Source organism: Pelobates fuscus, chromosome 1 (assembly GCF_036172605.1).
Source record: "Pelobates fuscus isolate aPelFus1 chromosome 1, aPelFus1.pri, whole genome shotgun sequence".
NCBI classification, from domain to species: Eukaryota; Metazoa; Chordata; class Amphibia; order Anura; family Pelobatidae; genus Pelobates; species Pelobates fuscus.
The window spans coordinates 338,601,894-338,673,982 of record NC_086317.1 but is presented as its reverse complement, the minus strand read 5'-3'; the positions used below and the strand labels follow the sequence as shown (position 1 = coordinate 338,673,982).

General features: G+C 42.3%; 1 protein-coding gene across 1 annotated transcript; it reads left to right on the top strand.

The window, feature by feature from the left end:
- Positions 1 to 37,168: 37,168 nt before the first annotated feature.
- Positions 37,169 to 53,047, top strand: RAP2A (RAP2A, member of RAS oncogene family). The gene is made up of 2 exons (XM_063425633.1): positions 37,169 to 37,768; positions 51,973 to 53,047. The coding sequence occupies exons 1-2, from the start codon at positions 37,455 to 37,457 to the stop codon at positions 52,208 to 52,210; spliced, it is 552 nt and encodes a 183-aa protein (XP_063281703.1). The 5' UTR covers positions 37,169 to 37,454; the 3' UTR covers positions 52,211 to 53,047.
- The last annotated feature ends 19,042 nt before the right edge of the window (positions 53,048 to 72,089 follow it).

Below are 72,089 nucleotides of genomic sequence, written 5' to 3'. Positions count from 1 at the left end.
GCAAACCAGCGAGAGGAGGTAGAGGTAACCATCCTCCTCCCCCCCCCCCCAGCAGCCAAGGGAAATCCAGCAAGAGGAGGTAAAGATAGCAGACCTCCCTCCCAAGTGGCAGAATGAATCCAAGAGATAGGAGATAGAGTTAGCCAGCCTCCCTCCCCAGTGACAGTTTGCAATCCAGCAAAAAGAGGAAGAGAAAGCTGACCTCCCATCCAACCAGCAGATTGAGCTCCAGGGAGCGAAGGTAGTTGCCCTCCCTCCGCAGCGACAGATCGCGACCAAGTGAGAGGAGGTAGTCGACTTTCCTCCCCAGTGGCAGATTGCAACCCGGCAAGGAGAGTTAGAGATAGTTAGCCTCCCTCCCCAGTGGCAGTTTGCAACCCAGCAAGAGGAGGTAGAGGTAGCAGCAGAGTGAAAACCCAGCAAGAGAGGAGGTTTTTTTTGTAGGTAACCACAGGGTTGGACTGGGCAAGCAAGGTGTCCTCCAACTCTGGCTCAGAGTTTCTTGATGAGTTGCATATGCAGCTTGCCTATTACATCCTTCATCCTTTGGTGGAGACTGTCTGGAGAACTATGTCTGATGTGGACGCTTACCTGCAAGTGAAGCACAAGATCTGGATGGCTAAAGTAAGGTTAGGGATTGTGAGTAGAGGGCTCTGGCAAATGGAGGTCAGCAACCTCCCTCCCCAGTGTCAGAGTGAAACCCAGGTAGAAGAGGTAGTTGACCTCCCTCCCCAGTGGCAGTTTGCAACCCAGTGAAAGGAGGTAGCGGTAGCCTACTGCCATCTCCATTAGCAGATTGCAACACAACAAGAGGAGGTAGAAGTAGCCAGCCTCCTTCCCCAGCCACAGATTGCAACCCAGCGAGAGGAGGTAAAGGTGGCAGGCCTCCTTCTCTAGCAGCAGAGTGAAACCGAATGAGAGGAGGTAGAGGAAGCCAGCTTCCCTCCCAAGTGGCAAATCGGGCTCCAGGGAGCAGAGGTAGTTGGCCTCCCTTCCCAGTGACAGATAACAACCAAGTGAGAGGAGGTAGTCTGCTCCTTCCCCTCCCCCTGCCACTACAGATCATAACCAAGGGAGAGGAAGTAAACCACCTCCTTCCCCTGCGGCGGACTGCAACCCAGAAAGAGGAAGTAGTCGGCCTCCATCCCCAGGAGCAGGAGCTGGTTACTCAATTAACTCAGGCACAGACAGAGGTCTGGTACCTGGTTAGTCTACCCTTGAGGAGTGAGATGTAATTGTAGTCACCATCATGGAGAGCATAAGACAGAGACTTAAAGTAGGTCCCCAGATGACTCCTATGATATAGTCACCCTGTGCCTATAATAGGTGCAGAGTGTGTATTATTTGTGAAATGTGTTGTGTGTTCTCCTGTCCTGCTGATGCTTTCTACCAACTAGGTGGATTTGGCTGTGGAGCCTGTGCAGCATCATCTGTTAGTTGTGAAGATCTTGAAACAGCTATATGCACTACCTGAATAGTAAGGCTCATTAATTTTCATATTCAGGTAGATTTGCATGAGGCAGGGGACATATATTTTGTTTGTCATTGTCTTCCCCACCCCTTTATAAATATGTTTTAATATTATTAAGAGTTCCTGTGTGTTTCTTCATATGATTTGGCTATATAAATTAGACTGAGCATGTTGCCATAAGTTAAATGTAATGCAAAGTCCTGAGTGAAATTAATAATGTGTGTTAGTTCCATTGGGAACCTTGTGTCCTGTGTGGTTTGTTCAGGATCCCATGATTCCCGGGTCAAGTTAAAAAAGAGCTAGGCATGAGAGCCACAAGTGCCTTTGTAAAGGCAGTAGCTGAAGAGGCAAAGGCAGAGGGGATGATACCTGCCTGGAAGGAGAGAGATGTAGCCTGGTCCAGGGTGAAAGAAGTACTCAGTGACCCCATTTAAGCTACGGCGACTGGGGCTGAAGCGTTCCAGGTTCCATGATAGCAGCTAGGAATCTCACCTGCAAACAAACTCAGTCGAAGTATGTGATCTCCGTCACAGACATAAATTGTCTTACTTTGCCCATGAAAAACAAAACAGTGACATCATGCAGGTACTATGCCACCATAGCTAAAATTTGAATATGGTGTTCCCTCATAATCTGTTTTCCGTTTAAATTTATATCTCTTCTGCATCTGACAATTATGACAAGTTATATTAAGCTCAGATTAAAAATGGGCAGAAGAAACATTAGCAGAAATTACAGTTTTTATCTGCAATCTGTGCATATTTTTTTTATACAGATCATTAACTGATTTATACACCCGGGAGAAAAATGTGATTCTAATAGTATTGCAAACCCCCTCCCCTCCCCCCAAATACGCCCTCACATCCACTTGTCAGTTTATAGGCACTTATATGGCTTTACATAATGATACAATGAAAAATGCCAAAAACAACGTTAAAATTAACTGTGTTTGCCTTATGTATAATTTTTTTTTTTTTTTTTTAAACTAGCATTATGAAAATATAATTTGTAGGAATACATTTTATTAGTCAACAGTCTATGAAATTGAAATAAATAAAATTATGGCAATTCTTCTGCTATTATACTATTGTTTTTCTAATTATCTTCTGCAGTTTTTTCCATCTACAATTAGATGCAGTATTCAATAAAGGTTCCCTGCTTATACAGTGCTCTTCATGCAGATGAAATGTCACAAAGCTTTATCCGTAATCCAAAGTCTTCTGTCTGGTATTGTGGCAAGAATGACATATATTTAAAAGCTGGCACTGGATCTGCATTATAAGAGGTTTGATTGACCATGCTAATTAACAGATGGATCTATATAACATGTTTAGCCTATTAAATGTGCATTACACCTTCTGTCATCTAACAGCATTTCATATATTACAAATGATTACACTGATTTAAAAGCCCTGTGGTTTAAAGTTGGCTTAATAACGAGCCCTTCAAGAAGGGCTGAGAATATTTTAAAATTCAGTTTAAGAGCTACTAAACAGCTTAGAGATTTACATTTAAGCTCTTTATATACAGACAGTCCATTAATAATGTAATTATTGAACTTACATACTGTCTACCTGAAATCACATGATGTTGACATACCAGGTTTTTAGTACAATATATTACATATTATTTTGTAATATTTAAAGGAAATATGTTAATTTGTTTCTAATTAATGAGTTAATGGCACTCAAAGCCTAACGTGGACAGATAAAGCAATTTTTTTTGTTTTTTTGTTCTGATAACAATTAAATAAATTCTGTATTAAATACCTATGCTGCATTTAACTTGTATACGGGTCACTGTGTTCTTCACCAGAAGCTGTGGCTATTTATGTGAATAACAATATCTTTTCATTTACAGTATCCGTGACAGATGAGGTGACATATGCTTCTGCAACTTTACACAGAGACCTGTCCTACATTTATTATACATATTCTTATACAAGACAGTTATGAAGTCTGCTTTCTGTTAGGCAAAGCTTGTAAGTGCTATTAGTAAATATGTACTGGAAATCCCACAGTGGATCTTGCCTGCATCTTAGTATTGTAACGCGTCTCCCTGTGAGTGTTGATTGACTTGACCCATTGATGGATGGCATGGATGGGATGTGACTGTTAAGGAATATGGAGAAATGAGTGAGGAGGCAATGATAAGCAAGTGAAGGCTACAATCATGGCGTGCATAGTTGTTCTTTCACAAAGAATGCAGGTATCAGAAGTTGATAGATTTATTTGTCTAAAAAGGATTTTTGTGTTAAAAGTTATCATACATGGAATGTTAATAATAAAGGAACAATCATAACATGGACATCCTACGGCTTGGACATTCTTACATTCTATTGAATAATTATTTTCAATTCTGGGATTTACACAATCAGACTGCAGTGCAGATCCTGTGAATTAACTTGCACAATACATTTAATTATTGGGACAATTTTGGGGCATTAGCAATCATAATGTTGAATTGTTCTGCGGTATATGGTTTATCAACATAGCTTTTCCTTTGGGTTCGATAATGGCAGGGGAAGCATGTCGATTTTCAGGCTTGTGGAATAAGTCAGTAAGAGTATCCAGAAACATATGTGTTCAAATGAATTGGGGCTCAGGGTTGGAGAGTAGAGAAATGCTAAAATAAAAAGTGACAAATTTAAACAAGATACTAATGCCTCAAATGCAGACTTGTAGATAAGAAGAGTGAGATTTTATTTTGGATAGGGATGTGCATGGGGAAAATTTTTGGTTTGGCATTCTGAAATTCAGGATTCCGGCAATTCGGAACTTCGGGACGTCGGTTCGGTTCTGCACTTCAGCAACTTCGGAACTGCGCAACTTCAGAATTTCGGGACTTCGGCACTTCGGCAACTTCGGAACTTCAGCACTTCGGAATTTCGGGACTTCGGCACTTCGGGACTTCTCTTGCAGCCGCTTAGTAGATAACTCCCTAATTCACACGGTATTAGGGAGTTATCTATCAAAAGGCTGAAAGACCTAAGTTGGTCTTTCAGACAAATTTACTAATACTAAGTAAAATGACTTAGTATTAGTAAATTAAGGGCCCCTGAGTGGTGGGTGGGGGCCTATTGTCCTCCGCCCTAGCCCCCACCCCTGAGCGGTGGGTGGGGGCCCTAAATACCAATATGGGAGGGACATATTGTCCTCCCCCCTGGCCCTTACCCCTGAGCAGTGGGTGGGGGCCCTAAATACAGATAAGGTGGGGACCTATTGTCTCCCCCCTCCCCATCCCCCACCCCTGAGCAGTGGGTGGGGGCCCTAAATAAAAATATAAACCCCCCCAGGTGACTAGGGGTCCTCAAATCCCTAGTCACCCCTCCCAAAATATCACCTAAATATAATTAGGGGGGACCATTAACTAGGTACCTAAAAAAAAAAACTTACCATTTGATGTCTTTTTTCCAACATCTTCTTTTTTCAGCCCCAAAAAAGGCCAAATAAAAATCCATAATAACCTTCGCAATTTGAAGAAAAAAAAAAACTGAGCGCAAAAAAAAATCCATGTTCACCCATGGAGGGCACCACGCAGACTGAGCTCTGCAGGGCGGGGGAAGGCTTATAAAACCTTGCCCCGCCATGCAATTAGGCTCAGAGCACTCTGGTTGGTTGGTTTAAGCCATCCAATCAGAGTGCTCTGACAGGTAAATGAAGAGACTGACAGGTAAGTCTCTACATTTACCTGTCACAACACTCTGCACTCTAATTTGACTCATAACAACACTCTGATTGGTTAATTGAAAGTAACCAATCAGAGAGTTATGAATCAAATTACACAGCGTGGGAAAATTCCAAAGAACTTTCCAACACTGTGTAAAATGACACAGAGCACTCTGATTGGCTGGAATTCAAGCTAACCAATCAGAGTGACAGTTAAATGTGGAGACTTATCTGTCACTCTCTTCCTTTACCTGTCAGAACACTCTGATTGGATGGCTTAAACCAACCAACCAGAGTGCTCTAAGCCTAATTGCAGGGCTAAGTCTACGCGGAGCCCTGCATGGGTAAAGATGGATTATTTTTTTGCGCTCAGGTTTTTTATATTTTTTTTAAAGTGCAACGGTTATTATGGATTTTTATTTGGCCTATTTTCAGGCTGAAAAAAGAAGATGTTAGAAAAAAGAAGACATTAAATGGTAAGTTTTTTTTTCAGGTACCTAGTTAATGGTCCCCCCTCATTATTTTTAGGGTGAGGGGGTTAGGTAGGGGTTAAATAATTTTTGGGGAGGGGGGTGACTAGGGGTTTGGGGATCCCTAGTCACCTGGAGGCGGTGTTATATTTTTATTTAGTGCCCCCACCTGCCGCTCAGGGTTGAAGGGCCGGGGGAGGGACCCAATAGGTCCCCCCTTATTAGTATTTAGGGCCCACACCCACCGCTCAGGGGTGAAGGGCCGGGGGGGAGGACATTAGGTCCCCCCTAATTAGTTTTTAGGGCCCCCACCCACCGCTCAGGGGTTGGGGCCTGAGGGGGGGACATTAGGTCCTCCCCCATTCTAATTTAGGGCCCCCACCCACCACTCAGGGGTGGGGGCTGAGGGGGAGGAAATTAGGTCCCCCCCCATTATTTTACTTTAGAGCCCCCACCCGCCGCTCAATAGTTCCCCCGCATTATTTTACTTTAGGGCTGTAACGGCACCCCCAGGCATAAAAGGGGTTAAACCGCCGTTTAGGAGATCTTCCCCTTCCAGAGATACAGGCACAGCTACTGCAGAACACCAAACTCCCGAACACAATAGGTCCCCCCCTTATTAGTATTTAGGGCCCACACCCACCGCTCAGGGGTGAAGGGCCAGGGGGGAGGACAATAGGTTCCCCCCCTATTCTAACTTAGAGCCCCCACCCACCGCTCAGGGGTGGGGGCCCCCGGGGGAGGACAATAGGTCCCCCCCCACTATTTTACTTTAGGGTCCCCACCCGCTGCTCAGGGGCAGGAGCCGGGGGGGAGGACAATAGGTCCCCCCCTTATTCTAAGTTAGGGCACCCACCCACCGCTCAAACACATAGCCCCAGCAGTATACTGCAGATAGAAGCACAATTTAGTCCCGTTGATAAGTTAGCTGTTTTGGCTAGGACACCTTGCAGCAGGGCTTTTATTCACACTTCTGAAATAATGTTTTCATGTTCATTGCCGATTTAGGGGTTGGGGTCTGGATATATTTTTCACAACATGTAGAATATAAGTATAAATATATATCTGGAAATGGTAACTGTATAACATATTTTAGTTCTGTATTTCATGAGATGTCTACATTAGGTTTGTTTGTTAATATTCCTATGTGTTATTGCCACTGTTCAATGAACATATGCCTGGTAAAAAAAAAAAAAAAAAAGATCAGGAGGATGGATGACCGAGGGGTACAAATTATCTGGAACCAAAAATAATGACAAATCTTCCGCAGCTTATTTTAGCATAGCCCTCTTCACCTACTCTTCCTGTATGTCAAATGTGTTTTGTTAGAATTGTTTTTCTTTGTTTTATCCATTGTATAACATTGTGGAATATGATGGTGCTATGCTGATTCGGTTTAAATTTAAGTGTGGTTGTATAGGAACTTTACAAGAGATGAGATATGAGTAATGTCAAGCAATGTCAAGTAAATGGCTTTCTCTAGACTGACTGCACAGAACAAGATACAAATCATAACATAGCGTAGCAGCTGAGTCACTGTGCAAGGGAACTGGCATATTGGGCTGAAAACTATCTATCTAGTGTTCCATATTTGGGTATTTTCAGCAGTACCAGAATGGTAGCGTTCAGAAGTCAATAATTGAAGCTAGCAGAAGTCAATAATTGGGGATGTGGTTTACATTTCTTAAATTGTCCAGGGCATCAATAAAATGTTGCATTGTCCTACATTCTAAATGCTTTGTTCTAGTAAATATAGTAATCAATGCCTACACTTGAGAGAAATGTCTCCATATAAACCTATAAAAACAAAAAATCCAGCGCACTCCATTATCCCCTAAACAGCAACTTCAGTGCTGACAGATTTTTTTATTTTTATTTTGTAAACACCTAAGCTAGGCAACGATTATAGGGGTTTAGTTACATTATATGATCATACATTGCATGCCACATTAATCCCCTCCCACCCCCCACCCCCATAAGTAGCTCATGAAGCAGACACTAGGGTGGTAGTGTAGGACCTGCCAAAGATGAGGTACATTGATGTTGCGGCAGGCTTTTGCAATGTATGATCATATAATGTTACTAAATCCCCATTATTTTTTGCCTGGATTAGGTGTTTTTAAAAAAAACTAAAAATCTGTTAGCACCAAAATTGCTGTTTAGGGGATAATGGAGTGCGCTGGATTTTCTGTTTTTATTGTATAAATTGGCTACCAGCAGCACCCTATTTATGCATATTCAGGTGAGTGCCGCCAAACCCCCTGTTTCCAGATAGAACTATGTCACTAGAATCTGTTTGTCAGACTACTTTACTTTCTGTCATTCCAGAGAAACTGTTACAGTATGAAACCAGCCCAAAGTGTTTGAATAATCCAGAAATATAGAAAAATCTGATTTAAGTGTAAAATTCTGTTAACAACTAAAACATATCTGGTAATCATGATTATGGATACAACCCACCTGGTTACTTAAACCATTACCTGAACAAATGCTAACAAGCGTAGTAATGCTGACCCCTAGTGATACATATACTGAAAAATAAATGTTTATTTCACTGCACCCTTCTGGTTTTGAACAAGAAATTGCTACTTGGCTCCCTTATTAATTCTGCTGATTGTATGTATAGTTGTTTTACTTATACCAATAGAGAAATATATCATATTATTTTAGAAGTAATAATTCATAGAGTCTACATTAAAGGATGCCAATGTAGAAGAGACCAATGTAAATGTCTTGTCTCTCACTCATTAGGAGTTGATAACAGCTAGCCATTACAAAATCATTCAAGTGCATTGCTCGTGATGTACTAGTTAATAATAACATATTGTGATGCCTTCAAAGTAGCAATGATATTAGATGAGCCAGACAAACCCAATCAATCATCAATGGGATTCTGAAAACGAAAATTGATGGAACCAAAGCAAATTTTGTTTTAGTAGTGGCTGCCGGTAGCTCCCTGTTGCTACCCGCAAAATTTCCAAACAAACAGCTACTACTTGCCAATGACAGTTTGTAGGTTTTTCTCACATAATTGTCTGCAATGTACTTAAGTACGTTGCTCAGTCTATCTAATAAGTAACATTCCTCAATTTTAATATTTCTCGGTGGAAGTTTTTCAACTTGCTTGTTAAGTTTTCTATGCCAGTGACACTGATTAGATACCGACACTAGTATACGCCATTTTAGCGTAAGAGCCAGTGATAAACATTTTTAATAGACATGTGCAATTCGTTTCGGGCCGAATAAGAATTCGGATGAATTTTGGGAAATTCGGACATTCGGGTACTTCCGAATGTCCGGATAGCCAAAGTGCCGAATTACCGAGGTCCCGAAGTTCCGAAATTACCAAAGTTCCGAAATTACCGAATTTCCGAAGTGTCGAAATGCCGAAGTGCCGAAATGCTGAAGTTCCGAAGTTGCCGAAGTTCCGAAGCACAGTATTGCCTAAATATTAATATACTTACCCAGTGGAAGAAGAAGAATGTTACACTATATAAATTTTTAAATAAAAAGTATACAAACATAGCCAGGATTCAGCTGTAAGCATTTGCAACACTTACAACAATCAAGTAACATACATTCATATATCTCATCTTGAAAAAGCTCGGTTTAACGAGCGAAACGCATAGATCGTGTTTTTGGCGGGACTTTTGAATCTGCAGTGATTACAGTAGTACCTGGGAGTTGGCGTTTCTGTAAGAGACCGATCTAAGTGCACAAGACTGGTTTGAAAAATCTACATCCACGGAGCGGTAATAATCAACTCTCCAACCAATACCCTGTTTAAATCACGCTTTTACTGTGAATCTTAGAAATAAGCTTCACCATATTTCATTGTAAGAGTTCTTCTTATGGGGGATTTTTCATATGGGAAATAAAGTTGTAACTATATTACGCTATGTGAGTATCTTTTCTATTTTAAAGGTTTTGGATACGTATAAAGACACATATGTGCTACTGTTACAGCAACTAATCCCTGCGGACTTGTGAAAATACCCACAAAATAAGACTGGAATTGGAACTCTTTGTTTGATAGACATTTTCTGTGCTGACCCCTAAGTTTAAGATAGGGGTATATTCACTAAGCGCTGATACTTAGTTTATTCTATTTTGTGTCTTATAAGATGTTTTAAAACTTGGTAAGGTTTTTTATTGTATTTAGCAGCTCTTTACACTAATTTACTTGTGGATAATAGAATTGGAGCATTGACTTAGAAATTCCACTAGATTATTTTGATTTATATTGCGCTCTCTATACCTTGTGTTTTGATACATTCATATAAAATGTAAGTTACTTGGCCAGTCAGTGTAATGACAGGAATGAATAAGTAGATAACTCCCTAATTCCCACGGTATTAGGGAGCTATCTACTAAAAGGCTGAAAGACCTGAATTGGTATTTCAGCCAAATTTTCTAATACTAAGTAAAGATTACTTAGTATTAGTAAATTATGCCCCTACTCGCTATACCGCGAGATGGGGCATGTCTATTAAACAGTGAGCAGCCTGTGGCTGCTCACTGTAAAAAATAAAAAAATAAAAAAGTCCCCCCTCCCCCTCCTAACCTGAAGGGGGACCTATTGCCCCCCCCCCCGGCCCCCACCCCTGAACAGTGGGTGGGGGCCCTAAAGTAAAGTAATGGGGGGGGCCTAATGTCTGAGCGGTGGGTGGGGGCCCTAAATTAGAATGAGGGGGTAAGACCTAATGTCCTCTCCCCTTGCCCCCACCCCTGAGCGGTGGGTGGGGGCCCTAAAATACTAATTAGGGGGTACCTAATGTCCTGCCTCTTGTCCCCCACCCCTGAGCGGTGGGTGTGGGCCCTAAATTATAATGAGGGGGGAGGACCTAATGTCCTCCCCCCTGGCCCCCACCCCTGAGCGGTGGGTGGGGGCCCTAAAATACTAATTAGGGGGGACCTAATGTCCTCCCCCCGGGCCCCCACCCCTGCGCAGTGGGTGGGGGCCCTAAATTAGAATGAGGGGGGAGGACCTAATGTCCTCCTCCCTGGCCCCAACCCCTGAGCGGTGGGTGGGGGCCCTAAATAAAAAACATAACCCCCCCTTCCCCGGGTGACTAGGGATCCCCAAACCCCTAGTCACCCCCCTCACCCCAAAAATTAACCCCTACCTACCCCCCTCACCCTAAAAATAATGAGGGGGGCCATTTAACTTACCATTTGATGTTTTCTTTCTTCTAAAATCTTATCTTTTCAGCCCCAAAAAAGGCCAAATAAAAAGCCATAAAAAACGAGTGCAAAAAAAATAATCCTTCTTCACCCGGCGAGGGCTCCGCGCAGACTGAGCTCTGCAGGGCGGGGAAAGGCTTATAGAGGCTCAGAGCACTCTGATTGGTGGGTTTAAGCCATCCAATCAGAGTGCTCTGACAGGTAAATGAAGAGACTGACAGGTAAGTCTCTACATTTACCTGTCACAGAAATTTTCCCATGCTGTGTAATTTGACTCATAACTCTCTAATTATTAAGTAACCAATTACCGTAAGTTTTATGTGCGTCGGTTATTATGGCTTTTTATTTGGCTTTTTTGGGGGCTGAAAAAAGAAGATTTTAGAAGAAAGAAAACATAAAATGGTAAGTTTTTTTTTTTTTTCAGGCACTTAGTTAAATGTTCCCCCCTCATTATTTATAGGGGGAGGGAGGTAGGTAGGGGTAATTTTTTTGGGGGAGGGGGGTGACTAGGGGTTTGGGGACCCATAGTTTCCCGGGGGAGGGGGGTTATTTTTTTTATTTCTCAGGGGTGGGGGCCAGGGGGGAGGACATTAGGTCCCCCCAATTAGTATTTAGGGCCCCCATCCACCACTCAGGGGTGGGGGCTAGGGGGAGGACATTAGGTCCCCCCCTAATTAGTATTTAGGGCCCCCACCCACCGCTCAGGGGTGGGAGCCCGGGGGGAGGACATTAGGTCCCCCTCCTAATTAGTATTTTAGCCCCCCCCCCACCACTCAGGGGTGGGGGCCAGAGGGAGGACATTAAGTCCTCCCCCTCATTCTAATTTAGGGCCCACCGTTCAGGGGTGGGGGCCAGGGGGAGGACATTAGGTCCCCCCCTTAATTAGTATTTAGGGCCCCCACCCACCGCTCAGGGGTGGGGGTCAGGGGGAGGACATTAGGTCCCCCCTAATTAGTTTTTAGGGCCCCCACCCACTGCTCAGGGGTTGGGGCCTGAGGGGGAGACATTAGGTCCTCCCCCCATTCTAATTTAGGGCCCCCACCCACTGCTCAGGGGTGGGGGCTGAGGGGGAGGACATTAGGTCCCCCCCCATTATTTTACTTTAGGGCCCCCACCCGCCGCTCAATAGTTCCCCTGCATTATTTTACTTTAGGGCTGTAACGGCACCCCCAGGCATAAAGGGGGTTAAACCGCCGTTTAGGAGATCTTCCCCTTCCAGAGATACAGGCACAGCTACTGCAGAACACCAAACTCCCGAACTGGATACAAAATAGCACTCCACCTCCCGAACTGGAACCTCACTAATAGCTGCTAGCAGACGAACAGGAAAAGCAGACAATCAGCTTACACTCCTGGCAATCAGTCTCTAACAGCATACAGTGAATCCCCCCAAGTACGAGACAGAGCTCCGTGTTGAGAGTCAAGCAGTGGTCTGTTTTAATTAACACTCACAGATTTTTATGCAAGTCCCCATTCAAGGGGACATCCCACAGGGAGGGACAACATGTAACCAATCCCGTAGAGTAAAACATAAAACACACCCAGCACACACACATAAAATCCTTCCCTCTGCCTGTGATATAATTACTGAACACAATGGGTTAATGTAATTTATCACAGTCAGGAAAAATACACTTTTTCTACATATACTATAACTTTAAAAATATGCATCAGGTAATCCAATTATATCCAGGGATAAAGGCAGACTCCATTGAGCACATGTTAGCAAAAGACACAAAAAGACACAAAAATACATAACTCCTATCATACTGAACAGAACCCCCACATTCAACCCATCCCCAGATGGCTTGGATCTGAGCGCTCAATATATCCGAACAGCGCTCAGATGCCACAAACACAGTCAAATTGCCATGCGGTTTAAGTCTAGCATGGGCTGATGAGAGGGCCATAGTCATGAGGCAGGAGGCTGGCACTCAGGCTCCTCCAACAGCCATGGGAAAAGGGCCGTTTGTCACCTAACCATCTAGGGACAAAAGGCGTTTTGTCACATATCTCCCCTTTGGGGGGGGAGACTAACCAGGTACCTGACCTGTCGGTCAGTGCCTGAGTTAGTCGATAAACCCACCCACAGTGAACAAGTACATGAGTAGCCCGCCCACAACACACATTTACTGCACCTGGTGGTTCCTCTGGTGGTACTGGGCAACACGCTGTGGGGACTTGGGGGGCAGAGGCCCCAGCGCTTCTGCTGGGGTAACCTGGATGCAACTTGGCTGGGGAGGGGAGATATCTCTTACCTCCTCCACCTGGTAATCCTGTAAGGGTAGTTTGGGATCTGGACAGGCCATCAAGTATCCCTGTAGGTCGGGTGCAGAGACCACGGTCCCATCTGCACGGGTGTGGGGTTTATCATCTCCCCTTGGTGGGCTAGGCTGCCCCTGGGGAGAGGTGGTAACAAGATCCTCTCCCTTACACACTTTCTGTCGCTGGGGAGAGGAGGTGACAAGCTCCCCTCCCTGACTCTCTCTCTGCTGGTGGAGGGGGGGACCGACGGTCTCCCCTTTCAATATTTTGTCCTGCTGCTGGGGTGCGAGCCCAATGGTCTCTGCTCCTTGCAGGCCACTCTGCCACTGGGGAGGAAGGACGGTACCTTCAGTTCCCTGTAACACCCACTGCCACTGGGAGGAAGGGCGGCACCTTCAGCTCCCTGTAACACACTCGGCGCTGGGAAGGAAGGACGACACCTTCAGCTCCCTGTAACACATACTGCTGCTGGGGAGGAAGGGTGGCTCCTTCAGCTCCCTGTACTACACACACGCTGGGGAGGAAGGATGACACCTTCAGCTCCCTGTAACTCACACTGCCGCTGGGGAGGAAGGGCAGCACCTTCAGCTCCCTGTAACTCACACTGCCGCTGGGGGGGGAGGAAGGGCAGCACCTTCAGCTCCCTGTAACTCACACTGCCGCTGGGGAGGGAGGATGGCACCTTCAGCTCCCTGTAACTCACACTGCCGCTGGGGAGGAAGGACGGCACCTTCAGCTCCCTGTAACTCACACTGCCGCTGGGGAGGAAGGATGGCACCTTCAGCTCCCTGGGACTCACACTGCCGCTGGGGAGGAAGGATGGCTCCTTCAGCTCCCTGGGATACACACTGCCGCTGGGGAGGAAGGATGGCACCTTCAGCTCCCTGTAACTCACACTGCCGCTGGGGAGGAAGGATGGCACCTTCAGCTCCCTGGGACTCACACTGCCGCTGGGGAGGAAGGATGGCACCTTCAGCTCCCTGGGATACACACTGCCGCTGGAGAGGTTGGGGCCAAATGGAGCTAAGGAAGCATTGGTAGTCCTGCTCCAATGTCCACTCCCGAGTAACTTGGTAAGCGAGGTCTTGTCCCAACTCAACAGCTGAAGGAAAGGGCAGCATCTTTTTCCGGTACCGATAAATAGCCCAGAACCGCGACACCTCTGGACTTCCAAAGTCATCATCTTCCTGCATGGCCTTGAGCAACAGGCCGGGGCCATAGTATCCCTCCCCCTCTGGCTGGACCCCCTCTGTCACCCAAGTATCTCGCTGGACTGCGTACCACCGCAGCGGTACGAGTCATCCCGTATCACCTCTCTCTGAACTAGGAACTTAAGGTATCTTACCCACTCCGTCAAGGGTTGTTCTCCCAGGATTCCCATCCGCTGAGCCACTTGTTGCTGCCAGCGCTGTGCTTTATTTGGAAGCTTCTTTCTCCGCCAAAGCTGTGCGACCTCCATGGACTCCTGCCAGAGCTCTTGCATTATAGTCTCTCTATAACTCAGTTCCACCTCGTCTGACACAAGACCATATTTTTTCAGTGTGCCTTGCAATCTCCACTGGAACTCCTCCACGTATTGGGGTCACTGTGTAGGGGCTCCCATACTCCATGCTTCTGTGAACAGGGGCGCTGTACGGATACTAGCGTTGCCCTCAATTGTAATTCCAAATGCTACCGGTGTCTCCGAGCTGCTTCTCCTTGCACTAGGACACCATCCCACCGCTTGCCACCAATGTAACGGATCACCTGGCACCCCGACCGGATACCTTCCTTTGATGGATGCTCCTAGTGCTTCACAAAGACTCCAAGCACTCCGCCAGACACTATAACCACTGCAGACACCACTTAGCAGAGCTTAGTGATTATACCCTCGGGAGTATAGTGATTATAGCAATCCCCAGAGTGTAGTTCTCCAATCCCCCAAACATCAGGCCGAAACTTCATGAAGGTCCAAGATGATCTGACTTTAATTAACACTCACAGACTTTTATGCAAGTCCCCATTCAAGGGGACATCCCACAGGGAGGGGCAACATGTAACCAATCCCGTACAGTAAAACATAAAACACACCCAGCACAAACACATACAATCCTTCCCTCTGCCTGTGTTATAATTACTGAACACAATGGGTTAATGTAATTTATCACAGGCAGGAAAAATACACTTTTTCTACATATACTATAACTTAAAAAATATGCATCACGTCCTCCAGAAAATAGTGTGACAGAAGCCCCCGTGCCATGGCCTTTTGGAGATCTTGAAGGCCATCCTCTTGCCCACAGACTATGGACCTGGTCCCAAGAGCCCCTGATAGGGGCTTGTGATGGCAGCAATTAAAAACCAAACTATTTATTGTTACTGGATAACTCTGTAGCGCCCTCTGCTGGTTGAATGGAAGTGTTTGGATTTACATAATGCTGGTATGCAAATGAGGGCAACCAAATATGTGGTTTAATGCATATACTGCTGCTTTTTATGGTGTTTAAAAATTTTATTTGTATTACATATTAATTACAATTTCTCATTTGCTAATGTTCTATATATTTGTATGTTAAATGTTTATCCCCAAATGTTTAAGGAATAGTGCACAAAGTCTACTCCAAAAATAAAGAATGGTATGTTAGTTCCTTTTGGAACTTTGTGTCATGTGTGGATTTGATCAGGCATCCCAGTGACAGAGACTTTGGACCTGTTGGCTAGCTGCATGTTTGTAGTGGTGTGTACTGGATGTAATGTATTTGTGTTTGTAGTGGTGTGTGCTGGATGTAGTGTATGTGTGTTTGTGAGCTTTGGGGAGGGATGTCGTTTTGATCTAATATATAATAAAATGTATTCCCCCCTCCCTGACTCTTATCTGTGGGCAGGAAGGGGGGAGACGAGATTCCCTGGTGGTCCGGTGGCACATAAAGGTGTCTTGTGAAGAGGGGCCCAGAGATCTGATTCCCCATCTCCTCCATCAGGTCCTTTCCTCTCATGAGCTGTCAGAATGCGTGGAATGCTGCCATGGCAACCTGCGGCAATGCTCCCCCGGCTCGGCAGAGAAAAGGACTGAATGCTGCAGGAGATGGAGAATCAGATCTCTGGGACACCTCTTAGTATAGGATGAAGCAGGAGAGGCCCAGCGCCCTTGTGTGTGTGTGTGTGTGTATATATATATATATATATATATATATGTATCTATGTGTGTGTGTATATATATGTGTATGTATGTATGTATGTATGTGTGTATATATATATATATATATATAGTGTTACTGCCTCATTATCACATCATTAGTATACGGGGTAAGATTTGAGTACTGAAGAAGTTTTTTGTCAAACCACTTGTAAAATGTTAGATAAGACCAGAAGACCTTGAACCATAACATCTACAATAAGCTTCAGTTGTTATGGTACTTGGTGTATATGTTTCAACTGCTACAGACAGAACAATAGTTACATTTGAAATATTACAGAGAGAGCAGCAAACCATTGTTATTCTCTGTGGTACTACAAAATGTTTAATATATAATTGAGAAACCTGTTGCAATCAAACTTAAATGGGATGAGGAATGTAAATGTGATAATGTCGGATAATAAAATAATTATATTAAAGCAATGGTATGTATATAAAAATAGTAAGAAATGGTATGTATATAAAAAGCATGCACAGTTGCGGCAGATGCTGATTTTAGACTATTTTTTATTGTTTTTGTAAAGTGCAATAATACTTACATTAAAATAAGAAAACACAATGGCCCCTAGGTTGATCATGGCTTGAACTCGGAATGCTCATAATGCATCTGTTTTTTTTTGTTTTTTTAGACATAATGCCAATGTCCTCCGATTATGATATATTGCCATTTGCGTCTCGTGATAACTTGTTTTCTTGTGTGCCTCTTTGGTGGCTTTTTTCTCTTTTTAAAAGAGTTGTATGTGTCTTATGTATGCCAAGCGATTATATGTGAATTTACATATTTTTATATTTCTTTCTGATTGTACCATTGCAAATACCAATAAATAAACAAAGACTGATAGAAAACATATGCATTGTAAATGTTATTAATATGGAGCAATAGTAAAAGGACACTTTAAATAGGCATGCTAAAGTTCTTGTAAATCTCTTATACAGGCCAGAACTTTAATATGACACATTTAAAAAAAAAAAAATTCCACATTAGCAATAAAGCCTTGATTAGATTTTCTTTACATTTTGGTGAGTTTTGTACACCCCTGCAGAGGCTAATCAATGTTCTTTTCTGATAAGTGTCTGTGATTGGCAGGCTGAAAATTATTTTGATTGGTATGTGATTGGTATGTGTCTTTTCAGGTAACCTATGCTTATACTGAGATGTAGTGACACTGTCGAGCTAGCTGGAAGCAACGTAGAAACAATTTTGCTAATTAGACATTATTGTGGCCAAATTTCTGGATAAAACCCTGTAACATTGATTACTTTGAAACGAATCAGGATGCCAGTCTTTACTTTTCCCAAGAATTAATTTGTTTCTGTTTTTCTATCAATGTATATTTGGTCCTAATAATTCAAATTTCAGTTATTGTCACAGTTTTTTTTTTTTGTACACATGTAACAATAACATGTTATGTGTTATAGTAATTTAGACGTATAATAATTTAATTTAGTGTTGAAAGTTGTAAATATGTTTTGTGTGTTTTAATTGCTTTTAAGGGGGCTAAGTTGGGGGCAAGCCACCTAAATGGTGGGTTTTGTACTTAGGGTCAGGAATACATGGTTGTGTTCATGACCCTATAGTATTCCTTTAAGCACCGTTCTCATCTCCAGTGTATTTCGATGGATCCAAGTTTTAATGACATTAACAAGTACTTCTTTTTCATGTCATGTGGCTAAATCCACTAGACATTTAAACCTAGAGACAGTATTTTTAAATTATTAGAGGGAAAGCCACAAAATAATTTATACTGCTTCCTACACCAATTAGTAAATCAACAAACATGTTATCCATCTGTCATTTTAGGCATGGAAATTTGCTTGAGATGACAATAGGCGGGGGAACATAGTATGACAATGGGATGGTGGAATGGTAAGAGATACAAACTAAGTGTAATTCCTCCACTAACCTACAGTATACCTACTTTTAAAACATTTTAAACACTGGACATTCCTAGATGTAATGGTACATGTCTGTAGTATCAGTTGGGCATTTGAAACATTGTGGGGCAGATTTTGTATTCATGGCATGCAATTTAACTATGTGTAATACACATAGTGAAACATATTTTTTTTTTAAATGTTCTGTGTTTATTGAATTTTCTTTTGCTTGTTGAAAGGTAGCACAAAGAGGAAACGTATAATCGATAAATCATATACAGTAACAGTTTGCGTTAGCAGTTGACTGTATACAATGTATGCTAGCTCATCAGGTTGTTGCCACAGATAAATGGTATCTTAATGTCTTTTCAACGTTAACTGGTTGGCTTTAGAGGCCCGTGGCTGGCGTTTCCAGCTTACTGTGAGTGTGAGTTATCATCGTATTCATACTGTTAGTTTTTTCAAAACACAATACATAAAAGAACAATACTAAAACCATATTAAGCCATAATTCAAACTATTGTAACCATTGTGCAATGATCTGGTATTAGCAATATTAAAATATATACAGATATATAGAAATATGACAATAGCAGAAAGATAAGAGGGAATACGAACAAAATACACTTAAGCTCTAGAACTGTAAGGGAAAGATTTCACCAAATCCTACAGAGTATAGAAGGAAAATAAACACTAAAATAGTGAAAGTCTCCAGGAGCTAAAGGTGATCTATAAATAAAATAAAATAAGAATGAAGAACCTTATAGGACAAAACACTCAAATAGTGTTCAATTTAACCTAATAAGACCAGTTAAAATAATATGGGATAAGCAATAAAAGTAGATTATTTAAAAAAATTACAATACAATTTTTAAAAAGCCTATGAATTAAAACTTATAACATAGCATATACAAATTGTTCAATTGTAAATCTGACCAATAAGCTTTTCTAGTCCAATATTACTATTGATGATTGTAGAGGTGAATGTCCAAAGTTAGTATTCAGATTAAATGTTCAATGAGTGTTGCATAGATAACCTAATCCCAATTTGTAATGACAAAGTGGGGTAAATGGTATCTATGTCATTAATATACTTTATTATATAAAGATTTACCTGCAGTCCCCAAAATATGGCAATTTAGTATAAGTAAAACTAAATGCTCTGAATTTATGCAATGAGATAATCATACAAAATTCTTCTTATGAAAATATTTGATTGAAGCTAGATTGATGAAAAAATAGGCAGTTTTATTGATGGTAAAAAAGATGTTTAGAAGACAACAAAAAATATTGAAATTGTTAAAAAAAATAACTGTGCAATACTGAGGTTGGTAGGTGTTCTGTTAAGTCTTGATTGTAAAAAAGTTAAAAACCTGTAAGCCAGACCCGGATGGTTGTGGATTGTTAGAGGCTTGCTTCTCCCTTGTAGCCAGTGAGGACGGCTTGTGTGTTCCTTGCTGCTCCGCCTTTGACCTCACATCGAGCGGTGGGCTGGGAACTTACAGGAAAAAGTGCAGAGGGTGCAGGTACTGGGTCTGGGACTTGACAGGCTGCAGAAGTGAAGACTTGAATCCCTCCTCCCAGTTGCAAACAGATAAATCGCCTTACGCATTTCGTAGGGTCGCCCTATTTCAACAGAGGCATATACTGTCTCTTATTACTAGTGTAATGAAAATATACCCCAACTCGCAGGATTCAACTCAACAAAAGACAACAAAGAGGAGAGATACGTCTACCGGACCTTAGAATGGCCGGACTCAACGTATATGAGAGGAGACAGAGTCAGGAACGATCCGAGGTCAAGGGCACAAAGAGACAGCGTAAACTAGGACTAGCCGGGGTCTGGTACACAGTAAACAGCAAGCCGGCAAACAGAACAGATAAGGATAAAGAGATAACGTAGTCAGAAACAAAGCCAAGGTCAATACGAAGGAACACAACTGAACACAACAAGCGCTAAAGGGAACTGCAACAGAAACCACGATAGGGCAAGGACTAAGGGAAAAAGGTGACTATAAGTACCTTCTAAATTAATGTGATTGGTTCCTGTCATATCCACACCCCCAAAAGGTAAGTGTATGGGGAGTGTGGCATGACAGGGGCCAATGGGAGCCTTTTGCCAATTTAGGCTCCCACTGTTTCTTTAAGAGCGCGCCCGAGACCCGCGGCGCGCTCTTAGATTCAGGCGGGACACGTGACCGCTTCTCGCGGCACGAAGAGAGGACCGCGGCCGGCCCCTGGATGAGGTAAGTAACGCTACAACTAGACACTTAAATACAAAAATCATTAATTGACATCAATCAGCTTAAAATAAAATAAAAGACGGGCATAAATTAACAAACTGGCCATAATAGTGTTCTATTTTTAACTTCAAATTGTATTATACTGATATAATTATTAACTTATGGAATGCAATTGAATAAAGTGAGTGGATCTGTCAAACCAAAAACGAATAAAAAAATCCTGAAACTGAAACAGGATTAAAATGGTAAAGTATAGGGAATGGGGAAGTGGGGTCAAGGTGTAATGAAATACAATATAGTATATGTAAAGTGCTGCATAATAAAAATAAGACATTACAAAAAGAGATAAAAATGGATAAAAAAAAATAGATAAAAATAGAAGATGGAAGATAAGAAATGTAATACATAGTAGGTTAATAATAGCGGAAGTTAGAGAATAGCTATCAAATTGACTTGGATTGAGTGGAAACAACTTTATGTAGGAAGGGTGGACACCATAACTACAATTAATTAAGTACTAAAATACAGGGGGAACTATAAAATGGAGATAAAAACAAGGAGACCAGAGATCCTATCATAAAAGGGCATTAAGCTCAAAGTCCACATTTAAACCTTTTGGTACTAGAGTATCGAGGGAGAAGATCCATTTGGCTTCTGCTTGATCCAAGTTTCTCTCTAGATCTCCTCCTCTCCAATGTACATCGACTCTTTCTATAGCTAAAAACTCTAAGCCTGTAGGATCGCCATTATGTATCTCTTTGAAATGCCTAGACAAGTTATGTGTGGGCAATCCTCTTCTGATGTTACGGATGTGTTTTGCAATCCGTACTTTGGTTGGTCTCTTTGGTCTACCTATATAATATTTGGGACAAGGACAGGTGATAAGGTAAATAACACCAGCAGTGTTACAGTCCATCTGGGATTTAAGTTTATATTCTTTGGAGTTTTTTAGGGATGTAAAGATGTAAAGATTAGCTTAAGATTTTTTGAGAAGGATTGTTTTTACAGCCTTAGCATTGTTTACATCTCTGGAATCCTTTTGTGTCATCACTTTCTTTCCTGGAGTCTGTATATTTCAAGGTTGGAGACAGTAATAGTTTGAGGTTTGGGGCTTTTGTGAAGATAACTTGTGGTTGGTCGTCTAGGATCTCTAAGAGTGTGGAATCACTCTTCAGAATGCCCCAGTGTTTCTTGAGTATATTTTGTAAGGTGCTTGCTTGATTGTTGTATTTTGTAATAAATACTGGGGCCTTGTTGAAGGTTCTTTGTGGTCGAACCTTACTGCGTAGGGTGTCTTCCCTTGGAATGGCTAAGCTTGTATCCCGAGACCTCTGAATATTTGTTTAGGAGCTTCAGGAGTGGCGGGAGGAATTCGAATTAGTTCCTGAGCGTTAGGAGAAGGTCGTCAGCATATGCTGTAACTTTGTATGTTTGTGTTCATATCGCAAGGCCCGTGATTGATTGGGGATGAATCCCACCTGGTCTGGGTGGATCAGTCTGGTTATGTATGGGAGGAGTCGGTTGGTGAGAAATTTAGTGAATAGTTTTCTATCCACGTTCAGTAGGGAGATAGGTCTGTAGTGGCTTGGGTCCATGTAGGGCTTGTTGGGCTTAGGTAAGAGGCAAATGTTCACCTGTAGCATTTCATTCGGTAGCAGCTCTCCCCGTAGTAGGGAGTTGTACACGCTTCCCAAGTGGGGTAAGAGAACGTCCTGAAAGGTCTTGTAGTAAATGCCAGAGTATCCATCAGGGCCTGGGCTCTTGTTGGGTTTAGTGGTGCCTATTGCTCTGGCTATTTCCTCCTCGGATATTTCCATGGAGAGTTGATTGATTGCTCCTTCCGGGAGAGTGGGTAGTTGTATGTTGCTTAGAAAAGAGTGTATTCAGTCCGGTAGGTTAGTGGTCTGTTGTCTGTGTTGAGGGGAGTTGCATAGTGAAGCATCATAATACTCCTTTCCTGGTAGGAATCCATTGGCAATACCTTTATTAAAAATGATGTGCTCTTATAATGTCAACTATTGGGAATGTGATAAGCCATTGAGAGATACCAGTTTTAACATTTCCCCAGTCAGTTTTATACCTTAGCAATAAGTATAATGTAGATGTGAAATAGGTTGGGTGGATGTCATGGAGAGGAGATGATCAATGGGATTATTCTAATTAGTGTCAGTAAAATCTCATAAAGTTTGGAAAATGTAGGACTGAAATTGGAGGTAGGCATACCAAGGGAGTGGTAAAGCCTGTAAGGCAACCCCACAAGTCCCCATAGGAATATAATAATTTTGTGGACCCAATAAATATAATGACTTTGTAGACTTTATTAGACATGTGCAATTCATTTCAGTCCGAATGTGAATTCGGACGAATTTCGGGTAGTTCAGACATTCTGGTACTTCAGAATGTCCGAATAGATGAATCGCCGAATTGTCGAAGTCCCAAAGTTCAGAAATGACAGAATTTCTGAAGTGCCAAAGTGCCGAAGTTGCAGAAGTGTCAAAGTTCCGAAGCACAGTATTGCCTAAGAACTAATATACTTACTCAGTGGAAGAATGAAGAATGTTACACTGTATACAATTTTAAATAAAAAGTATAAAAACATAGCAAGGATTCAGCTGTAAGCATTTGCAACACTTACAACAATCAAGTAACATACATTCATATAAAATGTAATGACAGGAATGAATAAGTAGATAACTCCCTAATTCCCACGGTATTAGTGAGCTTTCTACTAAAAGGCTGAAAGACCTAAATTGGTCTTTCAGCCAGATTTACTAATACTAAGTAAAGATTACTTAGTATTAGTAAATTATGCCCCTACTCGCTATACCGCGAGTAGGGGCATGTTTAGTAATTAAACAGTGAGCAGCCCGTTGCTGCTCACTTTAAAAAAATACAAAAAAAAATCCCCCACTCCCGAGCCCCCACCTGCGCGAGTGGGGGCTTCTAACCTGAAGGGGAGACCTATTGCCCCCCCTGAATGGCGGGTGGGAGCCCTACAGTAAAATAAGAGGGGGACCTATTGTCCTCCCCCCGGCCCCCACCCATGAGCGGTGGGTGGGGGCCCTAAATTAGAATAAGGGGGGACCTATGGTCCTCCTCCCGGCCCCTACCCATGAGCGGTGGGTGGGGGCCCTAAATACTAATAAGGGGGTTCCTAAATACTAATGGCAGGTAAATGTAGAGACTTACCTATCAGTCTCTTCATTTACCTGTCAGAGCACTCTGATTGGATGGCTTAAACCCACCAATCAGAGTGCTCTGAGCCTAATTGCAGGGTGGGGCAAAGCTTTATACGCCTTCCCCCGCCCTGCAGAGCTCAGTCTGCGCGGAGCCCTCCATGGGTGAAGGATTTATGTATTTATTTTTTAAGTGTGTCAGTTATTATGGATTTTTTATTTGGCCTTTTTTGGGGCTGAAAAAAGAAGATTTTAGAATAAAGAAAACATCAAATGGTAAGTTTTATTTTATTTTTTTTACAGGTACTTAGTTAATGGTCCCCCCCTCATTATTTTTAGGGTGAGGGGGGTAGGTAGGGGTTAGTTATTTTTTGGAGGGGGTGACATTAGGTCCCCCCCTTATTAGTATTTAGGGCCCCCACCCACCGCTCAGGGGTGGGGGCGGGGGGGGAGGACAATAGGTCCCCCCCATCATTTTACTTTAGGGCCCCCACCAGCAGTTTAGAGGTGGGAGCCAGGGGGGAGGACATTAGGTCCCCCCCTTTATTCTAATTTAGGACCCCCACCCACCGCTCAGGGGTGGGGGCCAGGAGGGAGGACAATAGGTCCCCCCCATTATTTTACTTTAGGGCCCCCACCTGCCACTCAAGGGTGGGGGCCAGGGGTGCAATAGGTCCCCCCTTTAGTTTAAAAGCCCACACTCGCGGTATAGCTTGTAGGGACAAAATTTACTAATACTAAGTCATTTTTACTTAGTATTAGTAAATTTGGCTGAAAGACCAGGCCTTTTGGTAGATAACTCCCTAATGCCGTGGGAATTAGGGAGTTATCTACTAAGCGGCTGCAAAAGAAGTCCCGAAGTGCGGAAGTCCCGAAATGCTGAAGCCCTGAAATTCCGAAGTGTCGAAGTGCCAAAGTTGCCGTAGTTGCAAAGGGTCGAAGTGCCGAACCGAAGCGACGAAGTCCCGAATTGCCGAAGTGCGGAAGTTACGAATTTCGGATTGCCGAACCAAACCGAAAATTTTCCCCATGCACCATGCCTAGACGTTAAAGGAATATAATGACTTTGTTTAACTGGTGTGGGGTAATTAATTACACAGTAAGTTAGAGTAACGTGACAGACCACAGTTAGACTGGATGGTCAGCCTTTCCTTATTGAAACATTGGGCTGTTCATTAAAGGGAGAAGTAATGACTTCCTTGGGTGTGCTCCCAGCATCAATCATGAAAGCTCCCACACCTTTTTTTGTAGTCAGTAGGCATGGGCATGCGGGTAATGCGGACTGGAAGTAGAGTGAAGGAAATCATACTCTCTACTGAAAAATCTAAACTCCGTGGAAGCAAATTGCATCCCATTGTCGCTCACCAACTCCAATTTTATACCTTAACTGGCAAACATGCTTTTAAGATAGGTGATGACAGCCATGCTGGTTACTTTTTTTTGGGAAAGTTATAGGGCTATAAGTACAAGTAGCACGTGGCTATTTCCAAACCATTTGTTTTCAAAATGAACGCAAGTTACATTGTAACACTGATATCTGTCAGGAATCCCTGAATAACCCTTCACGGGTATATATTTTTTTTAAAGAAGACAACCTAAGGTATTAAACTTGGGGTATTTTGACTCTTTACATTCAACCATTTTACCACCAACCTATGCCAAATAAAAAAAATAAAAATAATAATTGGTGATTTTTTTGACACATAGCAATTTAAGAATATATGTACGGAGAACTTTAAGGGTCACTGCCAAAGAACACCCCAATATGTGTTCAGCAACATATCCCGAGTACAGTGATACCCCCCCATGTATAGGTGTGTTGAGTGGTGGTATTTTAACACTTTGTATGCAGTAATTCTACCACCAGTCTTTGTCAACCTTTTGTGTAATCATTTTTTTGTGTTATTTTTCCACACACATTGTACTTTAGGCATGGATTCTCAGCTCCTGTTCTGTATTGCTGCTAAAGAACACCCCAATATGTGTTCAGCAACATCACCTGAGTACAGTGATACCACCCATGTACAGGTATGTCGGGTTCTCTTGGGGCTAAAATACCTTATTTGGAGGGTGCACATTCCAGTTTTCCCATATTGGAATTTTCACAGCTGGTCATCATGCACCCATGTCCTATTTGGGACATTTTTGAAGCCGGCCAAGGTAATTTACCACCATCAAACCACATATTTTTTTAAAAAGTAAACACCCTAGGGTATTTCAAATGGTGATATTCTTAACACTTTCCATGCACTAAATCTATCACCAGTCTTTGTCAACCTTTTGGGTAGTCATTGTTTTGTGTTATTTTTCTTTTACATTGTACTTTAAGCATGGATATATATATATATATATATATATATATATATATATATATATATACACACACACACACACACTTATTTCTTATATATGTATAATATATTATAGTATTTCATGTGTATATATCTCAAAGTACACGTATAATGAAATTATATATATGCATTATATATGTATAATATATTCTAAAATGCTTTAATTATTTTATAATATATTATACATATATACCGTATATACTCGAGTATAAGCCGACCCGAATATAAGCCGAGGCCCCTAATTTTACCCCCAAAAACTGGGAAAACTTATTGACTCGAGTATAAGACTAGGGTGGGAAATGCAGCAGCTACTGGTAAATTGCTAAATAAAATTAGATCCTAAAAAAATTATATTAATTGAATTTTTATTTACAGTGTGTGTATATAATGAATGCAGTGTGTGTGTGTGTGTATGAATGCAGTGTGTGCGTGTGCATATGAGTGCAGTGTGTGTGTATGGGTGCAGTGTGTGTATGAGTGCAGAGTGTGTATGAGTGCAGTGTGTGTGTATGAGTTCAGTGTGTGTGTGTATGAGTGCAGAGTGTGTGTAAGAGTGCAGTGTGTGTGTATGAGTGCAGAGTGTGCAGTGTATGTATGAATGCAGTGTGTGTATGAATGCAGTGTGTATATGAATGCAGTGTGAGTGCAGTGTGTGTGTGTGAATGCAGTGTGTATATGAGTGCAGTGTGTATATGAGTGCAGTGTGTGTGTGTGAATGCAGTGTGTGTATGAATGCAGTGTGTGTATGAGTGCAGTGTGTATATGAATGCAGTGTGTATATGAATGCAGTGTGTATATGAGTGCAGTGTGTGTGTGTGTGTGAATGCAGTGTGTATATGAGTGCAGTGTGTGTATGAATGCAGTGTGTGTATGAATGCAGTGTGTATATGAATGCAGTGTGTATATGAATGCAGTGTGAGTGAATGCAGTGTGAGTGAATGCAGTGTGAGTGTGAATGCAGTGTGAGTGCAGTGTGTGTGAATGCAGTGTGTATATGAATGCAGTGTGAGTGCAGTGTGTGTGTGTGAATGCAGTGTGTATATGAGTGCAGTGTGTGTGTGTGTGTGAATGCAGTGTGTGTATGAATGCAGTGTGTGTATGAATGCAGTGTGTATATGAATACAGTGTGTATATGAATACAGTGTGTGTGCAGTGTATGTATGAATGCAGTGTGTATGAATGCAGTGTGTATATGAATGCAGTGTGTATATGAGTGCAGTGTGTGTGTGAATGCAGTGTGTGTATGAATGCAGTGTGTGAGTGCAGTGTGTGTGAATGCAGTGTGTGAGTGCAGTGTGTGTGAATGCAGTGTGTATATGAGTGCAGTGTGTGTGTGTGTGTGAATGCAGTGTGTATATGAGTGCAGTGTGTGTGTGTGTGTGTGATGCAGAGCCTTGGTGGGGGGTGGGCATTTTAATATATTTTTTATTATTATTTTAATTTTTTTTGTTATATTATTTATTTTGTATTACTATTTTTATTATTATTGTATTATTATTATTTTCATTTTTTTGTTATATTATTACATTTATTTTTATTACTATTATACATTTTTTTTGTCCCCCCCTCCCTGCTTGCTAGCGTGCCAGGGAGGGGGGCTCCTTCCCTGGTGGTCCAGTTGCATTGGCAGTTCAGTGGGGGGGAGAGGGGGCTGTCAGAGCTGTAACTTACCTGTCCTGCAGCTCTCTCCTCCTCCGCGCCGTTCGGTCAGCTCTTCTGTCAGCTCACACTGTAAGTCTCGCGAGAGCCGCGGCTCTCGCGAGATTTACACTGGGAGCTGACCGAGGTGCTGAACGGACGGCGCGGAGGAGAGAGCTGACAGGAGCTGCAGGACAGGTAAGTTACAGCTCTGACAGCCCCCACAGCCCCCTGTCTGTATTATGGCAATGCAAATTGCCATAATACAGACTATTGACTCGAGTATAAGCCAAGTTGGGGTTTTTCAGCACAAAAAATGTGCTGAAAAACTCAGCTTATACTCGAGTATATACGGTATGTATAACATATATATTTTATTTTAAGCAGCCTGGAGGAGTGTCTGACAGCTCAGACAGTCCCCCTGCTGGCAGCTCCTAGACTCCTATTGTGGCGATGTGATCATGGTGATCACATGGCCCTGGAGGGCCAGGGTGGCCGGAGCTGCTGCAGGAGGACTGCTGGGGTCTCTGGCAGTCCCCCCCGACTGTGATCGCCACAGATCGCCAGTCCAGGGAAGTCCAGGGCTGCTATTAGTTTGTTGTGAAATACGGAATGTGATCCACTACGGAAAGATTGTAAAGGCATCCACATCGAACACGCGCACAAGTCCAAGACTCGTCGGAACGAGACGAGGCACAGTAGAAAGGTAAATTTTGCCGTCAATTGTCGTAAGGATAGAAGTTCGTTAGATGGCCACCCTCTCAAGAACCGAAGCACCACGTCCACATCCCATAGACGTTGGTATTTGGGAGCTGGAGGACGCCTGAGTTTAATGCCTTATAGTAGTCAACAGATCAGGGGTCTTGACCAACCGCTCTCCCTTGGGCTGCCAATATAGTGGACCTGAGGACATTGATGGTGCAGTATGACTTACCTTCCCCGAAGAGTGAAAAGAGGAAATTCATGATCGCGGAAATAGGAGCTGTAAAGGGATCAAGGTCTTGCACCAACTGGTTCAAGATCGCCAGGCAGATAGGTAATCTTCCGTGTACCTGGAGCCCAGGAATCCCACAGTAGGTGTTTAGTCACTGACGATAAGTGAATGGGGAAAAGGCATAAGCCCCTTGTTTTGGCCAGTGTTGGATGAAGACTTCCACAGCAGTGCATTCCGGGTCTGGGAGCCAGCTGTAAAACACTGGTAGTTGATGGTTATTGCGCGAGGCAAACAGGTCCAGTTTGAGTGGACCTCTCCATCGTTCAGGCATGCAAATATCTACCGTCTCTCCCGGTAGATGTTCGTGATGATGCGCGGGAGGCAATAATCAAAAATTTCCTTTGTTAACTCTACCAGTGTCTGGGAGCGAGTCCCTCCCAGATGATTGAGGTAGCGTACGGCAGAGATGTTGTCCACCCGAAGGAGAAAACAACAGTTGGATTGTCCTTTTGCAAGGCTGTGGATAGCGAAGGATCTGGCCAATAACTCCAGGCAGTTGATGTGCATTGTTCTTGGGTTGTCCATGTTCCTCCCGTGGATGCAATCCCAATCAGTAGCACCCCATCCCCATCAGCTGGCATCTGATTAGAGTATGAAATCCGGGTGGTTGCCAAAGATGGCTCGACCATTTCATGCTTGCATGCAATTGAGCCACCATTCGAGTTCCTGACGCACCTTGTTTGTAAGCAAAACCGGCTGGTTGTATGTGGGTTTTCCATCTGAGGAAGCGGGTCTTACAGGTGGCCTGAAAATATGGCTTGGATTGAGGAGGAGAGTAGGCCAACAATCCGAGCCAGCTGTTGGAAGACGGGAGGTGTAGCGTGCAGGACCAGGAGTCTATCTCGAAGCCCAGGAATTGAATTGTCTGGGTGGGAGTCAGTGCGGACTAGGCTCTGTTGCCAATGAATTCCAGAGATTCTAACAAGTGTGCCGTATAGTCGGTATGTTGTGACATTAGGTTGCTCGTCCTGCAGAACAGGAGTATGTCGTCCAAGTAGATGATGCATCAAATCCCTCGTGTTCTGAGATGGGCCACCACCGGTTTCAGCATCTTTGTGAAACTCCACGGTGCCGAGCTGAGCCCGAAAGGGAGGCAAGTGAACTGCTATGGGAAACCGTGACATAGAGGAAAGGGCGACTGTCTTCATCAAATGGGATCGACAGGTATGCATCTTTGAGGCCTAGACGCGTAAACCAGTCCCCTTCTTGCAGGAGGTCTCGGTGGAAGTGGATTCCCTCCATCTTGAAGTGATGGTATGTAACATGTATGTTTAGGTCCCTTAAATTGATCACTGGTCTGAAGTAGCCGTTTTTTTTGCGAACGAGAAAAATAAGAAAAGGGCATTTAAAGCATTTAAATCGGACAAATCAGATGCATCTTATAAAAGATATAAGGAAGCAAATAATGCGTGCAAAAAGGCAATTAGACTTGCTAAACTTCAAAATGAAAAAATGATAGCTAAAGAGAGCAAAACCGACCCCAAAGCATTTTTTAAGTACATAAATTCTAAAAAATCCAAACATGAAAATGTAGGTAGACTAAAAACTGAAACGGGGGTGTTATTTAATGAAGAACAGGAAAAGGCAGGAATTTTAAATAACTATTTCTCCTCCGTATATATTAAGAAAGAACCCATGGCAATAGATGTGCAAATGATTGCTACTAAAATAATTGTAATTGGTTAACTCAAGACAAGGTGCTGCAGCAACTAAAGAAAGTTAATATAAACAAAGCTCCAGGGCCTGACGGTATCCATCCACGTGTACTTAAGGAACTAAGTGTAGAAATACGTGAACCTCTGTTTTTAATCTTTCAAGATTCTTTTCTTTCAGGAAGTGTTCCGGAGGATTGGAGGAAGGCAGATGTGGTTCCTATATTCAAAAAGGGTTCAAAATTCTTGCCTGGAAATTATAGACCTGTGAGCTTAACTTCTGTGGCTGGTAAAATATTTGAAAGGTTATTAAGGGATAATATTCAAGAATTCCTTGAGAAGAACATGGTTATCAGCAAAAAATCTGCACGGTTTTATGAAGCACAGGTCATTTCAAACTAACTTGATTGCGTTCTATGAAGAAGTAGGTAGAAGTATAGATCAGGGTGTTGCAGTGGATGTGATCTATTTGGATTTTGCCACGGCATTTGATACAGTTCCACACAATAGATTAATGTTCAAACTCAAGGAAAATCGGTCTAGATGAAAATGCTTGTTCTTGGGTAGAACATTGGCTTAAAAACAGAGTACAAAGAGTTGTCATTAATGGTAAATTTTCAAGCTGGACAGAGGTGGCAAGTGGTGTCCCTCAGGGGTCTGTTCTGGGACCCCTTCTATTCTATTCAGGTTTATAAATGATCTTGAAGACAGCATTGAAAGTCATGTTTCAGTGTTTGCAGATGACACAAAACTTTGTAAAATGATACAATGTGAGCAAGATATTACTGCTGCAGAGGGATTTAGATAGAATGGGGGACTGGGCACTCAAATGGCACATGACATTTAATGTTGAAAAATGCAAAGTTATGCACTTCGGCGTAAAGAATACACAAGCAACGTATACCCTTAATGGAAGTGAATTAGGGATAACAACACACGAAAAGGACTTGGGAATTGTTATAGACAACAAACCATGCAACAATGTGCAATGTCAATCAGCAGTGGCCAAGGCCAGTAAGGTATTGTCATGCATGAAAAAGGGACGAGAATATCATTTTGCCTCTTTATAAATCACTGGTAAGACCACATATTGAATATGCTGTGCAATTTCGGGCACCTGTTCTAAAGAAGGATATTATGGCACTAGAAAAAGTGCAGAGGCGGGCTACAAAATTAATAAAAGGAATGGAACATATCAGTTGTGAAGAAAGGTTAACAAATTTAAACCTATTTAGTTTAGAAAAACGTCGCCTGAGAGGGGATATGATAACATTATACAAATATATTCGGGGCCAATACAAACCATTGTGTGGAAATCTATTCAACAACCGGATTTTACATAGGACACGAGGCCATGCATTTAGACTGGAAGAAAGAAGATTTCGTCTAAGGCAAAGGAAAGGTTTTTTTACTGTAAGAACAATCAGGATGTGGAATTCTCTGCCTGAAGAGGTGGTTTTATCAGAGTCCATACAGATGTTCAAACAGCTACTGGATGCATACTTGCAAAAACAGAATATTCAAGGATTTAATCTTTCAATGTAGGGTAATAACTGCTTGATCAAAGGATAAATCTGACTGCCATTCTGGGGGTCAAGAAGGAATTTTTTTCCTAGTTTGTTGCAAAATTGTGCTTCAAACTGGGTTTTTTTGCCTTCTTTTGGATTAACAGCAAAAACAAATGTGAGGAAGGCTGAACTTGATGGACGCAAGCAGTGGCGTACACACAACCCATGGGGCCCCGGTACGAAAACTGATCTGTGCCCCCCCCCCCCGCTTACTCTGCGCGGGCTGGGGCCGCAACACATTGCGGGCGGGCACCTGGTCGCAGGGCTGCGACCCGTGCGACCGCGGTATGTACGCCAGTGCATGCATAAACACATACACTTAAAGGACCACTACAGACACCCAGATCAAATCAGCTCAATGAAGTGGTCTGGGTGCCAGGTCTCTCTAGTTTTAACCCTGCAGCTGAAAACAGCAGTTTCAGAGAAACTGCTATGTTTCACTGAGGGTTAATCCATCTCTAGTGGCTGTCTCATTGACAGCCGCTAGAGGATTTTCTGCGATTCTCACTGTGAAAATCACAGTGAGAAGACGCTGAACGCTGAACGCTAATATTGAGTAATGCTTTCCTATATGGGCGGTTTGAATGCGCGCGTGGCTCTTGCCACGCATGTGCATTCGGAGCTGAGAGGCGGATCGGGACGGAGAGATCCCCAGCGCTGGATAAAGGTAAGTGCTTTAGACACACACACACTCTCATGAACAGACGCACACATTTACTGACAGACACACACTCAGTGACAGACGCACACAAACATACTCAGTAACAGACACACACACTAACACACTCACTAACACAATCACTCACACTAACACACTCACTAACACACACACAAACTAACACAAACTAACACTAACACACTCACTAACACACACTAACACACACACACTCACTAACACACTCACTAACACAATCACTCTCACTAACACACTCACTAACACAATCACTCTCACTAACACACTCACTAACACACTCACACTAACACACTACCACTAACACACTACCACTAACACACTCACACTAACACACTCACACTAACACACTCACACTAACACACTCACACTAACACACTCACCCAGGGGACAGTGCTCCCTCGCGCGCCCGCCAGCCGGGTGACAGCAGGGCCAGCCTCGGGGGGCCCGGAGGTGGCCGGCTCCTGGGCCCCCCAGCAGAAGAGGCTGGCCCTATGGGTACATACCGGGTCGCAGGGGCGGCCGGGCCCCCTGGTGGGCCGGGCCCGGTCGCAGCCGCGACCCCTGCGACCCTGGTATGTACGCCACTGGACGCAAGTCTCTTTTCAGCTATGTAACTATGTAACTATGTTGCTGAAGAAGCCCCCTCGTCCCAGCGCGAGTTGGATTGCGCCCTTCGTGCGCAAGTCACAGAGCTCCAATTCTATGAGATGATCGTCCGTGGCGGAGCATAGGGGATGAAGGGGGGTGCTTCTGTATGGGTAACGTCTGAAGTTCGATGTGATGTGTGTCTGCGGACAGTTTTTCCCCAATTCTGGAAAAAAAGAGAAATACGGTTGGCAGTAATGGATAAAATAGGCACCTGTAATTGCTGATCTCTTACCTGTGGAGAATCTTACGCGGGCAGTCCGCGACCTCCACATCCGATCCCCTTTGGTAGAAGGGATATTGTTGTCTCGTGCCAGTTTTCGGGTAGAACTGTTGTGGGTGTCCCATTCGGGGGCCTGATGGCCAAAACATGTTGGGTGATAAATATTAAAAATTATATTTTCAAAAAGTTATCAAAAAATTATTTAATAATTGTTATTATATCAAAATTGATATCTTGGCACTGTCCCCCGAATAATGATAATATAAAGCTCAGAATTACTCACGATTTTAAGTCTCTTAGATCCTAGAGGAAGTTCACTAGAGGATTTTTTTACTTCACACAGTAATCACAAATTAATTATAAAAATATAATTTATTGTGACAATAATAATAAAAATATTAATATGTAACAGTGAATAATTAGGTATAACGTAATTATACAGTATGGCAACAATTTAACAAGATTTATGACAGGACACTGTTTAGAAACCAACTTCACACAGAAGACAGAACTTAACAGCACACAGCAGTGCAATAAAACTTTGGCTAACAGTCAGATCACACTGAATTAACTCTTCAACTGCTGGCTACAATCCTCATAGGCAAGATATCCTGTTGCAACTCTCCAATTAAAGTAATGTTCATACCAGATCATTTGACCATTCCTAGGACCCTCCAATAAGAATAATTCTAACAGATTTTTACGTTTGCCGAATTTTAACTTTCCTAAATAAGATTCACTATCTTATATCAGTCAATACCTCTGGATAAAATTTGGTATGCTAACATATGGCAATTTTTACTGTTAATATATCTTTATCTTTATAGAAACACTAAGATTCTTTTTCTGGAGGAGAGGGTGGTAAGTCGTGAAAATATAGGGAAAAAAGTGTCTCTTTAATTCTGTAATAAGTATCAGTTCTGCAGGGTCCCTCTCCCCTCATTAGTAGCTGTTCAGAGAAGCTTACTTGAGAGTATCTAGGCATGTCAAAAAAAAAGTGGCAGGTTAGCAATGCGCCCTGTTAAATCAGGTTTTGCACATGCTTAGTGTACTTTAAAATTAAATTTCAATAGAAATGGGGCAGCGGAGAGTTAAATCTGTGTCTGTAATGCATCTTCAAACCTTAATACCATTAATAATAACTGATTAACAAATGTTTACTCAAGGAGTATATAATGAGTTTGGAAATTCTAGAGAAACGCTTCAACAATGAATTTAGCTAAACACATAGATTTTAGTCAACAATCTATTGTAGATTTAGTCAACTAAAATCTTGTGATATTAAGTTGACTAAAACTAAAACAATTCATATGACTAAAATTAAATGGCATTTTAGTCAAAAGACTATGACTAAAACTAACATTGCTGTCAAAATTAACACTGCACTTGTGGAGTATACCAGAGATTAGTCCGAAGAATGTGTGTCATCAAAGTCGATTGCACTGCACAGAACAAACACAGGGCCTTTTTCCCATGTGAGAGCTCTTCTGCAAAGCTGTGCACATGGGCTGTCATGTAAGAGCACTTAGACCAATATGTTCACTTGGGGGGGGGGGGGGGGGGCATTCTTATCAGTGGTGAGGACACATATCACCCAGATCTTTAGTCAACCACTACTATTAAGCCACTGTGAATAAAAAAAACCAAAAAAAACGGCCAAATTGTTTTTCCACGTCTGGTCCTGTGTGTGACTGCTGTACACTCTATAAAGTTATGAGAGACTTGTACAAACAACCAGTGAAGGGATATTATACGTTCCATAACAGTAATGGGTACAAATAGTCTCTCCTTAGCACCCAGAGACTGTATCCACTTCAGCCAACTTGGCAATGTATATTACCGCACTTTTAATATCAGTTCTGCCAACCTCGATGGCAACGATAGGATTAGAGTAACGGGTGCCCTCGTCACTTATCCACACAGGACACAGTTTATATTCATAATATAGTGGGACAGTTTCTACTTTAGCAATATTGCTGCAAAGGTGGAGTTCAGCTCTTGTGAAAAATAAATTCCCAAGAGCCGTCAGGAAGCTGCTTACATTAGACCTTACTTATAGGAAAGCATTGACTCAATTTCAACAAGGATGCCCAGCATCGTTTCACGGAGTCAAACACCTGTGAACCTCCAGGAAGCACCTCTAGTGGGTGCCTAGTAGCCCGAGGCCGTCTGGTAGCCGTCACTAGAGGCTGTCTGTAACGAGGCTGTCTGGTAGCCCAAGGCTGTCTGTAACGAGGCCGTCTGGTAGCCCGAGGCTGTCTGTAACGAGGCCGTCTGGTAGCCCGAGGCTGTCTGTAACGAGGCCGTCTGGTAGCCCGAGGCTGTCTGTAACGAGGCCGTCTGGTAGCCCGAGGCTGTCTGTAACGAGGCCGTCTGGTAGCCCGAGGCTGTCTGTAACGAGGCCGTCTGGTAGCCCGAGGCTGTCTGTAACGAGGCCGTCTGGTAGCCCGAGGCTGTCTGTAACGAGGCCGTCTGGTAGCCCGAGGCTGTCTGGTAGCCCGAGGCTGTCTGGTAGCCCGAGGCTGTCTGTAACGAGGCCGTCTGGTAGCCCGAGGCTGTCTGTAACGAGGCCGTCTGGTAGCCCGAGGCTGTCTGTAACGAGGCCGTCTGGTAGCCCGAGGCTGTCTGTAACGAGGCCGTCTGGTAGCCCGAGGCTGTCTGTAACGAGGCCGTCTGGTAGCCCGAGGCTGTCTGTAACGAGGCCGTCTGGTAGCCCGAGGCTGTCTGTAACGAGGCCGTCTGGTAGCCCGAGGCTGTCTGTAACGAGGCCGTCTGGTAGCCCGAGGCTGTCTGTAACGAGGCCGTCTGGTAGCCCGAGGCTGTCTGTAACGAGGCCGTCTGGTAGCCCGAGGCTGTCTGTAACGAGGCCGTCTGGTAGCCCGAGGCTGTCTGTAACGAGGCCGTCTGGTAGCCCGAGGCTGTCTGTAACGAGGCCGTCTGGTAGCCCGAGGCTGTCTGTAACGCGGCCGTCTGGTAGCCCGAGGCCGTCTGGTAGCCCGAGGCCGTCTGGTAGCCCGAGGCCGTCTGGTAGCCCGAGGCTGTCTGGTAGCCCGAGGCTGTCTGGTAGCCCGAGGCTGTCTGGTAGCCCGAGGCCGTCTGGTAGCCCGAGGCTGTCTGTAACGAGGCCGTCTGGTAGCCCGAGGCGGTCTGTAACGAGGCAGTCTGGTAGCCCGAGGCTGTCTGTAACGAGGCCGTCTGGTAGCCCGAGGCTGTCTGTAACGAGGCCGTCTGGTAGCCCGAGGCGGTCTGTAACGAGGCAGTCTGGTAGCCCGAGGCTGTCTGTAACGAGGCCGTCTGGTAGCCCGAGGCTGTCTGTAACGAGGCCGTCTGGTAGCCCGAGGCTGTCTGTAACGAGGCCGTCTGGTAGCCCGAGGCTGTCTGGTAACACGTCACTGGAGGCAGTCTGCAATGCTGCAATGTAAGTGTTTCTCTACTATTGCACTAAAAGCACTTCAATGAGATGAAGTGGTGTGGCTGCCTTCAGCACTGTGTCCCTTTAAATCAACCAAACATGGCCGCTATTTGTGTACTGTCTTTTTAGCACACCATACATGTGCTGTATCCAAACAGCATTACACACAATGGGCAAGCTGAGCCGATCCAGCAGCACAGCCAGACTACCAACCGCTCCCTCACAACTGACAATGAAAGCCGAGTGCACCAAGCCGCGTATATAGTGTTTGCTGTGACGTCATGACAGAACGGCGCGCACGGATTGGTCAGTACGTGCTGATTCGGATTGGTTTAACAGGCTGACTCCGCCTTCTCTTTTCCCATCAGCCTAATGAGAGCAAGCGCTGATTGGCTGCCTCCCATCCCGTGTCCCGCCCTGATGGCGGGTGGATCTGCAGTTGCTATGGTGACAATGCAAGGAGCCAACAGCGCAGGCGGGAGCGATGTGATGCGCTGTGGGAGGAGGGGCCAGTGCCGCCAGCTCCGTGGGAAGGGGGGCAGCGCGATACGGTGGGGGTGGCGAGGCGGTAACGGCCGCTCCGCCAAGGGAGAGGGAGAGGAGGAGGAGGAGGAGGAGGCGGTGTGCGGGCAGCGGGCCGTGCAGCCCGGCCTTTCTCCCATGTCCCGGGGAGCCGCGGGGCGGAGCGGGCGGGGCAGCCTGTCGCTGTGAGGGAAGGTGTTGCATGCCGCCGGGGAGCGGAGGGGGACGATGCGCGAGTATAAGGTGGTGGTGCTGGGCAGCGGCGGGGTGGGCAAGTCGGCCCTGACCGTGCAGTTCGTCACCGGCACCTTCATCGAGAAGTACGACCCGACCATCGAGGACTTCTACCGCAAGGAGATCGAGGTGGACTCGTCCCCCTCCGTGCTGGAGATTCTGGACACGGCCGGCACCGAGCAGTTCGCCTCCATGAGGGACCTGTACATCAAGAACGGACAGGGCTTCATCCTGGTCTACAGCATGGTCAACCAGCAGAGCTTCCAGGACATCAAACCCATGAGGGACCAGATCATCCGCGTCAAAAGGCAGGCGAAAGGGGGACGGGGGGGAGAGCACAGGGGAAAGAATGCTAGGGACACACAGAGGGGGGATAGAATGCTCGGGGGGGTCAGAGATGGGGAACAGAAGGTTTCGGGGGGGGGCATACAGAGAGGGGAAACGTAATGCTGGGGGGGCACACGGGGAACATACTGCTGGGGGGGACACAGAAAGGAGGAAACAGACTGCTGGGGGGAGGGGGCAGATAGCTGGGGACACACACACAGAGGGGGGGAACAGAATGCTGTGGGGGACACAGAGGTTGGGGAACAGAATGCTGTGGGGGACACAGAGGTTGGGGAACAGAATGCTGTGGGGGACACAGAGGTTGGGGAACAGAATGCTGTGGGGGACACAGAGGTTGGGGAACAGAATGCTGTGGGGGACACAGAGGTTGGGGAACAGAATGCTGTGGGGGACACAGAGGTTGGGGAACAGAATGCTGTGGGGGACACAGAGGTTGGGGAACAGAATGCTGTGGGGGACACAGAGGTTGGGGAACAGAATGCTGTGGGGACACAGAGGTTGGGAAACAGAATGCTGTGGGGACACAGAGGTTGGGGAACAGAATGCTGTGGGGACACAGAGGTTGGGGAACAGAATGCTGTGGGGACACAGAGGTTGGGGAACAGAATGCTGGGGGGACACAGAGGTTGGGGAACAGAATGCTGGGGGGACACAGAGGTTGGGGAACAGAATGCTGGGGGGACACAGAGGTTGGGGAACAGAATGCTGAGGGGACACAGAGGTTGGGGAACAGAATGCTGGGGGGACACAGAGGTTGGGGAACAGAATGCTGGGGGGACACAGAGGTTGGGGAACAGAATGCTGGGGGGACACAGAGGTTGGGGAACAGAATGCTGGGGGGACACAGAGAGAGGGAACAGAATGCTGGGGGGACACAGAGAGAGGGAACAGAATGCTGGGGGGGCACAGAGAGAGGGAACAGAATGCTGGGGGGACACAGAGAGAGGGAACAGAATGCTGGGGGGACACAGAGAGGGAACATAATGCTGGGGGGACACAGAGAGGGAGAACAGAATGCTGGGGGGACACAGAGAGAGGGAACAGAATGCTGGGGGGACACAGAGAGAGGGAACAGAATGCTGGGGGGACACAGAGAGAGGGAACAGAATGCTGGGGGGACACAGAGAGAGGGAACAGAATGCTGGGCGGGACACAGAGAGAGGGAACAGAATGCTGGGGGACGACGACACAGAGAGAGGGAACAGAATGCTGGGGGACGACGACACAGAGGGGGAACAGAATGCTGGGGGACGACGACACAGAGGGGGAACAGAATGCTGGGGGACGACGACACAGAGGGGGAACAGAATGCTGGGGGACGACACAGGGGGGAACAGAATGCTGGGGGACGACACGGGGGAACAGAATGCTGGGGTGGGACAACAGACAGGGGTAACAGAATGCTGGGGTGGGACAACAGACAGGGGGAACAGAATGCTCTGGTGGGACAACAGACAGGGGGAACAGAATGCTGGGGACGACATAGTGGGAACAGAGTGCTGTGGGGGGGACACAGAGGGGAAACAGAGTGCTGTGGGGGGACACAGAGGGAAAACAATGCTGGGGGGAGAGAATTCTAGAGGGGATACGGGGGGGACAGAATGCTGGGGACACACACAGAGGGGAACAGAATGCTGGGGGGGGCGAGGACACACAGAAAGGTGGGTAGAATGCAGAGTGTTAAGAGTTAGGAGGGTGCAGGGCGGTGCGATCACAATCTAACACTAGCTGGGGCATCTCCGTCCACAGCTGTTGTAGCACTACAATTCTCTTGATGCTATGCCCTTTGTCAGAGTAGCTCAGCATAGTGGGAGTTACAGTGCTTGAACATCTATGGAGTGCATTAATCCCCCACTGTCTAACCAGGGTAGGAGAATTGCTGGTTACATTGGGGTTTGTTTTTTGGGAGCTGTGCAGAAACCAGATTTCTGTCCCTAACAGAGTGTTGCATTAAATGGTTATGTCTCATAGCTGTAATTGTAGGTTTGAAAGGACGTGGCGTGATCCAAAGCTGCTTTTATTTATTTATTTATTCCTCTATATGCTTGGAATTTTTCTGGCTTTTTATGCTAGTGGTTTTTGTGTGGTTTTCTATACATCTTTTAGACAGGTTTGTGTGGCAATTCAGATCCTTTGCATTTCAAAAGAACATGGTAACAGTATTTTGTTAGAAGCGATCATTCCGTTTGAATCCATCACTTAATTTTAAATGTGCGCATGTCAATTCTTATACCTAGAAAGCTCCAAGATGTAAAACATAATGCATTTTACTTGTTCTATACTAGGCATAACCTCTTTGTAATGAGAGAAAATGGGAAACCCCATTTCTATGAACATATCCCCCAAATATATTTACTAGTTGTATGGTCATCCAGTAGAATTGCAAATGCAGCAGCAATTATTAAAAAATGAAAAAATACTACATAAAGTGCAAAAAAAATGAGCACATATGGTAATGTGCAAGATGTGAGCACGTAAATCATGTGCAAAAACATACGTAATGATGAAATATAAAGCGCAAAATGTGATTGTGTCTTGCACCTTTATGCACTCACATCGATCATTTGCATAAGTGCAAGTGTGCGCACAATCATCATGTGCGTAAAGGTGCAAGACGTGATCACTTCGACCATGTGCGTAAGTGCAAATGTGGCATAATGCCATATACTTAAAGTGTTAATTACATATTACTCATAAAAGTGCAGATTACAAATAAGCATACAAAGGCCCTGTGCAAGTCTAATGTATCCTAGGCAAATAAGCGATATACCATTATAAGTAAATCGTAGTACAATTATATTCTTAATAAACTATTGCCTATCAATTTAATTCAAAGGCATCACCGCAGAGGGAAAAAAAATATTCCCAAATCTTCGGGTCCAATAATACAGATTCCTATAACGTTCGTGTGAACAGAAAAAAGAAGGAAACCGCGCCTAGACCAAATATATATATATATATATATATATATATATATATATATATATATATATATATATATATATATATAGATGGTATACGTACACAATGGTGATGGTGTCTATACAATTGACCTAAAAATAAAAAGTAACGGTACAGTAAAATAGATACAATGGGTGTATGAATGGGTGCTAAAGTAAGTTCACACTCACATTTCCCAGAGCTAACTCAGAGCTCAGCTGTTAATACGCGTGGACGGAACAATCCCCGTCTAAGGATATGTATGGAGCAGTAGATATCTTGGCAATCTCAGGCAGATAATATGTGGAGAGATAGAGAATCCAGATAGTGCAGTATGTATTGATACAATGAATAAAGGAAAATATAAAATACTGTACTCACATTTGCTAGAGCAGAACTTGCTCTAGTCAGTATAGTGTAGGTGGTATGATCCCCACCAAGGAATAGGATGGTAACCAGGAAGTATAAATAAATTGAAATCCAAAAAGTATTAAAATTAAAAGGCTATTTATTAACAACAAAAATAATAAAATGCTGTATAAAAAGTATTGTAAAATCCACTTGACGCGTTTCACCTATAAAAAGCTTCTTCTGAAGATTTTTTATAGGTGAAACGCGTGCAGTGGATTTTACAATACTGTGACTCCTGGCAACATAACCACTACAGACTGCTGTAGTGCTTGTGTTCCTTTACAGCATCAGCTAAAGCCCTGGTTCTCAACCCATTGTATGTGTACCCATAAGGGGTGTGTGAAGAGGATGCCCTGCATCCAATTCTAAAGGTCCTCCACTCTGGCCCGGTGTCGGTTCCCTCATGGGCCAGCACTTTTTTTAATGGAATTAGAGTGCTGCATCTATGTTACCATGGCAATAGTCCGGTCGCAAAGATCGCAGACTGGCATCCTGAAAATATTGCAGCTGGCATAACCCATTCACTGAATTTAGCTTTATAAGGCAACTCTGGGTACATTATAGTATATAAAATAAATGGTGCAATAGGGCACGTGCAATCACAACTGTGGTGATGCCTTTTTTGTCTCTGTGTCTTGCATTGGTACACACTGTGGTAACTCAGTTTGTCTTGATTGACTTTGTTGTCGGGCACATCCCCCAATATGTAATGAATAAAATAATCTGATTATTATAAGTCATACTTATTTACGCACATACAATGAAATTATAGATATTATTTTTTTTTACTCTAAGTGTATTGATCTATTTTATATTGGGTGACCTGCCTCACAACCCAGGCAGAAATTCTAGAGAATAAAAATTGCAAGCTTTATATTTGACCTTGTAATTTTCCAAAGCCCCATAAAAAGTTTCATAGAGCAGTAAATTTTTTCCTGTGCCAGGTCCTCCTTTATTAGATTGGGGATGGGGGTCTTTTTTTATTTTATTTTAAAAAATGTTTATACTGGCTGCTCACTGTTTAGTAGACATATCCTTCTTGCTTCACAACGAGTAGGGGCAGGAGGGAGATTGTATCCTCCCTTATTTACAAAGTATTTTTTACTTAGTACTTATAAAGTTGTCTGAAGTACCAATTTTGGTCTTTAAGCTTTTTAGTTGATAGCTCCCTAATATTGTGGGATTAGGGGCCTATCTACTAAATGGCTGCAAGATGCAGAATCGGCCCGGAATTTCATTGTTCAGAACTGAAAATAATGTCCGAATTTCCTGTGATCACAAATGGACTAACTGACATTCTGCACGTACAAAATTTGGTAATTTTGGCTCCATCGTCTACATGACCGAACGTTTGGAAATGCCAAAAGGAAGCCATGTGAGAACACGCAGGAGGGTGACTATTGTGGGAAAACTTTCTTTGACACATGAAGCTCAGCTGAGTTAAAGCGGCACTGTCATGCCTAACTTTTCTTTAATCTCTTCCTCTTCTCTCCCTCTTTCAGGGTATGTTCTCCATTTCTTCCTATCTGATCTAGTTTTCTTTAAAACATAAGACAAAGTAGGGACTACTTTGTATTATGTATTTTTCCTACGCCTGACCAGCTATGACCAACGGAGGAGCAAAGTGTGCTCCATTTCCTATGGTCAGAACAATTTCCCACAATTCTCACCTTTCCTCTATGATCTTGCGATGCTTCCTGTCAGTATTCCCTAACAAGGACTCCGGCGAAACTACTGAATTTTGCCCTAACAGAATGAGAACAGTTTGTTCATTCATGTTAGGACGACATTCTGTACTTTTAGGTCGGTTCGAGATATCATTAGAATAAATGAAGATCCAATCCGTGCTGCGGCTGCATCTTGCAGCCGATTAGTAGATAGCTCCCTAATACCATGGGAATTAGGGAGCTATCTACCAAAAGGCTGAAAGACCTAAATTGGTCTTTCAGCCAACTTCACTAATACTAAGTAAAGATTACTTAGTATTGGTTATTAATTTTCCCCTACTTGCTATATTGCTAGTAGGGGCATGTCTAGTAAACTGTGAGCAGATAGAAAAAGGTCCAGGCACTTCAGGATACAAAAAGGAAACTTGACAAACACCATTCCGGTGAGTGGCAGTGGGTTCAAAAAATGTCCTTTTTTTTTATCCTGGAGTGCCTGGACTGTTTTCTATTTTCTACCTTATCAAGTGTTTGGTTCCTAGTACTGGGACTGGCCTGGCTGCACCCAGATACATATTATATGGGGATTGAGTGCATTTCCATATGACTGCTCACTGTTGTAAAAAAATAAATAGAAAAGGTATGGGCGGACCTATTGTCCTCCCCCACCCATGAGCGACGGGTGGGGGCCCTAAATGAAAAAGGGTGGAAGGACGGATCTATTGCCCCCGGCCCCCACCCATGAGCGGCGAGTAGGGGCCCTAAATGAAAATAGTTGTGGGGGGCAGTGGTGTATTCTGGATTTGTGCTGCCCTAGGCACGATTAAATTTGGCACCCCCATATCTAAATTCGTGTCAAGGCTTTTTTTTTTGACTGAAAAAGAAAAAATGCACACAAAAATATATATACACAAGTACACCTAACCAACTCAATGGTAGGAATATGCAGAGGTACTTAACTGCGTATAAGATGGATACAGCTTCCCAAGAGGTTTCCCCCAAACGAACCTCAAATATAGATATGGATATAGACAAAAAATGGGATACAGCTGAATAACTAGAAAAAAAAGAATATATAGCACATAGTGAAGTACATTAACATTAATTGGATTTAACCCACAAAGATTGCACTCACGAGATGGTGTAGGGTAATGCGCCTTTAAGCCCAAAATGGGCTGAAATGGTATTTGCCTTCCACGGATAGGTTGCTCTGTCTTTCACAGGAAATGGAAGAATGCCAGTTGAAATGTAAAAAATGTTTTTCTTTATTCAAAAGGCAATAAATAGCCTTGAAAAATTCAATCAGTAAAATTTTAAAAATAACTGCAATCTAACGCGTTTCGTCCAAACAACTTGGACTTCATCAGAGAAAATTCTGCAGTTTAAACAATCACATAAAATACAAAGCATGCATAATCCCACCCCCAACAGAGTCCCTTAAATACAACCAGTCCGTGTGTTGATTGGAGAATTCTCTCCTGGAACCACTTCTCCCATCAGGGTATATTGCCTCCAGATGGCTCTCATTCTGTAATTTCGCGGCAAAAAGATGTGTCTTTTTGCCGCGAAATTACAGAATGAGAGCCATCTGGAGGCAATATACCCTGATGGGAGAAGTGGTTCCAGGAGAGAATTCTCCAATCAACACACGGACTGGTTGTATTTAAGGGACTCTGTTGGGGGTGGGATTATGCATGCTTTGTATTTTATGTGATTGTTTAAACTGCAGAATTTTCTCTGATGAAGTCCAAGTTGTTTGGACGAAACGCGTTAGATTGCAGTTATTTTTAAAATTTTACTGATTGAATTTTTCAAGGCTATTTATTGCCTTTTGAATAAAGAAAAACATTTTTTACATTTCAACTGGCATTCTTCCATTTCCTGTGAAAGACAGAGCAACCTATCCGTGGAAGGCAAATACCATTTCAGCCCATTTTGGGCTTAAAGGCGCATTACCCTACACCATCTCGTGAGTGCAATCTTTGTGGGTTAAATCCAATTATTGTTAATGTACTTCACTATGTGCTATATATTCTTTTTTTTCTAGTTATTCAGCTGTATCCCATTTTTTGTCTATATCCATTTTTTTTTGACTGACAGAAATGCACATACACAGTCACAATGACAGACACAACACACACTCACTGACAGTAACAAACATACTCACTGCAAGACACACACACATTTTCTCATACACTCACCAATTATTATTTTTCTTAATCTAAAAGGACATATCTCCCTCATCTCCCGGCTAGAATATTAGTACTTTAACACCTAGGAGGGCCCTAAGGTGGCAGCCAGCTCTTGGGCCCCCCCCTGTGCACCCTCCCTCCCTCCCCCCCCCCCGAAAGTGCCGCCCTAGGCAAATGCCTTGTTTGCCTTGTGGTAAATACACCCCTGGTGGAGGGGGGGGGGTATATATACTGAAGTACCTTGCACTCCGGCTGCAAAAACAACGTAGCCGGGTGCACTACCAGGGCTCCAACATCCAATCAGTAAATAGACTACTGCACTCTCGGTCTTTCAATAAAAATTATCTTTTATTTCATAGTAGTTAAAAACTGGATCAACGTTTCAGTCCCACATATTGACTTTCTTCAGGATCATAGATATCTATGGTCAGTCAACCATAGACTAGAATGAGATGTTCGATTGGAACATCTCATGCTGCTGAGGGAAGGCTTTGCCTTCTATTGTACCGAATTTCCTCCCACTCCCACGACTTTTTTTTTTTTTTTTTTTTTAATTCTTTATTTTTGTTGCGCAGGTGGTTACAGAAATATTGACGAACGCCACAACAGCGTATATGTATAAGTCAACAAGTTAAAACAGTGGCAGCGCTACATGCGCATTTTTGATTTTTAGGTACAGGGTTATCTATACGCCATAGATGCGTTCCTAGATGTGAATCCATGCTTAGTAATGGCGTGAGTGTATATATAGTTTATAACATAACTGGTTAGAACTTTTCGCTTTAAACAAAACTAGTGGGGTGTTACGTTGCTACATATTACGATCATATAGTAGTAATAATAACAGTAGTATGGTTATCATATCGTGAGGATAAACAAGTGAACAAGACATTATGCTAGCAGAGCTATATGTCGATAGTGGTAATAATAAACTGTTCGCAAACCGTGTAATGGCCCTGTGGGAGGTAGTACAGTTTAAGTGTTAGTACATAGTGGGCAGGTTAGTAAGAAAGTTGGTAAACATGCTTAGTATTTGCTTAGCCTGGTATGTGCGGTTAGTGAGCAATGGGGAGCCTGTTATTTCAATCGACTGGCCTACCATGCTTCAGAATCGAGCTGGTTTTGTAGTAACAGGCTGATTTACATGTAAGACGATTAGGAGGGAACACTAGTAGTAGAGATATTACTCGGGTGGGTCAGGGAAAATAAGCAAAACATCAATAAGCTGACTTAACCCCTTAAGGACACACGACATGTCTGACACGTCATGATTCCCTTTTATTCCAGAAGTTTGGTCCTTAAGGGGTTAAGTAATAAGTAAGTGACGAGTACTATGCTAGGCAATACATGGCTGTAGTTACTTATGTAGTTTCCGTTCGGTTACATGCTAAGTACAGTACAATTAATGTTATTAAGCTAATATTTAGTTGATTATGAGTTAGACCATATGTTAAGATTATCAAGAGAGTTATAACGTAATGAGCAGTAGCAGCCTGCTAGTTCATATATAAATGGTTAGTTACATGAGTCCAGCAATGCGGGTGAGGGTGAGTCAGAGAGTTCATTTTGCCCCGCAGTATCTGGGATCTTAGTGCTTTCTCAGCCGATTCCCAGCTTGAGGGGGGATTTCAGGGCTCTCCTCAGTTGTGTCCGGGCTTGTATGGTCCACGCCTTGTCGGAGGCCTGAAGCGGTACGTCCCAGACTCTAGGTCCCCCGGATGAAATCGAATCTGGTGGGCTTGTGTGCCGTTTTGGACCCAGGTGCGCTGCCTGTACCCCTCTGCCCTGGTACCTCTGGAGAGCTGATGCCCTTGTGCCACGAGCTCGGGGACCAGTGTGGCCCGAGGTCTCCCCTGTCGGGGTTGTGCGGTGGGTCTTGGTCTTTGGTCGCTGTCGCTGAGGTTTTGCTACCCTCAGCCGGTGTGGCTGGCAAATGTGGAGTACATCCCCACTTGCTCTTGGACCAGGAGGGCCTCCGATTCGGGAAGATGTGGCTCGGTGATCCCAGGCGCTGGAAGGCGGTAATTTAGCACCTCTCTTTGTCGGGGCTGCACGTGTTGCGGGCTTCATAGGACATGGCTCAGCAGCCTGCATGCATTTCGTTAGCTGGGCCCAAAAGTTGTCGAAGATAATGTCTATCGGGTCCCTCTCGATTTTGCTACTGCCCAGCTGGGTAGGTCGGTGTTTGGCTTGCGGAGTTAGAGAAGTTTTATCCGCCATAGTGGAGGTACCCACTCCCACATTGCTTGAGTGCGTCGCTTGCTGGGTCGGAGGTTGTGGGGTGCGGGGCACTCCTTCTGGTGGGGACCGGGATCTCCCCCACCGGTCCATAGGGGGGGGGGGGGGGGAAAGCCGTACATATTCTTGTGTCGTCGCGCGTGGCTGGCGGGAAAGCGGCCGCCATTCCCCTTCGCCACTCGCTGCAGGCCTCACTTCGCCATCGCGGTTCCCTGTGGTCCTTGGTGTCGTATGTGGCATCGCCAAGTTCAGGTAACGCTTCCAAACACAGTGGTGTATTTTGCCAAGGGTTTATGTCGCTGTATCTCAGGTTAATTCAAGGAATATGCTTTCCTCGGCAGGAGCTCTGGCAAAGCACGACCTCTCTGCTCGCTGGTTAGGCTCCGCCCCCACTCCCACGACTTTTAATGCATTCTCTATGTAATGCATTAAAATTTAGTCGAAATTATATTGTAAACATTGAAAATAGAATATTTTACAGCTGGCCTCAATGGTGAAGTCTACATCGTTTTCTATATAGTGAATAACGACTCTAAATGTCAGTCAAAGAAAAAAGATAAATCTTAAAGGCTTTCTTCAAGCAACATGACCATTTTACTGATTTGAAGTAGTCATTGTACTTTGAGTCTGGATGTGCAGTATTTCAGCTGCAGAATATACTGAGCCCCCAAGTTTTTGCAAGTCATTAATCCTCAGTATATGAAGCCAGGTCAGGAAAATATCCCTTTTTGCTAGCTGTGATAAAGCACTGGTACTCTCTGAATTTGATTGCTAGAATAGAAACGGTGCTAAAAGTTTCTGTTCTTCTAGCCAGGTATTATAAAAGTTAACTCTGCACTAAACTGGTCATCCTACTACAAGATTGTGCAGTGATCTACAGTAATACATTTTAGTAAGTGGTAGTAAGGGGCCCAGGGCCGGTGCAAGGATTTGTGCTGCCCTAGGCAAACAATAATTTGCCGCCCACCATGTGACATCACAATGCCCCATACATTTGTGGGGTAGAATAGGGGCTGAGAGGGGAGCAGCTTTTATTTTCATTATAATATTTTTTTATTTTTTTTTAACTTTAAACTGCAAGTATCCACTCTGTGTTATTCCATTTGTGGTAGATGCAGACATCATATCAGCTGTGCAGCTACCAAGAAGGCACTGCCAGGGTTATTTTACTAGAGTACGAATTCAAAGTAAATTAAAAATTATAGGAACACTATAGGGTCTGGAATTCAAATTTGTATTTATAACCCTATAGTGTTTAACTATTTAAGTAGACCCCCCCAACCCATTTATTGCCCTTAAAAATGTAGTTTACTCACTTTATTATTTTGACCAAGGTTCGTGATAAAATGGTTAAATGAAATGTCAAAAAGGTTTAAGTTAAATAATCTGGAGAAAGTACTTTCTACTAATATACTTTTGTGTAGCGGTTTTGGATTCTGTGGCTACTGTAAAAGTTGTAATCACAGCATGCCAAATTTTGCAAGAGTTTCGCTTTAAAACCATCATTCACTTTTTTAAATATTTGTTCATTTGAATTTTTTTTTTAAAATTATAGACTTATTTGGCATTTTAAAAAAACAACACAAGGGGTAAAGGGACTTGTGTCAAGTTGGAAGAAATGTGGCCCCAGCTGACAGAGGGAAGCCCCAAATTTCTACTGATACTTGAATTACCTGGGTTGACCAGGGTTTTAATTCTGCTCACACAACATTGTAACAATGAGGATTTAATTCCCTGATTGCAACGCTCACTAATTCTGACTCTAGCTGATAGAGGGGACCAGCAGGGATTTAGCTGGTACATTGTCTGCATGATAATCAATGCCAGGGCATTGTGGCCCGGTTGCCGTCCACACTGCCGGGCGGCGAGGTAGGCAGGGTGCCCGCTACGTTCTGTGCTCCTGCCACGGTAGGGAGGCTGGGTGGACCTCTTTAGTACTAAACATGTGTGTATGTGAATTTTGTATATGGTTTGTCAGTGACTGTGTGTGGGAGGGGGGGTCTATGCATATGTCTGATTGTTTGTGGGGGTCTGTCATTGTGTGTGTATCTGTGATCATGTGATTGTATGCATAAATCTGTGCTTTTATGTGTGGGTCTGTGATTGTGTAAATGTCTGTGATTGTGTGTGTGTGTGTGTGTGTGTGTGTGTGGGTGGGTCTGTGATTGCGTGTATATAGGTGTGTGATTTTGTGTAGGTGGGTCTGATTGTGTGTGGGTATATCTGTGATTGTTTGTATAGGTCTGTAAATGTGTGTGTGTGTGTGTGTGTGTGTATATCTGTGATTGATTGCGTGTGTATGTATGTGACTGTGTGTATAGGTCTGTGATTGTGTGTGTCTCTCTGGATTTAGCTTTTATTAAAATGCCTTTGATGGTATATAAGTGACAAAATGTAAATAAGATTTGTACGTGCGTGTCTTTTGTGATTAGATGTTCATATTTACTAATATTGGAATATATTCTTTTTTCCCCCTCTTGGTTTTCATTAGTTATTCCTTAGATATATTTAACTTAGAAGTACAAATCTGTGATAAAATGAGTGGCCTTTCAAAAAAAGCTCCTTGTTAAATTATCACTCCTAATCATAACTTGGTAGAGTTGCTAGGCGTCTGGTTTCAAGCTAGGCAGCTAGCATTTGAATGTCTTTACATGAAAAATAATAGACCATACATGACATGACAATTTGATTTCTTGTTGATGTCTGAAGTGCAGTGCAGTAAAAAAACAACTAAATTTATACAAATTATTAATTAAAGTGGTCTAGGTGCAGTGCTCCTGTCCCCTTAACCCTGCAATTCTAATTATTGCAGTTATTGAGAAAACTGCAATAACTCCATCTCTAGTTGCTGTCACTAGTGGTGCTTCCGGGTCCTTAGCAGACTTTTGGTCATTGATTTATTGCTTTCCTATGGGTAAGTCCTAATGCGATAGTGGCACTCGCTGCGCATGCGCTTTAGGTAGTCTACTCAATTGGATCTGACAAGTTTGCCGGGGGGGAGAGGGGGAGGAGGCTGAAGGGACACAGATGTCCTTAAAGGAACACTAAAGTGTTAGGAATACAAGCATTCCTAACACTATAGTACTGGAATGTCTGTTTAGGTGTCCAGCCCCCCGCAGAGTGCAGTGAAAAGGTTGACTTTACTCATGGCTGAGTTGAGCAATTTTGTCGATTTCAGCCAAGCCAATGTTTTTCCATAGGAAAGAAATGAGAGGCTATTGCGCATGTGCGGAAAAATGGCAAATTGGAAAGCCTGCAGGGACATGCTATATTCGCTCCACTGGAATAACCTTGGACCACCATGTTTAATTCAGTGCTGCAGCTTCTGGCTCTAGAAGAGGCAGTGACCCACACCTGGTTGACCCCAGGTACCTTGTCAAATCATTCCTAAATGACTTGATTAAATACCCTGGGATGGTGCCAGGGAACTCCTGGTACCATTACCACTTCACTGGTTAGAGTGTTTCTTTAACTTGTTTGCATACTTTGGTTAGCATGTAATTGAAAATATAAATCAGAATCCGAAAAAGTATTTGCTCAACCAACTTATTTACAGTAATTTAAACTATTTTAGTTAGACATCAAGTAAGTAACCTTAAAACTAATTGAAGTGGTCATAGTGCCTGAACTCACCTGGCACCATAACAACAAGGTTCTAACAACAAAACATTGGCCCCTGGATGCCCGCAGCCGAGCCCCCACAGGTGTAGCTATCTTTATTGATACCTTGACATGGTAGTTGTGATAGTCTGAGAGTGAACAGCTGATGCTTTCATCCAATCACGCCTGCCCATTGCTGCTAGCTGCAGCGACACTCATTTCAGAGATAAACCATTCAAATGTTGTTTAACGCAGAATGGAAGGATGGCAGGTTAAAGCAAGGAGACTTCAAACGCTATAACCACTTCAATGAGATGAAGTAAGTACAGTGTGTAGAATGTCCCTTTACAGTCTGTACTGTATTTTCTTTTTGGTAAAGCCTCACAGATAGAAGCGGCTTCGTCCTCTTGCATGCAGATGCAGTTTTAAAATAGAAATCTAGGCAGCTGTAAACTATTAAAGGAACACTGTACTATCTTCCAGTTTATTATATTTCAGATGTATTTTATATATATTTATATACTGTATATCACCAAACACCATTCCAATTATTAGTAATATTTACATTTAAAATAAGTATTTATCTGGTTTTCTTACAGTTGTTTAGTTGACCTTGCGGCATTACGCCACACCCCCTTTCGAGTCATCAGCTACTTATTGTAGCTTCTCATAGAGAAGCATTGTGGACCGTACCCGCATGCGCGGCATTTGTCACTATGCGCCAATCAAATTACACTCTATAAGAAACCGTGAATGCTCTATTGCACATGCGCCCCATTTGCACGTTCAAAAGCAGTGAGCTGAATCGGAGATCGGCTCACTGCTGTAAGGTCCTCCATATTTAGATTGTTCGAGTGACTATTGTCCCGGCCACCACTGCCGCTCATGGGTGGGGGCCAAGGGAGGACGGGACAATAGGCACCTGTTTGAACAATCTAAACAGTGACAATGTCGGGGGGGGGGGAGGACATACATTTTTACATTTTTTTTTTCTTCCATTTGTCCCTTTTGGTGCATTGAACCCTAAGTAAATTCAGATAAATACATATAGTTTCTGTGGTCTACATGTTTTGTAAATGTTCACTAATGTGTTTTCCTTTTTTTTTTTGTTTGTTTCAGATATGAAAAGGTTCCTGTGATTTTGGTTGGTAACAAAGTTGATTTGGAAAGTGAGAGAGAGGTATCATCCAATGAGGGTCGAGCCTTAGCAGAAGATTGGGGATGTCCTTTCATGGAAACCTCTGCTAAGAGTAAAACAATGGTGGATGAGCTCTTTGCAGAAATTGTGAGACAAATGAACTACGCAGCCCAGCCAGATAAGGATGACCCTTGCTGCTCTGCGTGCAATATACAATAGCGTTCGTTTGATTAAATGAAAAACAAAATCTAGTTATACATGACTATTTTCACAGCAATGGATATAAAGACAACTTTTATTTTTTTTTCCTTTTTAACATGGTTCATCCAAAGAAAAGCATTGACAGAGCCATCCACTGTCCAAGTGCTGATTATCACAGCTAACCGAAATTAACATATTTTATCCTTGTCATCTGTGAAATTATACAAACTTTCAAGCCTATGACCAGAAATGTGAATCATAGCAGTTGCCAATGTCCTCATCCTCAATTTCCCATACATAAGAAGTACAATTAGTGCAACATGAAATACAACATAACTTAGGAATCCTCAAAATACATAGACTAAATATATATATATATATATATATTTAGTCTTTCAGTTTATCGTACCTATGTAGATATATATTTCCCACACACAGCTTTATTGTATCTGACAAAAAGACATGAATTCTGCGCCTTTTTATTTTGGTTTTAAGGTGGATGAATAGTGTGTATGTGCAGAAACTTGTATCTCTTCTTTCACAATACTCCAATCTAACAAGAAATAAATGTCTAGCACATGAACGTTAAGTACACAATATAACACTTTTCAAATGAAGCCAGAAGCATTTTTAATACACACACAGGCTGATTTGTTTGGAAAAGAGCAATGTTGCATCCTAGTGCTCTTTGTGTTAGGGCTCAGAGAGAGCAGATATTCATTTTTATGTAATGTTTACTAAAAAATTAAGGACATCTATACTTCTGAAACTCCATTATACCAATGTTTTGGCTTTGTTTTGTTTAGCTTAATGGTTTGTCTAAAATGCTTATTAAACATGAGGAAATGTTGACCATTTTTTTGTGAGGTAAATGTTGCTGTGACAAGGTTTTGGATCTACTGAAACTTATTTTTCATTATACTTGAGTATTTCTCAGTTGCATGGATAACGGTGCACAAATGCAAGTTATGTGATTAGCTTATTGGCAGAAGTGTATGGTTTTACTATTTAGATCACAAATGCAATACCGCATTCCTGGTGTATTATGGAAAAAATAAGCCCATACTATTTTATATATTAGGTATTCTTTTTCTTGTGAATGAGTAAATGTGTGAATATACAATGACTGCACATAAGGTTTAAATGTTTGATGTGTTTGAAGGTCTTTTATATTTATTCAAGCAGCATAAAATGCATTCAAGCGTGTGTATAACCTGGTGGGAATCAGGATTTGGTAAAAGTGGATAACACAAAACCCAGATGTGATTGGCCGATTGCACAGGTAAGTGCAATGTGCGCATTCATTTTCATAACATTCGCATTTCACAATGTTTCTTAACACTTTCAACATATAACATCGTCAATAGGACTTCACCTCCCAAATATTTAACAGTTCAAATATCCAGAGATCATGCAATTAAATATTCAGCATAAAAAGACGAATGATGCATTAATCTCAGTGTTAATAACTGTGATCGATCTAGTTCCATTAATCAATAGTTTCAATAATAATTGCAGCACTTATCAATTCTGTCTGGGCTCAGTTGATCCCAAAACTGTAAATTGTGAGGAGTTAAAAATATGTAAGCAGGTAGACTATTTCTTGGTGTATTAACTTTATTACGAACTCAATGGTACTCATTTTATCAACTTAGAAAGGGATGGAAACTGAATTGATACTGTCCTCAATTGAACACTTATTCCTGAGCTAATTGGTAGGGGTGTGTAAAAGAAAAACAAGTGTCAAACCGTGCAGAGTCAGACTTTTTTGTCCATTTCATATGCTACAAAAAAAAAATATATGTAGCCATTGCCTTAGGTATGCAAATTTGGGCGTTTCAATACAGGATCAGTTTGTTTTATACCAGCTTTTCAGTGATTTCAGAATGCAGTTTGCTCTCTGAACTTTTACTGAATCTTAAAACATTAGTTTATAGCAAATGCATACCTAACATTAAGGCTAATCCTGCATGAAAAGTAACCTTAATATATTAACTTTGGTTTTATTAAAGTTTCAAAGTTTATTGATGTAATACATGAAAGGTACAATACCAACATGGATGATACGGTAAAATTAATTGGTGTGAGGAGGCACACAGAACAGCAGAGCAAAAAATATCGACTAAACATCAATATATTTACATTGGGGGAGCTGGAGTGAGGAATTACATATGTAACAACAAATATTGCCTCGTAGGTGATCTCTATTCATGCGGAAGAAATCAAGAGAGGCAATTCTGTATCAGTGCCTATACCAATGGATTTGGGGCACACAGTATAAACTAAGAACACAAGGAGTTAAAAAAATATATGACCAAAGAGGAAGTCAGTACAAGCCGATCTTATGCTACCCGGGATAAAGTTACTGTGAGTATAGAGTAGATATTAAAGGGACACTATAGGCACCTGAACAACTTTAGCTTAATGAAGCAGTTTTGGTGTATAGAACATGCCCCTGCAGCCTCACTGCTCAATCCTCTGCCATTTGGGAGTTAAATCCCTTTGTTTATGAACCCTAGTCATACCTCCCTGCATGTGACTTGCACAGCCTTCCATAAACACTTCCTGTAAAGAGAGCCCTATTTAGGCTTTCTTTATTGCAAGTTCTGTTTAATTAAGATTTTCGTATCCCCTGCTATGTTAATAGCTTGCTAGATCCTGCAAGAGCCTCCTGTATGTGATTAAAGTTCAATTTAGAGATTGAGATACAATTATTTAAGGTAAATTACATCTGTTTGAAAGTGAAACCAGTTTTTGTTTTTTTTCATGCAGACTCTGTCAATCATAGCCAGGGGAGGTGTGGCTAGGGCTGCATAAACAGAAACTTAACTTGATTTAACTCCTAAATGACAGTGAATTGAGCAGTGAAATTGCAGGGGAATGATCTATACACTAAAACTGCTTTATATAGCTAAAGTAATTTAGGTGACTATAGTGTTCCTTTAAGATCATATGTGTGTGTATATATATATATATATATATATTTGAGTAGCGTGTATAGCAAATGAAGGGCTATGAGAGCAGCTCCCTAGTGTGACATGCGCCCACTTAGAAAGGTGATCCACAGTTCCCATATTTTTGTATACTGCTCATATCTGTGGGTAAGAGAGAAGCATATTTCCTCCATAGTCCTAATAGTCTTTACCTTCAGTATCCAATCTCTTAATGGGTGGTCCAGAATAATTGAATTAATTTGTTTGCTACTGTCAGAAGGTGTTTTAGCAGGGAGGTCTTAAATTTAGGTAAGGAGTTGGGGAGTGGAAAGAAGATTATGGATTCTGGGGTGATGGTCTGTTACGCCATGTACGAAAGAGACAATGTTTCCCTTTTTTTTTCTTTTCTGCATATGGCACATTTTTAATTTACTTTACTTTTTTTTTTTTTACTTATGATCTATTCACAATTCTTAAATGAGCACGTTCTAAAGCAGGCCACAATGTAAAAGCAGGAATTGTTAATATACTCATAATGCGTTTGGTATAGGTAAGCATGATTTTATTATTGCAGTTTCCTATTTAATTAGGATAATAAAGAGGATCTGTAATTAAATCGAACTTCTTGCGGGCAGCTCCAAATCCCCCAGCCTTTCCCTCATATCCAGTGATCCTCTACATAACATTTAGAGCCCTAGGACTGGTGCTACTTATCTTATATTTTATAATAATTCTTCTTGACCTCTTTGATACTGTTGATCATGTCCTTGTTTTCCAAACTCTTCACTCTGTCTCCATGACACTGTCCTCTCTTGGTTCTCGTCCCCTTCTTTTCTAATACCACCTCCTCCCCTTGTCCTGTGTTGTTTAGATTCCCCTAGGGCTCTCTTCTTGGTCCCTTCATAGTTTTCCTTTTATACAGCCTCTCCTAAAAATTTTAGTTTTCGCTACCACCTGTATGCCGATGACACGCAGAGATATCTCTCCTCCCCTGCTGTCTTAGAATGTGTTACTGCTTGCCTTTCTTCAATCTCTGACTTGATATCCTCCTCCTCTCATAAATGCAGTCTCTCTAAATCTGCGTTTCTTATTTTTCCTCCTGTTTTGCTCTTTTGAAATTTTTTGGTACCTGCTTGTTCTTGCAAGCTTGCTGTCTTGGTGTTAAAATTTTATTCTGGTCTCACTTTTATGCTTTACGTCCAGTCTGTTCCCACATCCTGCCAACTCAACCTTAAAAACATTGCGTGCGTTCGCCCCTTTATTACACAAAATGCTCTAGTAATTTCTGGTATTGATTTATTCTAACTCTCTCCTAATTGGTCTCCCCAGAAACCGTACTGCCTTGTTACAGTCCGTAATGAATACTGCTGCCAGGCTGATTTTTCTATCCTGTTACTCCTCTCACATCTCACCTCTCTGTTATTCTTTACATTAGATTTCTGAATAGTGATGCCCCGAACAGTTCGCCGGCGAACATAGTTTGTGCACGGCGAACGCGGCATGCGAACATATGCGATGTTCGGTCCGCCCCCTATTCGTCATGGACGTGGGAGGGTCTGGAGGTAGGGTTTGCTGCTGATTGGCTGGAATGTGTCTGCTGACTGTGACAGGGTCAACGTTTACTCAATGATGATGAATAGGGGGCGGACCGACCATCGCATATGTTCGCCCGCTGCGTTCGCCACGAACAAGCTATGTTCGCCGGCGAACTGTTCGGGACATCACTATTTATGAACACTATAGGAATCCATTTAAAATACTACCTATAAAGCTCTAAACAACTCTAGCCTCTGTTACATTTCCATATTAATTTGTAGGTACGCCTAGGTGTATCCGCTCTGCTGGTGACCTTCTACAGTCTGCTTGCACTCTTACTGCTAACTTAGACTTGCAGGACTTCTTGTGGTTGGCTTCTTTCCTTTGGAACAGCCTGCCTACTCCTATCAGTCTCTTCTATTGTCTTCAATTGGTCCCTAAAAAACAATCTATTCAGAAAAGCTGATGGCCTCTCTGAGTAACTTTTATTGTGGAATAAGTTGGCATTAAAGAAATGCTAATAATAATTATGTAGGTCCCACCAGGTCTTCCACCATGGCCTCTCTGAGTAACTTTTATTTCATAAACCGGTCTCTTGCTCCCCTCCCACATTCTAGTTCTAAAACTTTCCCACCTTGTTGTTTGTTTGCAATACCCCTCGATAGCCTTCTCATTGTGTTTTTTATACCCAACTTAATCTAGATTGTAAGCTCTTTTGAGCAGAGTCCTCCTCTACCTATTGCTCTTGTAACATTTTTTAATTGTCTCATTTATTGTTAAATGTCCCCTTTTTATTATTGTAAAGCAATGTGGAATAGGTTTGGCATTATATAAATGCTAATAATAATAATTATGTAGGTTCCACCAGGTCTTGGTGTCTCCATCTTGAAATTTCCAAGATGGTGGCAGCTAGAAACCGCTTCCTCTGCGATTCCAGTAGAACTTCGAGTGTCTGAAGAGACAGTCGATGACACGCCGGAAGTGACGCATTGCTGAAAGGAGCTGAGAGTTTGTCAACCTGCAGGTTATACTTAAGGAAAAATAGTTCCTATTTTTCCTTATGTATAATTTAAAAAATATTCTTTATTTAAAGTGTAAAAAAAAATGGGGCTGCCAAACAGGAAGGGGGGAGGGGGGTATTTGGACATAGCAAAACAATAAAAAGAAGAAAAAGTGACAGATCCACTTTATTGTTGCTTAACTCTGTAAAGTTTAAGTCTTGCAATGTTTTGTTTTTCCAAAAAGATTCCCCTTTTAGTGTTCACCTTTAAAATTCTGTGACATGAACTTTTATTTTAACTTAAAACAGGATGCATTTATTTGGGGACATATAGTGAGAGTTTGATATGCCATTTTTATGATACCTAAAAGGGGCAGTTTTGCCACTACGTGCTGTTCTACTTGTTATAGTGCTAGTAGGCTGCATGTGACGCTCCCTGGTTTTTGGTCTATTGTTAAAGGGACACTATAGGCCCCCAGACCACTTCATTTCAAATAAGTGGTCTGTGTGCAGTGGCCCTGGCATTTTGGCAATACGGCAATGTTTACATTGTTTGGCTAAACACACACTCCAGTGGTTGTCTCCTTGACAGGCACCAGATGATGCTTCCGCACCCACAACTGAATGTCTCTGTTCTGTTGATATTGGGCATTGTTAAACATTCTTTCCTATGAGAAGCATTGTAATGTTTACACTTTTTTTACTTTGTGGTAAATATACTATCCAAGACATTGTTCATTGTTTACACGAAAAATAAAGACATTTCATTCAAGTGTGTTTATTACATTTTCAAAGTATCGGTTCTAAGTAAACAATAAAATATATATTCAAGGGGAGCTAACCTTAAATTGGGAAAAAAATATTAAATTTTGTTGAACGGAATTGTAGCCTAAAAATGAATATTTTAAACTACACGTCACACATTCCTATACCCAATGGTGAAACAGGATTAATCGAGGTGTGTGTGTGTGTATATACACAAATGTACATTAAGTTTTACAAACATTTTTTCAAGCAGGACACCCCTTTTTGATGTGGCCCTAGCACATCTGGTTTTCCTTTCCTTATGCCCCCTGGATCTTAATGGTTATACTCTCTCCCTTACTAATGGCCTTTATTTATATTATTTCTTCCTTGGGCGGGGTCTTATTGGCAATTTTGTTCTTCTCTCCCGTGATGTCTGCTGTTTGCCCTTCTGTGGGATTGATGATTTAACTAATGGATTGTGGGTAAATTTGATTGGCAACTGAAACAAAACCTTGTTTCAAGTTCCACCCATTGTCAAGTTTTGTCGACTTGATTGCTAGTCATAAGGAAAAGTAGTCTCTACTTTCTTTGTTTCTTATGAAAACTAGAGCACTCTGAAAAAGAATTAAGATTCTTACACTGGGAACTATATAGAAGCAGATTAGATAAGCTTAAATCCATTTTAGCTGAGGCTCTAAACCAATCAGCAGCACTGTGCACGTTCTGAAGCTGAGATTAAAGAGCCAGGTGTTGCCTGTGTGACATGCGGATCGGTGCTGGAGGCACACTGTTTGCTAGTGATTTAAAAAAAAAAAACTTACCTTGGGTCTACCAGGTACCAGTCACTCTTGCATCACTAGTCTTAGTGCAGAGAGCTTCTGGCTTTTCCAGTGGACCCCAGGTAACATGTCAAGCTGTTAGCAAATGGTTTGACTACTTATAGCGTGCTGTAGTGGCTATGGTACTTTGAGTGTTCATTTTAAGAGCAGGCTTGCAAGGAGGCAAATGCCATGAAGAAATTGAGCCAAAATATGTAGTTTTGGTTTTTAAAGCTATAACTAACATTTGAGTTCCAGTGGACCTATATGTGCTTTCTATATAGACCATCTAATAGTGTGATGAGGTCTATATCTGTGTTAAAGCTCTTAGATTAGTGCAAGTATTTCAAAAGTAAAGCCTGGTGTTCTTTGACCACTGCGTAACCCTAAAACCTGAAATTTACCAACATATCTCTAGGGAAAGAATGTAAAATAATCTTAGATGTTCTCTTTAATATATCTTGTTTCATTGTGTTTTGATACACTTAGCAGTATGTAGTGGAGCAGGGAAATATTCCTGCTTGTTTAACAGAGTAAATTGAGTTAGGGCAAAACGTGGTGTTTTAATTCTAGTTATAAAGGAGGGTTATCTGTTGCTGTGTGATAGGTGGTGGTGTGATTGGTCTCATGCACCTTAATAAGGTAACTTTTTATTAATCTTCCAGTGAATTGGCTCAGTGACTAAAGTAATGAATTAAATGTAATTTCCCTTTATGTGTGTGTCCTCCTTTGGTCATCTCACACTTCGGTAAAGTCGACCAATAATGTACATTTTTTAATTCACATGCTTAAAGGGACACTACAATATAATTAAAAGTATACTCGTATTTGATATTCCTGGATTTCCTGTAAATGCCAAGGCTTTGCAGCTTCTGCAGTAAGTTCTACCCAGACCAGGAAGTGACTCAATCATGATGCTGCCTTACCTTTCTATGAGGATGTTGAGCAGATATCATAACTTCCTGCACAGCAGTGCTTTACTGGAACATTACAGGGACTGCTGAACTACAACAACCAGAAATATTTACTGTGCACACTTTCAGCACATAACCGCTATAAGCAATGAGGTGACACTGTATTATTGGAGCAAAAAAGGAAATTATGCCAGATAAGAGAGAGTGTGTCAGAAAGGGTTGGCTTATGGAGCAAAACCCAACATAGGTAGCTATACCATTTTAACCAATTGAAACCTAATCTACACGTTGCATCTAACAAGTGTGGCTGCTTTGATTGTCCCTCTAATGTAATGCTGTTCCTCGATGTGCAATACTAGTAGCATTTATCTGCCCCTAAGTACAATTTGCTGCTCGCAGATTGTGACTTTCTTTTTGTAGCCTGAAGTTCTTTCTCACCTAAGTGTAGTTTAGGTGTGTGGTTCCGATGAAATGGCAGGAGAAAAGCACACTGCAAGCTTTGACAAACCATTGGCTACGTATGGGAAATACAACCTTGAGTTCTGCATCTGGAACCGGCGTTACATTTTATAACAAAGTACATATTTGGGTTTGCAATGTCTCTAAAACATTTCTTGGATCTACATAAAGAAGTATATATTACATTTGGGGACAAAATGTTTTGTAAAATGTTGTTTGCTTACATTTTTAACGTTTATGTTATAATAAAAAATGTACATAGAATTCAATGCATACTCGACGGTTGTATTTGGAGTTAAATTATTTTAACAAATAAATTTATTTAATGAAATTGTTGCTTTTTTTTGATGTGTATACAAAATTATATGTCTGATCTTGAGAGTCTATAAATATGTTTCAAATGATGTAGTATAGGCAAAATGTTGGTGCTTTGATCTGTTTTTAAATTTTGTGACAAGCTGTTGGCCATAAATATGGATTCTTCTTCTGATGATTTACTTCTTGCCTCAATATTCTGTGCCATTTGAGTTCTCTACTTCTCTTTTACAGCTTCAAGGGAAATTCTAGGTTAAAGGCAAGTGCAGATTTGTTTTTAAATGAATACTCCAAATACCTAAAGCACTCTAGCTTGCCAAAATGCTTTGTGTGAGCCCAAGAAGACAAACTTCTCAAGCTAAATCCATATTTATTTATTTTCATTTTACAAAGTGCAAATTTCAATAGAAATTGGCACTTTTGTAAACTAAAATAGTTACCACCTTACCTTCCAGGCTGTCAATCAGACAACCAGTCCTGTGTCTTCCTGGTTTGTTTAGTTCGGTGGAGCTAAACTCAAGTAGTAGGCAATTAAATCTTATCACCTGTCTGGCAAACACCTGTTAACGAGCTGCATTGTGGGAAGTTTGTAATTGTACAGAGGGCTGTAGAAGAAGGGGAGGACTTGCAAGGCTCAGATAAGAGATCTGCAGATTTTATGAGCTGTTTTTAGATATACACCCAATGACAAAAAGTATGCATGTTTCCATTGGGGTATATCTAGGAAATATTTTTTTAAACATAGAAACATAGGATATTATGGCAGATAAGAACCACTTGGCCCATCTAGTCTGCCCAAGTTTCTAAATTCTTTTAATTAGTCCCTGGCCTTATGCCTATCTCACACATGCTTAAACTACCTCACTGTGTTAACCTCTATCACTTCAGCTGGAAGGCTATTCCATGCATCTACTACCCTCTCAGTAAAGTAATACTTCCTGATATTATTTTTAAACCTTTGCCTCTCTAATTTAAGACTATGTCCTCTTGTTGTGGTAGTTCTCCTTCTTTTAAATATAGTCTCCTCCTTTACGGTGTTGATTCCCTTTATGTATTTAAATGTTTCTATCATATCCCTCCCATCTCGTCTTTCCTCCAAGCTATATTTGTAAAGTTCCTTTAACCTTTCCTGGTAAGTTTTATCCTGCCATCCATGAACCAGTTTAGTAGCCCTTCTCTGAACTCGCTCTACAGTATCAATATCCTTCTGGAGATACGGTCTCCAGTACTGCGTACAATACTCCAACCCCTTCAGTGCCATGGGAAGGGGACCCACCGCTTTGTTTTCATGACACTATAGTGATACTTTAAAGATTGCAGTTTATTGGTGAGCCTTCTATGTGGAACAGTGTCAAACGCCTTACTTAAATCTAGGTAAGCAATGTCTACTGCACCACCCTGATCTATTATTTTAGTTACCCAATCAAAAAAATAAATTAGATTAGTTTGGCATAATCTCCCTGACGTAAACCCATGTTGTCTCTGAACTTGAAATCCATGTGATTTTAGATGTTTAACAATCCTATCCTTTAACATGGTTTCCATCACTTTCCCAACTACTGAAGTAAGGCTTACTGGCCTATAGTTGCCTGACTCCTCCCTACTTCCTTTCTTGTGAATGGGTACAACATTCGCTAATTTCCAATCTTCTGGGTCTACTCCTGTTAACAATGATTGGTTAAATAAATCCGTGAATGGCTTTGCTAGTACACCGCTAAGTTTTTTTTAATAACTGGGCGTATAGCATCAGGCCCCATCGACTTATTTGTCTTTACTTTTGACAGTTGAAATAGAACCTCTTCCTCTGTAAACTCTCATGTAACAAATGGCTCATTTGTCCTTTTTCCTAACTGAGGCCCATTTCCTTTATTTTCATTTGTAAATACTGAACAAAAATATTTATTGAGGCAATCAACTAGACCTTTATCCTCTTCTACATACATTCCTTCTTTTGTTTTTAATCTAACTAATCCTTGTTTTACTTTCCTTTTCTCATTTATGAATCTAAAAAATGTTTTATCCTCTTTTTTTACTGACTGTGATATTTTCTCTTCTGTGTGTGCTTTTGAGGCTCTTATAACTTGCTTAGCCTTGTTCTGCCTAATCTTATAGATCTGTCTGTCTTCCTCACTCTTTATAATTACTAAATGCTAACTTTTACTATTTTGGCCACATCTGCGGAGAAACACAGTGTTTTCTTACATTTTTTGCTTTTACTGACAAGCCTAATGCAATTTTCTGTTGCCTTCAGCAGTGCAACTTCTAAATAATCCCATTTCTCCTGGACTCCATTTAAACTGCTCCAGTCTGACAAGCACTCCTTTACACATATTCTAATTTTAGAAAAGTCTTTTTTTCTACAGTCTAAAACGTTTGTTTTTGTGTGGTGTGACTCATTCACTGTTCTTGTATTAAACCACACTGACTGATGATCACCGGGTCCTAAACTTTCACCTACAGTTATATCTGATACAAAATCTCCATTTGTTAACACTAAATCTAGTATGGCCTCTTTACGAGTTGGCTCCTCAACAAGTTGTTTTAGAGACAATCCCAGTAGGGAGTTTAGAAAATGTGTGCTCCTGGCACAAGCAGCTATTTTGGATTTCCAGTTAACATCAGGAAGATTAAAGTCACCCATGACTTATATTTTTGGTATCTATTAGGACAGTGGAGTGTCCCTTGTAATGCATTTGAATAAGGCAGTTAAAAAAACAAACAAATGCATATTTCCCAAGTCTACTTATGATTTGTTTTTTACATTATATACGGTTTTGTTTTATTTACTACATAGTGCTGAAATAAGTCCCAATTTTTTTTCCTCTACTATTATAGATATCTTGAGGCTTCAATTATTTTTTTCCTTCATGTGATATTTAATATACTTTTTTCTTTATATAATAGCACACATTAGCAGGCATTAAACACAACAGTAGATTACATCTACAGTAATCCCTCTGCTAGAAGGTTTTAAAGTAAAACCCTTTTTTCCCCCTGGGAGTGGGAAGGGAGGCTGTGCGAATCACACACGGGAGATGTGGCTAGGGCTTCAAACCTTTAAATGGAGACTACAGGGCTATAATCTAAGGATAAATTACCTTTTTAAAAATAGAGTACATATGTTGGGGGAGCAGAAAGACGACCATTGACATGTTTTGTACCTACCCACTTACTTTCTAAAAAAAAAAATATACACTTTATGATCCTTATTCTTCTTCAGTTCAAGTACATTATATTTCTCAAAAGAATTATAGAGCTAAATAACTGGTCATGTCTCATACGAAATGTAGTCAGGAAGAAGTGCAGTTCTAAAGGTAAGACATTACTATGTGAGGTCACTACAAAGCTCTTTAGTTCAGTTTCTAAATGCAGAGTATCAGACAAAGCCTTACCTGCCTGGGGAGTAGTGCTTTCAGCTCGTATCTGGATGAAATTGCAGTGGAGAGTTGTCAGCAGGGCAGAGGGAGTGTGTTTCTCTTTGTCCCTCCCAAGCTCTCTGTATGTCTCATTGTCCCTTTAGCCCCTCTGTGTGTCTCTTTCTCCCCCTAGCTTCTTCGTGCCTTTGTCCTCCGATCCCTTTGTGTGTCTCTTTTTTAAATTTTTTTTCCTTCCCGAGCCCCTATGTGTGTCTCTTCCCCTCCAGCACCTTTGTGGGTCTTTTTTTCTTCCCAGACCCTCTGTGTGTCTCTTTGTTGTCCGTAGTCCCTCTGTGTCTCTTTGTTTTCACCAGTCCGACTGTGGGTCTTTGTCCCCACCAGCCCCTCCAGCAGAAGTCAAAGGAGTACATAGATCAAGAATAGTCAGACTATTCGGAGTCAAAAGATATATAAATCATAACACAGGGAACGCACTCTCTGGAATACAGGAACCATGACAGGGCAATGTACCAGTGTTAACCCAGACTTTAAAATACCCTTTAGTGAGGTGTTCTTGATCAGCGTCCTATCTGTGATGCCAGAATGTGCGTGTCTGATTACGCCAGATTGACACAGTATCCCTTAGGGTTGAAAAATGACACAAGCCCTCGTGTATAAGATGCAACTAATGTGGAGTGGTCCGTGTCATAACTGACACCAGAATTAGATTGAGAAGGTTCCACTTGATTGTTTTTCAAAACTGTGTGAGTATTTCATTACAAAGTTACCTGGTATAAAGAGATCCACAGTTTCAAGAAGCTCCCCCCAAACCCTCCCCGCCCCCCCCAAAAAGCCATGATTAAAATTTCTTCCTGCATGCAAGCAATACAGTTTCACTGTTTTCACATTTTTATTAATTGTTTTTGCCAATAAAAGCTGGCATTTGCTTAATTGCTAGCTTATGGAACTGAGACTCTACCTCAGATATCATCTCTGAACAGGCGCTGTTTGCTGACTATCATTGTACCGGACAGGTAGAAGGACTGTGGGAGACAATGCCATGAATATGACTTATGGCTGCCTGTAGCATAATAGTGAATAGCAAAGTATAACACTTGTGTTTACACAGGAGAAGAAATATTACTGCCAATATTTTGTTGTTTTCTTTTCACATCCTCAGCACATTTTCTGTTTTATATCACAATGAGCTCCTGGCACACACGGGCTGCATGCTTCTGTCCATTTGCATTTTGCTGTAAGATCTCACATCACCACTACATCTTGGCTAACATCAGCATGTATTAACAGACACCTTGGCAACAGGCAAAGAATGAAGTATTAGAAAATAGAAGTAAAACAATTATTTTATATGCACAACACCCTGTGTTTAAAACTGAAGGAAAAAATTAAATATATACTTCACAGTATTTGACACAATGTCCAATAGTTGGGAATATAAATTCTAAAAGGGATAAATAAAAAAGTACATAGTGTAACCTAATAAAATACAATATAAAGTGAGTAAGTGTATGGTTAAACTCACAAATATGGAGCCGTGCTAGAGCAACCTGCATCTATCTACATGGCACTGAGGAAGACTTCTATGTCGAAACGCGTAGGCTGTATTTTACAAGGACTTCTTGCGGTGGTGTGTATATATGTAATTGCACGCTGCTTTTGTTTATGTCCTGATTTTATATTTTTTATTAATAAATTGCTTTTGGATACTACATCTCACCTGCTTTCCTTACCTGTGGACATCTATTGAAGCCAGTACTGGCACCTTGAGACTGATAACATAGAGCCTGGCATGGCTCCATATTTGTGAGTTTAACCATACACTTACTCACTTTATATTGTATTTTATTAGGTTACACTATGTACGTTTTTTATTTATCTCTTTTAGAATTTATATTCCCAACTATTGGACATTGTGTCAAATACTGTTAAGTGTATATATATATATATATACATACTTTTAAATACAGGGTGTTGTGCATATAAAATAGTGGTTTTACTTCTATTTTCTTTTACATATCTATGTTCTAGGGTGAAAGGGAAAACACCTTGTTTGCATGTTCACCCACTACCTTATACACAGAAGCGCCTATACTACTGATTTCCAGTAAAAAATAAATAAAGAATGAAGTATTGCATATATTTTATATTCAAAAATTTGTAAAAAGGATTTTTCAAAATTTCAAAACAGTACATCACCATGCAATGTTAAACACAAAATTAACCTAATATACTATATACCAGATTTATTTAGTCACTGGCTAATCAGCTGGAATATCACCAATAATATTAGACGGGCCTCAGAGTTCAGTAGATCTCATTTTCCATATGGTGTTTTCTGTTGCTGTCTGTGGTGTGGAGACCATTTTATCATATGCAGTGGGTCATCAATATCAGTGTTGATACCAGGAAAGTTATGTCGCTAGCCCAAAATTTAAGTTAAGGGGTGCTGCTGGTGGGAGGGACAAAATGGGATGGAGCCCTGTCCTGATAAGCCTCTGTTCAAATGTTTAGTCCATTTCATTATTAGCCCAGATTCTTTTGTAATACAGAGAATAAATAAAAATTGTATTATTGCAGCGGGGTAAAGGGGTTAATACAGCTGCTAAAATACAAGAATATGAGAAAACACTAAACAAATAGAGAAACAAATGGTAAAGTACAACGTGTTTTGTCATGACGAGGAGTTCTTCACTTGGTATATATCTATCTATCTATATCCCGGTCCAACACACACAGTATGGATCGGGTCCTGACCTACTTACAGGTGACCAACATGGCCGACAGGAGATAGCTGTGACGAACGCCACAAGGGCACCCGACAAAGCAGAAGACATGATGGGATATGATTCCAGATTGGCGAAACTCTTCCAAGATTTCTGGCACAAACTGGAAGCACTGATACACCGTCCAGCTCAAACCCACCCGACTACCAGCTTCCCGCCTAAACGTAAGCCTGACTCGCTGCATATACACACACAGAAGGGTAAAAAGCAGTCCAAAACCCAGACCGGAATACCCAGCTCACTCCAAGCGACCCCAACTAGGCCTAAGGATTTCCCTCCGGGCCCAAGGCTACACCCACAGTGGCTAAGGAGCGAGATTTATACACGGCGACCCACAAACCAACGCCTCCGCTACTTAATGGAGGCTCCTACGGCAGGCCGTCCATATCGCCTTCCCAGGCCGAAGACCACGTGGAGTCAGACTCCAATACACCGACCACATCGCCGGAGGCTTGTCCGCTGCTGGCGGCGACGTAACACCCAAGCCCCACCTGGTGCCCGACAAAGGGACGACCCGACCTCACTGAACAACCGAGTCGGTGGATCAAAGGTGCAGGCCTTCATCACGACCTGGGGCCGGAAGACGGCCGCTGCCAAACCGCACCTTGCCGCACACTTGGGGCCTATACGCGACGACGGCGCCACCATGTCCACTATACCAACCCACGCTGCGACTTTTCCCAGCAGAGGTATAGGCTGAACTAACCCCCCAAAATGAGAGTCCCATCAGCGACACTTCCAACAGGAGGCAACCGGGGACCTAGCCGGAACAGCACGCATGAACTCTCCTTGCTGGACTTTGACACACAGATAAGCGCACCATACTGCTCACAAACCTAATTATACTGACATGACCATGTAGAGCTAGGCTTTAAATTTTACTGCTATATTATTGTTAGATGGGCACAACACCGTGGGTTTAAGCGGGGTATGCAATGTTATACACTCCTGTTATTTTAGTACATTCACGTACACCGACCCTCGGAACCTAGCCAGTAAACGACATGTAAACTAGGCCTAAGAACGCGCCATGTTGGCACACAGTTTAGCCTTAAGCACCCAGTCACCCTATCTATGCTAAGTTGTAAAGCTAATACAAGCATACACTCCACGACTGATATGCACAAATATGTAGTAAGCCTGTGGTTACGATGCTACTTTATTCTCACTACTGACCACTCAACTTGTTTATATAAATGTACTCTACTCTATTAATATAAAATGAGGCTGCCACTCATAGGAGATGTTTTCCTGTGTTATCTTGCTCCCACTCTGTAAAAAAAAAAAAAATGCACTCCTTACTCTTTATTCTGTACCCTGTATTATAAATGCCTCAATAAAAGAAAGATTGACAAAATGACTGTTCACTGTTAAAAAAAAAAAAAAAAAAAGTCCTCGTCAGAACAAAACGCGTTGGATATTTGTGATTGGACTTTATTGGTTTTATAGATATTGCCTTTTGGTGCTTTTTTATTTTAGTGTGTTTTTATTCTTTTTTTTTCTTGCTGCTTTTATGTTATTTTTATGTTTTCTACCCAGTTGGGGACCTGTGTTTCCCCTGAATTATCACTGAAAGTGGAGATATGCTCATTACTACTATTAGTTTGTAAGTGCAATGCAATAAATTCTATATTTGTTTTTAACAATATTTCATTTTTTGTTCCACATATAAGGAAGATTCACCATAGATTATATATACTGAGAAGCTGATGAGCCTGAATTTTCTGCCTGTTTACGAGTGTTCTACTCAACTTCCTTTTGGGTCTATATATTTATACACTGTATTGCGCTATGTGCTATTTGTAATTCTTTTTCCAGATTCATATGCACTTTGTGATTACAATTCATGTTGCTTTTCCGGGTTGTACTTTACCATTTGTTTTTTATACCCGCCTGACAATAATCCTTCAACTCTATTCATGTATTTGTTCAAAGTGCAGAGAGGGGCTGTGAAGATTGTCATTTTTTATTTATTTATTTTTTTGTCGATCTTTGTTTTATTGAAATGGTAGCATGAAACCATCTGTGAAAGAAAATTCACAGTATAATATCAGAATTTGACAGCTTGGTACAGTAGTGTGATGTAAATTTCTGGGTGATAAAGGCATCTCATTTTTAAAACAAAAGAAGTAAGAGTAATACAGGCTAAGAATGCCTGTCATGATCTATCTGAATTGCATAAGCAAGCATGTCAATAAAAGTGCTATGTATAAGGATAACTATAATTATATGAAGAGAGTTCACTGATGGATCCTAAGACACTCTTACATTACTGTATCGTACACAATGCAAATTAAAGGGATAACTCAAAATAAATGGCTTAAGGCTTAAGAACCCATAACGAAAGCACTCAGTATTGTGCAAAATGAGGGACAGGCATGGCTGGCTAGACTTGGAAAACATAACAATGCTTAGGAAAAATAAAGTAGGCTAGACATGCTGAAGAAATAAAGCTGCTTTGGTGCCACAGGGTACGAATCTTAGGAAAAGTGAGTAGAGAGGGAGACTGAATTCCCTATATTAAACTCAGTATGATCGATCAAAGCGGGATCTCCACCATCAATGTGACTGTAGTTCATGCAATGCCATGTAGGTCTTCTCCCTGTTGTACAAGAGTTCGTTTCTGTCCGACATCCAGTCCCGCACGACCAATTGGCCTGTGTCTGGTCGATCTATGACAGGCATGCTGTGCCGGGATACTTCGCCCCCCTGAGTCCAGACCTTATAGGGGACCACAGCCGGATGACCAAGAAACCCCCTCGTCCGTTCGGTAGGGTCGTGGGCCCTTGGGCAGCTGATAGGTGCCCCCAGGTGGGCCCTCAGCTCAGAGCAAGGCAAGTGATCCAATGCAGCTTCTCCATCTGTGAAATTAGATTGCAGGACTGAGATCAGTGAGCTAAGCGCACCCAGAACTGTTGGCAGAGCAGGTCAAACCGAACTTCAAAGCGCTGTCTCCATTTGCAGTTTTCGAGGACTTCCTGAGACTGTAGAGATTGGTGTACGGCGGTCATCTTTCGTTCGCCATGTGGACTGTGATTTGACACGAGACTCCGGTTCTGAAGTGAGGTGAGGTGATAACCCCCACTGGTCCAGGGGGCATGAGGGGGTGCGGGACAGCAGGAGATTCAATGAGTTCAGCATGTCCAGAGGCGGAGGTTCAGACTCTCCCCCCCCCCAGATACCAGGCCGCTGTTTAGGCTAGGCCGTATTGTCAGACCGCTGATTCTCCGTGGAGCGGCGGACAGAGCACACTCACACATGCCCACTCAGGTCTGTGTTGAAATACCAGTTGCTGAAAGCTGGATACACCACGATTATAGCCTGGAAAGCTTGTTTTATGTTTGTATGTTCAGGAGCAGTCATAGAACACATCCGGCCATTTTGGTTGCCAGGCCACCCCCACATGATTCAGACACCCAAAGCAACCAATTTGTTTACATGTATTTCAGAGAAACTGCTATGTTTATAATAGGGTTAATCCAGCCTCCAAATCCTCTAGTGGCTGTCTCACTGACAGCCGTTAGAGGCGCTTGAGTGATTCTCACTGTGAAAATCACAGTGAAAGCACGCAAGCGTCCATAGGAAAGCAGTAAATGCTTTCCTATGAGACCGGCTGAATGCGCGCGCAGCTCTTGCCGCGCATGCGCATTCAGTCGAAAGGGAGGATCGGAGGCGGAGAGGAGGAGGAGAGCTCCCCACCCGGCGCTGGAATAAAGGTAAGTTTTAACCCTTTACTCTCCATCCAGCCCGGCGGGAGGGGGTCCCTGAGGGTGGGGGCACCCTCAGGGCACTATAGTGCCAGGAAAACGAGTATGTTTTCCTGGCACTATAGTGGTCCTTTAAAGACTTTTGGCAGTGTGTCATCCGACTATATCATTTTCCAATTGTTTCTTATGACTGATGTAAACAATGGGGTAGAACGATGAAAGGTCACAGGGAAGACTAATATTTGTGTGGGGTTCGCCTTAGTCTGTGCGCGGGCATCTTTTGCCTCCATTAACGCTTTTTCAAGTACCTGGCGTTTATACCCTCGACACAAGAATTCTTGAGTCAATACTTCCAATTGTACTTCCTTCTTGAATCCATCTGAATTTTTTCTGATGACCCTAAGATATTACACTTTAGGAAGAGAGTTTTTCAAAGCTGTTGGGTGTGCACTTTGTGCATGAAGCAACGTATTTCTGTCTGTAACTTTGGTGAACAAACAATACTCAATTTGATGAGATCCCACTGTTAATTCAAGGTCCAGATATTGAATTTTCTCTGAACTAATATTGGCAGTTAATTTAATTGGTGTACAAAGATGTTCGACCATGTTGATTGCCTCTGCCCATGTACCAGTCCATGTCAGCAAGAGGTCATCAATGTAGCAGAAATGCCCTGATACATGGTGCCCAAAATGTTCTAAAATATGCTTTTGTTTGTATACATACTTGTACGGGTTGGTGTATATGGGGGCCATAGCTGTCCCCATAGACGTCCCTGCCACCTGTAGATACCAATCTTATTCAAATCTGAAGTAGTTGTGTTGGAGTGTTAAAGCCAGGAGTTCCAATGTATACTCGATAGGGGGACCTTGATATGTTTTGGACTAGGTGAGGACCTCATGCATGGCTTCAATTCCCTCTTCACGAGTAACAAACTACGTACATCCATAGTGATCAAAGTTGGTCTGTTATCTCCAAATTCAATGAGTTTGATTTTAGTTAAAAGTGCTTGATTGTCTTTGATACATGTATCTAGTTCCTCAGTCGGGCCCTTAAAAATATGGTCCAGCCACTTGGCTATTGGCTCCAGGGCTCCATCAATTGCAGACACTATGGGGTGTCTGGGCGGTCTTGTGGTATTCTTATGAATTTTCAGGATACTATAGATGATAGGTGGTCGTGGATATTCCTTGTACATGTACTGGTAGAGGTTGAGGTCAATATAACCTGCCATCAATCCCATGTCAAGGGTGTCTTTGATTTAATTCTGTATCCATTTTGTTGGGTCACTTTGAAGTAACTGATAGG

Coding starts and splice junctions, on each gene's coding strand:
- RAP2A (XM_063425633.1), top strand. CDS start 37,455: ATGCGCGAGTATAAGGTGGTGGTGCTGGGCAGCGGCGGGGTGGGCAAG. Junction 37,769..51,972: donor CAGATCATCCGCGTCAAAAG/GCAGGCGAAAGG, acceptor TGTTTGTTTCAG/ATATGAAAAGGTTCCTGTGA.